This window comes from Ceratotherium simum, chromosome 35, assembly GCF_057802395.1.
Source record: "Ceratotherium simum simum isolate JZ-2026a chromosome 35, ASM5780239v1, whole genome shotgun sequence".
In the NCBI taxonomy this organism is placed as follows: domain Eukaryota; kingdom Metazoa; phylum Chordata; class Mammalia; order Perissodactyla; family Rhinocerotidae; genus Ceratotherium; species Ceratotherium simum.
In genome coordinates, this window is record NC_141934.1 from 32,336,539 (window position 1) to 32,407,426 (window position 70,888).

General features: G+C 44.5%; 2 protein-coding genes across 6 annotated transcripts; both read left to right on the forward strand.

The window, feature by feature from the left end:
• Window positions 1-1,077: 1,077 nt before the first annotated feature.
• Window positions 1,078-41,236, forward strand: ZNF268 (zinc finger protein 268). 4 transcript variants are annotated; one of them, XR_015549840.1, is made up of 7 exons: window positions 1,078-1,366; window positions 1,594-1,675; window positions 16,958-17,158; window positions 29,911-30,037; window positions 30,331-30,426; window positions 35,245-37,916; window positions 40,811-41,236. XR_015549840.1 is itself a non-coding variant. In XM_087423536.1 (6 exons), exons 1-6 carry the CDS (start codon window positions 1,248-1,250, stop codon window positions 37,719-37,721), a joined length of 3,102 nt encoding a protein of 1,033 aa, XP_087279662.1. In that variant the 5' UTR covers window positions 1,078-1,247; the 3' UTR covers window positions 37,722-41,236. The 4 variants fall into 4 exon arrangements, 3 of the variants coding, with proteins under 3 accessions (XP_087279662.1, XP_087279664.1, XP_087279663.1); XM_087423536.1 differs by having other exon boundaries at window positions 35,245-41,236; XM_087423538.1 differs by lacking the exons at window positions 1,078-1,366; window positions 1,594-1,675 and adding an exon at window positions 8,614-8,718 and having other exon boundaries at window positions 35,245-41,236.
• Window positions 41,237-54,194: 12,958 nt separating this feature from the next.
• On the forward strand, window positions 54,195-70,324 carry ANHX (anomalous homeobox). Of its 2 annotated transcripts, XM_087423569.1 has the most exons (9): window positions 54,195-54,954; window positions 57,079-57,206; window positions 59,523-59,646; window positions 60,630-60,843; window positions 61,211-61,331; window positions 62,732-63,024; window positions 66,241-66,388; window positions 68,443-68,527; window positions 68,799-70,324. In XM_087423569.1, the coding sequence occupies exons 1-9, from the start codon at window positions 54,664-54,666 to the stop codon at window positions 68,883-68,885; spliced, it is 1,491 nt and encodes a 496-aa protein (XP_087279695.1). In that variant the 5' UTR covers window positions 54,195-54,663; the 3' UTR covers window positions 68,886-70,324. The 2 variants fall into 2 exon arrangements, with proteins under 2 accessions (XP_087279695.1, XP_087279694.1); XM_087423568.1 differs by having other exon boundaries at window positions 68,443-68,867.
• Window positions 70,325-70,888: the final 564 nt, after the last annotated feature.

The following is a 70,888-nucleotide window of genomic DNA, read 5'->3' on the forward strand; positions in this document are numbered from 1 at the left end:
AGCCAGACAAGAAGATGGGAGCTAGAACTCAGATCCACCTCCTCCAAGGGAAAACAGTAGGGGTTTTTATCTAGGGTTTTAGGTAGGGGAGGGGGAGCAAGTGCTGGGTTTTAGGTAGGGGAGGGGGAGCATGTGGCCTTGTTGGTTGGCACCTTCCCATCAGCCTGTGTTGGCCTTGAAGACTGAATTTCTTTTCCCTTGACTGTCTGGACTTTTATGGTTAGTTTTCATCTTCAGCCTGCATTTGGTCTTGTGAGGCTGAATCTTGATGTCTGGACCTTGACTTCCTGGGATAGACAGCTCACTCATATACTAAGGAGGGACAGACAGACCTGGTTAGTTTTGAACCAGTTGATTATGCTGAGTATGCACAGCTGAAGTTGGCAAAGCTTATCTCAAAGTTTTTTTTCTCTCCTTCTAACCCAGGGGAGATTTTTTAACCTGAAGAGGTTTCAGTTTCAAAACTTTTAAGTTTCAAAATGTTATTCCTCAGTGTCAAAAATGTTATTTATGGGCCGGCTCCGTGGCTTAGCGGTTAAGTGCCCGTGCTCTGCTGCCTGCGGCCTGGGTTCGGATCCTGGGCGCGCAACGATGCACCGCTTCTCCTGTTATGCTGAGGCCGCATCCCACATACAGCAACTAGAAGGATGTGTAGCTGTGACATACAACTATCTGCTGGGGCTTTGGGGGAAAAATAAATAAAAATCTTAAAAAAAAAAAATGTTATTTATGTTAACATGTTATTATGAATCTTTGAGTTATTAAGGTGTAAATTAGGACTTTTACCATTTTGGAAAAGCAGAGACCTTAGAACACTTTTATCTCAATTTATATCACTCCTGCCTTTGTGCTATTGCTGTCAATTATTTTAATTCCCTATATTATTTAAAGCCTGCAGTGTCCCCGCCCACGTGCTGGAGAGCCTGAGCTTCTCTGCGGCAGCATGCCCCATCCCGCCGCCGGCAACCCCCCCGCCCCCGGCGGCGGGCCACCGCGCGCGGGAGGAACTCCCGCAGCGCCTTCTGGGAGTTGTAGTTCATTCTGCCTTCGGGTCGCACTGACGCATTTCCTGTGCGTCCCTAACGGCAGCCATTGGCTCCGCTCAGGCTGGTAGAGCCCTGTTGGGCGGTTGGCGTCCGTCGCCCGCCGCGGTGACCCCAGCGGGAGCGGGCTGACTTCGTCTGCACCGAGAGCTGTCGCCGAAGCACCCAGGGCGGGCGCCGCCAAGTCAAGAGCGAGGAGAGCCGATGTGGCTGCAGATCCGGGAGATGGAGGCAGCCGGTCTCCCGCGAGTCCCCGCGCTGCCCGTTCAGGGGCTGCGGGAGCCGGACGCGCCGAGTCCGTCCACTTTGAGGGCGGCGGGACGGTACAGACTGGTGTAGCCTCACTCCCTCCTGCCCGACCGGAGCAGTGTCCTAGCCGGGCCGCGTGTGTGTTGGGGGGCGGGGGCCGCGGGGCTGCGTGAGGGCGGGAGTCTCAGCTGCGCGGAGGCGGGCGCGGGTCCTCGGACCCTCCGGCTGTGGGCCGGAGAGTCCCTGCGTCGGGGCGGGCGCGGCGGGGACCGTGTCCCTCACGTTCTCTCTCCTCCGGCAGCCCCTGGCTCCTGCCGCCCTCCGCGGGGCGCACGGGACCGACCGTGGGGACGGCCGCCAGGGTCCGCACCGCCGCCGTCTGGGTGAGTGGGGTTTCCCTTGCTTCTGAAAAGCTGTCCCCGAACGCTAGCTTTCCATGTCTTCCGGAGTCGGAGCTTGCCGTGGGCTCCCTCTCCCCACCCCTCTGCCAAGCCGCTGGGCCGCCTTTAGAGAATGTTAGACCGTCCAGAAATGCTTCCTGTCATCAGACTTTTAATTTACTCCTTCCTTCAGTCACTTTTCTGTCAATCTTGTACGCCGAACTCTTGAGTTCAACGAGGGGTCTTTCAACTTTTTCAGCGTGTATTTACTCATTGTGTTTTATGTCTGAGATCTTGGGGCCTCATTTGGGAAATTATTCACTTATTCAGCAGTTTTGTTTATTGTCTTTTGTTTGCTGAACGCTGGGGCAGATGCTGAGTGCAAAGACAGGGTGTTCATGGTCCCTGCCTTGGAAGAGCCGTGGTCTGGTGGGGGTGGTGGACAAGAAGACGTATAGGGACAATGACGAGTTGAGAGGTTCTCTGAGAGCAGGCTGTGGACGTGCATGGGGGACACACGGCAGAGGGTCGGTTGGAAGTAGGGACACCCCAAGAAATGCTTCAGAGATTAATAAGAGATTCTTAAACTGAGGTTTGAAAGGTGAATGAGGTGAACAAGGGACTGAAAGTCAGCCTAGGAAAAGGAAGCAGTGTGCAAACTTGAGAGGCTTGAAATGACCTAGTATGTTGGTCATAGGACCATAGGTCATAGGTCATAGGCCTAGGATTGCTGAAATGTAGAGTTTGGAGTTTTGTAGATGTGGTGATGTGGAGTCTATGTTAAGAAAGGAGGCCAGAGGCATAGGTAGAGACCAGATAGGTCATAGAGAGCTTTGAGGATCACATTAAAAACTTGGATTTTTATGCTCTAGGGGAGAGAGACTTACTAAGTGTTTTCCCAAAGGATTTTTGGTTGGAACAGTCAGTAGCAGGCAAGAGAAGACAAACGTTTAAGTAAACTAGTGGTTTTGAGGAAAGAGATGTTAAAGAGGCAGAAGCAGCTGAATTTGGTAACTAGTTGGGTGCAGGTGGTGAGGGAGCCGGAAGAGCCAGGGGTGACTGCTGGGGTTCTGCTCTGTGGGCCTGGGTTGGGAGTGGTACCATTCCCTGAGTCAGGAAAGACCATCAGAGTTGTTCTGGGGTGTGGGTGGAGATTTCAGTTTTATATGGATTGGACCCTCCAGGTGCTGGTGGGCGGGTGGGTAGGCATGTGTCTCAAGAGAGAGGTCTGGACGGGTTACACTGATTAGGTGGTGTTGGTTCGCAAACTGGTCCTGTTACATGGAGGGCAAGGAGAGACTGGAGAAAGAGACCACTCCAGATTGGTAGGTGGCAGGTTTGTTAACCAAGGGAACTTAAGAGGCTTGTCTTGGGCAGCCAAAAGACAAGTAGATCTCCGCACACACCTGCCAAATCTTAAAAGTTTACATAGAGGTCCTAACTGGGTTCAGTCACGTCTGCCATCCACATGGTCTCAACAACACCTTACTCTTTCAAAGCTATGTCCTTGGAACAGCTCCCACTGTGGGAATGGTAGGCAGAGTGCACATTCCGAGGACAGGGGAGGGTAAGGAGCCTCTGACTGCCCGGGTTGCCTGGCAGTCACGTCCTCTCGATGACCTCCTCCGACAGGTATGGCCAAATTAGCTCAAGGAGAGTGTGTACTGTGAGAAGAGGACTGAGGGCAATGCTCAGGGAATGACAAAGGAAGGCAGTAGAGGAGGAGCTGGAGACTGAGATGGAGCCCAATAGAGGTGAGAGAAGAGGAGAAACTTGTGTTTCAGAGTTAAAAGAAAAGAAACCTGAAAAGTGCTTGCCATGTGAGACACCCCAGGGAAGTCAAGTAATATTAGGTCATAAAAGTTTACGTTGGATTCAGTGGTGATGGTAGTGGTGGGTGTTGCTGGTGGTATTTCCAGAGCAGAGTGTGAGTGTGTATGTGTGTTGGGCAGGGGAGGAAGGTGGAGGAGGGGGTAGTGGGAACAGCACGTGGCTGCAGAAGTGCAAATGAGGCAGTAAGACAGTGATACAGACTTAATCAAGATGCTCTGTTGTGATGGGAAGATAGTGGTCGCTTGAGGAGAATTCAGTAAGGTACCTTGGTACAAAGTCAGTCTAAAAAGCAATAAGTTTCCTATTGTAAATATTATCTATTTAGAAAATATAATGAAAAATTATCCTATTTACAATGGCAATAAAAAAGGTAAAATAACTACAAACCTAAGAAATGCAGAGAACTTACACAAGTTTTACAACTTCGATAATACTGGTGGTTAACATTTATATAGTGTTGACTATGTCCCAGCTATGGGTCTAAGTGCTTTACAGATACAAACTTGAATCCTCACGGCAGCCTCTTGAGGAAGGTGCTAATGTTAGCTCCGTTTTAAAGATGAGGGAAGTATGAAAAAAATTTGTCATAGATCACACAGCATGTAAGTGTACATCTAAGAACTGCTTTGTATGTTATATCCTTTCAGCCCATCCGTGAGTGGGGTCATCTACATTTAGGAAAAAGCCCAATTTCTATCATTCCCTGGTGACTGGGCCACATCCATCCACTCTGCCCACCGTGCGGCAAGGTGCCCAACAGGTGATCTGTGAAGATCACACAGCATGTGAGTAGGAGAAGACAGAATTCAAACCCAGGCAGTCAGGCTCCTGGCTCTGAGTTCTTAACACGACAATATACACTCTCCAAGATAAAGAACATCCTGATACGTGCAAACCGTATACTTGGATTTTTGAAACATTTGTTCATTTTTTCATTCTCCAGATATTTACTGAGCACACTATGTGCCAGGCCCCCTTCAAGGTCCCGGGCATGTGGTAGTGAGCAAGACTGACAGAATCCGTACCCTTGGGGAGTTTGCATTTTAGTGGAGGGAGACAGATGACAAATAAACGATGAAAAAACTGACTCACGAGTAAAAAGAAAATGTCAGAGTTGTGTTATACATGGCATGAAAATTGGTTAACGTGAAAGATTGGGTGCTTGTGCTGGGCCCCGAAAGTAGTTACTGTTTACCCACAAAGGATAGCTTGTCAGCTCCTTGAACCCAGGTGAAAGTGACGAAAGCAGGACCAGTTAGGTACCTTGCCGTGCCCTGGGCATAGTGGGGTGTGTGGCCTGGTCTCCGGGGAACGATAGAAACTGGTTTTTTCCCTAAATGTAGATGACCCCACTCAGGGATGGGCTGAAAGGATCTAATATACAAAGCAGTTTTTAAATGTACAACAGAGGGGCCCCTTTCCCATGAAATATACTCGACTCATATTCTGGGTGTCCCCCGCTAGGGATTAAGGGTGATACCAGCAACTAGAAGGCTATATGGTGAGCGTGTAAAGGGAGGCAAGCGTTGGAAGTGATGTTTCACGGAGGCCTGTGAGCCCCTCAGTCTCCCTTTCTTTTCTCTGAGGATGCTGAGCACTTATTGAGATGTTTTGTTTTTTCACTTGCTTTTGTTGTTTTACTACTTTCTACCGTTGACATTTCCCCTCTTAAATGTGTTGTTACAAATTCAGCTACAGTGAATCTCCATTCCTAGGGGCTTGGAAAGATTTTCCCTCTCCTCTCATGTAGGGGTTGACTTATTTATATCAGCAAACCTTATTTCCCCTTGTCTCCAGTCCAGGGGCAGGGCCTCTGCCCCCATGGACCACTGTCAAACACTATCACCATCACCACATGCTAATAGCGTAGTCTGTAGTAGAGTGATCTGGCGTTCAAGTCTGACGTGAGGTGGGGCGTTAGGGAGGGAACGGAATCATGCTAGAAAGGGGCTTTTCTGAGAAAGGTTGTCCAGTGCTCCTGTGCATATGACACTGTATATCTTCAGTGTTCCCCAGACTGACCCTCTTGAGGAATTACAGGTTAAAATGCTAATTCCCTGGTAAAATTTGGCAGTGTTCATTCATTGGTTACTTGTTCAAAACTCACAGCCCTTATTAAACACTTGTTTATATATTCCACGTACTGGGTAGGCACTGAGGATACACAGGCCTCAGAGAGCTGGCATCTTCCAGGAAGTTCAGAGAAGAGGCAGAGGAGGGGCGTGCAGATGGCCGTGGGATTAGAGCTGGGCCGTAGGGAAGCCCAGGACACTGGCAGGCACACTCTCAGAGCATCTGTAGATTAGCCGTGTGAAGGGGAGGGAGAGGACGCAGGCAGAGGGAGCACCTTGTGGATGCAGGTGCTGCTGGCCATGGGGAGGAGGGGCGTGGCAGGGACGGTCCTGGAGCAGCAGATAAGGCCTGACTGCTCTGGTCCTGTGGAGTCTGGGCGCTGCCCTCAGCTGTAGGAGCTTGGAGAGGAGAGGTGATGTAACGGGGTGGCCAGTTTGAATCTCAGCCCACCCCTCTTTGGCTGACTTTGAGCAGGCTACTCATCCTCTCCAAACAAGCTTAAAATTATATTTTTCTGATGAGTTGAGCCTTTAATGATTGTGGAATCACCTTTGTTTCCAGAAATTCTTTTTAGCCTTTAAAGCCTGTTTTATGTTGATATAGCTATGTGAACTTCCTTTTGGTTAATTACTTGTTATATGTTTTTCTTTAGGTTTTGACCCTTTTGTATCTTTATAGTTTAGATGTGTCTTTTTTAAACTGCGTACTTGTTTTTTTAATTGTCTGTCATTCTTGGTGTTTTAAGTGGAACACTTTGTGATTAATGTAATTATTGATGCATTTGGGTTTAAATCTACCATCTTACTGTATACTTTCTATTTGCGGTACCTGATCTGTTGTTGTTGTTGTTGTTGTTGTTGTTGTTGTTTTGGTGAGGAAGATTAGCCCTGAGCTAACATCTGTTGCCAATCCTCCTGTTTTTGCTGAGGAAGATTGGCCCTGGGCTAACATCTGTGCCCGTCTTCCTCTACTTTTTTTATTATGTGGGACGCCGGTTACAGCAGGGCTTGATTAGTGGTGCATGGGTCCGTGCCCGGGATTTGAACCTGCAAACCCTGGGCCACTGAAGTGGAGCACGTGAACTTAACCACTACGCCACCGGGCTGGCCCTTGATCTGTTTTTTTTTTTCTTCTCCTCTCTTAACTTCTTTTTGACTGATAATTTTTTATTCTTTTTCTCTCTCTACAGGAGTTTTGGAGTTATACACATTATTTATTGCTTTGAATTTTTTTTTAATTAAACTTTTTATTTTGACATAATTTTAGATCTTAGAAAAGTTACAAGAATAACATAAAAAATTCTTGTATACTCTTCACCCAGATTCCCCAAATGTTAATAGCTTACTACATTTGCTTTATCATTTTCTGTCTCGCTCTCCATTCCCTGCTTCTTCCTGTTTTTCTCTCTCTGCACACACACACACCTGCACGCATGTGCAAATACACACTTTTTTTCTTGACTGTTTGAAACAAATTTGCAGACGTGATGTTACTTTACCCCTAAATACTGCAGCTAATCTTAAAAACCAGAACAGTCTTTTACATAACCAGTGAATCAGGAAATTAACGTTGATACAATACTGTTATTTAATCTACAGGTCTTATTTAGATTTTGCCAATTGCTCCTTTATAGGAATTTAGGAAATATCCTTTACAGGAAAAGAATAACTTGAATCATGCATTGCATTGGGTTGTCCTGGCTGTTACAGTTCCTGAGTCTTATTTAGTCTTTTATGACATGATGTTTTTGGAGAGTACAAGCCATTTTGTGGAATGTTCCTCGGTTGGGGTTGTGTGATGTTCGTTTTGATGAGTTTCAGAAGTGACTATGTCATTTGTCTCATTGCTGCTGATGTAAACTTGATTCACTTGGTGAAGGTGGTGTCTGCACTCTCCACTGTAAAGTTACTCCCTCTTCCCTTTGTAAATAAGTATCTGTGGGGAGATACCTTGAGACTAAATAAACAAACACTTTCTTACTCTTCTTATTCCTCAAACTTTCAGCCACATTTAGCATCTATGGATGATTCTCGTCTGAATTAGTTTTTATTATGCTGGTTGACAAGTGAGTTTTGTCTAATTCCCTTATTCCTTCTGCATGCATTAGACAGCTGTCTGCTATAAGAAAGAGCTGTGCCTTCTCCCTCATTTTTCACTTGCTTTCTTGTTTCTTCTCAGACTCCACTGAAGTTTATGATAGACCTTCTCAGTTTGTCTTTATGTCATCTACTCTCTTCTGTGTTTTCCATTTTTTTCTCTTCCTGCTACTTTCGAGATAATTTTTTCTATTTTGTCTTTAGGTTTACAAATTCTTTCTAACCTGTTATTAAACATATTTTGGTTAATGTGTCTTTTTTTTCATTTCTATAAATTTTTTTTAGTTCTTTTTCATATATGCTTGCTAAGTCATTTGTGCAATTCCTTGCCAAATCATTAAAGCTTGCGTTTTTCTCCTTGAATGTAATAAGATGTTTGCCTTACAGTCAGTGTCCATTAATTCCAGCGTCTGTTGTCTGGGGTTTTCTTTCTGTTTGTTCTTTCGTTAGTTCTCGTTCATGTTGTCTTGTTTTCTGAGAGCTTCCTTATCTTGTGTGCTGGTTACTGTACTTGGAAAATTCTTCAAAAGAGGGGTCGGCCCCATGGCTTAGCGGTTGTTTGCGTGCTCTGCTACTGGCGGCCCAGGTTCGGATCCCGGGTGCGCACCGATGCACCGCTTCTCCAGCCATGTTGAGGCCGCGTCCCACATACAGCAGCTAGAAGGATGTGCAGCTATGACATACAACTATCTACTGGGGCTTTGGGGGGAAAAAAAGAAGGAGGGTTGGCAATAGATGTTAGCTCAGAGACGATCTTCCTCAGCAAAAAGAGGAGGATTAGCATGGATATTAGCTCAGGGCTGATCTTCCTCACAAAAAAAAAATAAATAAATACATAAAAAAAAAGAAACACAAAATTCACCTGAGTAAATTAAAAAAGAAAAAGAAAAGATGTGCATATAGTTTTGAATTTTTTCCATCTGTTTTTGAGAACTGTCAGTCCAGGACAAATTTATTCTCATTTTAGGGGTTGGATACAAGCCCCAGGCTGCAGCACTGCATGAGGCTGGCCGACATTTGCTTCACTCGGATTCTGAATTTGAGGTGTGCTGTGGTCCTAGCTTTTTAGAGTAAGAGCTTTATGTTAGATGTAGCATTTTGGGCTGGCATTGGGTTTTGATTTTGTTTTTTGTTTTTTCCATGCTACAAGGTAATTAGAATAAAAGTTCGTATTTTCTAAAATGAGCATTAACTGCAGGGCAAAAGTAGCTTACATGCTTTCCTACTTCTCTGAGGTTCCAGTCTTTCTTAGGTTTTGACTTGATTATTTTGTTACTACATTGTCAACTCTTTGTTACTTTTTAGAACATTTTTCAAATTCTATAACCAGCATCTTTAGTTGTTTTACCAGAAGGCTTGGTTTGAACACCCGAGCCAGCTATTCCTGGACATGCAGTCTGCTTCAGTGTTCAAAGGCATGTTCAGACCTCAGCTCTGTCAGTTATAGAGCAAGTTTCTTAATTTGTCCAAATCTTGACTTCCCACTTCCTAGGGAAGTTGTGAGGATTAAAGGAAACCATTCTTATCAAGCACTTGGTTCATTGCCTTGCACCAGAATATACTCAATGAGTGTTGTGTTCAGTAATTTTAAATTTCTGATCTAGACAGTATTCGTTCATTATCTCATGAAGTCCTCCCAACTACCTTATCATATATGTGCTACATTCCTAAATTTTTTTATAAAAAAAAAAATTTCAAATACAAAAGTGAAGGGATATAAAATGTAGTTTCATCTATCCATTACCCACTTTCAAAAATTATCAAAATTTTGCCACATGTTTGATCTATTCCCCTCTCCCTGTTTTAACTGAAGTATTTTAAAGCAAATTCAGTCCTCATGTCATTTCAGCCCTACATACCTCCTTATGTGTTAAAGCACATTTTCGTATATAACTACAATGCCAGTATCTCACCTAACAAAATAGTTCCTTGTTATCATGTAGTACCTATTGCATATTCAAATTTGCATTTCCCTTGTTAACATTGGCAAGTTCAAATCGAAATCAAACAAGGTACACACTTCTTATTGTTACATACTTTAAGTCTCTTTTAATCCAGAGTACCCCATCTTTCTGGGTTTTTTTCCCCATTGATTTTTTTAAAGATGCTGAGCCATTTGTCCTATAGAATATCCCACATTTTAGATTTATCTCTGTTTCCTTGTGGTAGCATTTAACTTGTTGCCTGTCACCAGTATTTCCAGTAGACTGAAATTTAGCTTTAAAGGCTTTTGCATTCATTTATTTACGTTTCTGGCAAGAATACTTCATAGTGCTTTGTTTTGTCACCTCAGGAGCACGTCTGTCTGGTTGACTCACTCTATGTGATGTCAAGATTGGTTGGGGAGTTCAGTGGTGATGGTGTGGTGTTAGTGGTGTCAAGTTTCCCATCACCTGTCTCTAACGGTTTTGTCTGTTAGTGATCTTCCCCTCAGCCATTTACAAAGCATCTTCCCCAGCATTTACAAAGTGGTGCTTTTCTAGTTCTATCATTCTTTCCGTATTTATAGTTGGAATTTTTCTGTAAAGAATTTACAGAATTCTTCTCTAAAAAAGAACATTTCTTCTCTAAGTAAAACTGTTTGGTTACCCAAAAATACAATTTGTATGGGAATGGCAGGATACATGCTTAGTTCTTTCCCTTTAGTTGCCACTTTTCACTGAGGAGTTGATGCCCTAGTTATATCCATTGGTGACAGCAAAGGTTTTTGTGTTTGTGGTTTTTTTTGTTTTTTTTTTTTTGCTGAGGAAGATTAGCCCTGAGCTAACATCTGTTGCCAATCTTCCTTGTGTTTTTTGCTTGAGGAAGATTTTCCTTGAGCTAACATCTGTGCCAATCTTCCTCTACATGTGGGTCACTGCCACGTGTGGCTGATGAGTGGTATAGGTCCGTGCCTGGGATCTGAACCCAGGAACCTGGGCCACCGAAGCAGAACACACCAAGCCAGCCACCATGCCATGGGGCTAGCCCCGGATTTTTTTTTTTCTTTTTGTTAATTTGAGTATGATTAAGAAACTCATAAATCTTAATATAGTCAGCCAGTTTGAATCAATTACAGTTCTTATTCTTTTAGAGGGTTACATTGTCCCAACTTTGGCTACAGGGACCCTCTTCAGCTTGGCTCTGAGCCCTTTTGAAATGACGTTAGTCTTAGCTGGCCTCCTGGCTTTTGGGCCCCACAAGACATTCTAGGCTCATTTGAATATTTCCCGTCCCTGATATGTAATCAACCTTTCCTCCCGGGAACCTGATACCTTTGAGTAGGGAATGTGCTTGGAGACCACAGTTGATACTGGAATGTCATTGCTTGTAGGCTGTTTCAGTAGGTAGACCTAGGAATCTTTGCAAAGGAAAAAAATTATGGTTCATATTGATATTTCCAATTCAAATTACAGAGTTTTCACTTTAAAAAAAAATTACTCTTTTTTTGATGGAAGTAATCCAAGTGTACACCAAAACATGAATGGATAAATAAAATGTGTGTGTGTGTGTGTGTGTGTGTGTGTGTGTTATGTACACAGTGGAATATGATTCAGCCTTAAAAAGCAAGGAAATTCTGACTCATGCTACGACATGGATGAACCTTGAGGACATTATAAATATGTTAAGTGAAATAAGCCCGTCACAAAAGGACAAACACTGTATGATTCTACTTATAAGATTCCTAGAGGAGTCAGAATCATAGACAGAAGGTAGATAGGTGGTTGTCAGGGACTGGGAGTAGGAGGAGAACGGGAAATTATTGTTCTGAAGATACAGAGTTTCAGTTTTGCAAGATGAGAAGAGTCCCGGAGGTGAATGGTGGCAGTGGTTACGCAACATGTGAATGTACTTAATTCTACTGAACTGTATACTTAAAAATGGTTAAGATGATAAGTTTTATGTTATGTATATTTTACCACAATTAAGAGTTTTATTTTTTTTTTTTTAAAGATTTTATTTATTTTATTTTTCCCCCCAAAGCCCCAGTGGATAGTTGTATGTCGTAGCTGCACATCCTTCTAGTTGCTGTATGCGGGACTCGGCCTCAGGATGAACGGAGAAGTGGTGCCTCGATGCGCACCCGGGATCCGAACCTGGGCCACCAGCATCGCAGCGCGCGCACTTAACCACCAAGCCACAGGGCCGGCCCAAGAGTTTTAAAAAAAGACGAACTTTGACTCTTACCTCACACAATATAAAAAAATTAACTCATTATGAAACACAAACTTAAATGTAAGAGCTAAAGCTATAAAATTTCTAGAAGAAAACACATGGGAGAATATTCTTCACCTTGGGTCAGGCAAAAGTTTTAAATATAACTCCCTTTGTAGATTGTGCTGTTGGAGTTATAAATTGGACTACACCAAAATACAAACTTATGCACTTCAAAGTTACCATTTAGAAAATTAAAAGACAAGTCACAGACTGGCAGATAATATTTGCAAATCATATATCTGTTACAGGAATATATCCAGAATATATAAAGAACACTTACTCAGTAAGAAGACAAACAACCCAGTTAAAAAAATGGGCAAAGGATTTGAACGGATACTTCACCAAAGAAGATATATAGATGGCAGATAAGCACAAGAAAAGATACTTGACATCATTAGTTATTAGGGAAATACAAGTTTATATCATAATGAGGTACCACTTTATACCCGCTAGAATGGCTGTAACCCAAAAGGCAGACAGTAAGTGTGGACAAAGATGTAGAGAAATTGGTACCTTTATAGACTGCTGGTGGGAATATAAAATGGTACAGCCACTTTGAAAAGATTTTGGCAATTTCTTTAAAGTTAAATATAAACTTAACATACAATGCAGCAGTTTTACTTCTAGAAATTTATCCAAGATAAAGGAAAACACGTTCACACAAACACTTGTATGTGAATGTTCATATGAGGATTATTCATAGTAGCCCAAAACTGTAAATAATGTAAATGTCAGTTAACTGGTGAACGTATAAACAAAATAGAATACTATTCAGCAATAAAAGGAACAGACTGTTGGTACACGCTGTAATGAAACTAAACTTCAAAAGCATTACGCTAAGTGAAAGAAGCCAGACACAGTATCTAGTATGATTCTGTTTATATGAAATGTCCAGAAAAGGCAGGTCTATAGAGACAAAAGCAGAGAATGGTTGAGGGTGAGAGTGGCCCTTGGCTTCAGAGGAGCACAAGGAATCTTTTTGAGTCAATGGAAATGTTGTAAACCTGGATGAGATGATTGTTGGAAAACTATCAATTTACTAAAAATCATTGAAGTTAAAAAAATTAACTCTCTTTTTGAAGAAGCTTTATTGAAGTATAATTTATATACCATAGAATTCACCCTTTTAAAGCATGCCATTTAGTTATTTTAGTATTCAGAGTTGTACAATATCACCACTGTCTAATTCCAGAACATTATCATCACTCCAAAAAGAAACCCTGTCCCCATTTGCAGTCACTCTCCCTTCTCTCCTTTCCCTATCCCCTGGAAGCCATTAACCTACTTTGTGTTTTAATATATTTACCTATTGTGGACATTTCATATAAATAGAGTCATACCATAGGTGGCCTTTTCTATCTGGCTTCTTTCATTTAGCATAATGTTTTCAAGGTTGCTTTGTGTTGCTCTCAGGTTATCAGTAATGATGCTATCGACCAGGAATGTTGGGGGCACTCACCTTGGCCCTACTACTATTGAGCCCCCACAGACATTTCCCTGACTGGAGCCAGTGTTGTGGCTGGCCCGGCCCTTGTGGTTCTTACTGTGATTGCAAGACGCACCTCTGCAGCAGCCATCAGAGAACTTTAAAAAAATGAGGTTTATTACTCACAGGTCCTGGAGAATACATGGCATACCCAGGGCCACACAGGAAGGTCATGGGTAGAGAGAGAGAGAGAGCACACACGTGCATGCACGGACCTGGGGTTCTGTCTTTAGTGGGGTCGAGGGTGGGATGCCTTGGGTTTCTCAGGTTCACTTTTTTTTTTTTTGTGAGGAAGATCAGCCCTGTGCTAACATCTGCCAATCCTCTTTTTTTGCTGAGGAACACTGGCCCTGGGCTAACATCCGTGCCAATCTTCTTCCACTTTACATGGGACGCCACCACAGCATGGCTTGCCAAGCGGTGCATCGGTGCGCGCCTGGGATCCAAACTGGTGAACCCCGGGCCGCCACGATGGAACACGCGCACCCAACCCCTTGTGCCACTGGGCCAGCCCCCCTCAGGTTCACTTTTATTGGTGAATTTAAAATATATGGGCACTATGGAAAACAGTATAGTGATCCCTCCAAAAATTAAGGATAGAACTACCATACGATCCAGCTGTTCCACTGCTGGGTATTTATCCAAAGAACATGAAAACACCATTGCGTGAAGATACACGCACCCCTGTGTTCGTTGCAGCGTTATTCACAATAGCTGAGACTTGGAAGCAACGTAAGTGCCCATCAAGGGACGAATGGATAAAGAAGATGTATATATACACAATGGAATACTACTCGGCCATAAGAAATGATGAAATCCAGCCATTTGTGACAACATGGATGGACATTGAGGGTATTGTGCAAAGTGAAATAAGTCAGAGGGAGAAGGTCAAATACCATATGAGCTCACTCATTAAGTAGTAGATAAAAGCAACAACAAACAAACCATAGAGACAAGAGATTGGATTGGTGGTTACTGGGGGGGGTGCAAGGAGGGCAAAAGGGATAATTAGGCACGTGTGTGGTGATGGGTTGTAATTAGTATTTGGGTGGTGAACATGAGAACATGATGTAATCCATGCAGAAATAGAAGTATAATGATGTACACCTGAAATTTATACAATGTTATAAACCAATGTTACCGCAGTAAACAAAAAAAAATTTTTTTAAATAAAATAAAATACATGGGCGGTAATTAAGGCAGAGGAAGGGAAAAGCAGGTCACTCAAGGGAGCAGTTATCTGTGTCATCCAGGGCTTTCTACAAGGGGAGCTTCATGGGTGGGCAGCCTGGCTCTTTATCTAGTTGTGTAGCTGGCATGTCTGTCCAGGATGGATGTCTTTGAAATGGATGCCTTGTCAGTCAAAAGCTTAATGTCAGGCACTTTTACTACAAAGTTCATCTGTGTAGTAGCATTTATCAGTACTTGATTCCTTTTTATGGCTGAATAACATGGCTTTGTATAGATATACCACATTTTGTTTATCCGTTCATCCATTGATAGACATTTAGGTTGTTTCCATTTTTTGGCTGTTGTGAATAATGCTGTTACGAACATTTGTGTACAGGTGTTTGTATGTACATATGCTTTTAATTCTCTTTGGCAAATTCCTAGGAGTGGAATTGCTGGGTAATAACAGTAGTTCTGTGTTTAACATATTGAGGAACTGCCAGACGGGTTCCAAAGTGCTTGCTCCATTTTACATTCCCAACAGCAATGTACGAGGGTTAAAAAACCTCACTCTTGCATCTTCTTGTCATGTGCTAGGTATCTTGGTTCTTAACATTAATGTAACTGTCATATCCTACAGTGTACATAAAATAACAATTTATTACTACTAACAGGGATACTAAATGAAATTCAGTATGTCTTTGTAGCTCATTTTATCCAAGGAGTACACAAATACCAGATGTTAAGGTCACTTAGAAAAATTATTGTCTCTTGTAGTTTTGTTTCCAATTTGATAAACGAATGTATTTGTTAACATTTATTTTCAGCTTTAGGGATTGCCCTCCCTCCTTTTTTTGATCATGTAAAATATTTACATGATTCAAAAATAGAAACTGGATAGCAGGGGCCGGCCCTGTGGCTTGGTGGTTAAGTGCGCGCGCTGCAATGCTGGTGGCCCGGGTTCAGATCCCGGGTGCGCATCGAGGCACCACTTCTCCGTCCATCCTGAGGCCGAGTCCCACATACAGCAACTAGAAGGATGTGCAGCTATGACATACAACTATCTACTGGGGCTTTGGGGGGAAAAAATAAAAATAAATAAAATCTTTAAAAAAAAAAAGAAACTGGATAGCAGTGCATTCAGACAAGCCTTGCTTCCATCTCTTCTGCCCTATTCTTTCCCTCCCCCAGAGGTAACCGTTTTTACAGTTTCTAGTTCATCTTCTCAGTGATTCTTTTGGAAATATAAGCACACACGCTCATACCTGACCTGACTCAGCGCTAAGCCTTGTCAGGAAGTCCGGTGTTTCCTAGAGTTCAACATGCCTCGTCTTCTCATGTGTTTCTCTCAAATTTACATCTTGTGCTTTGTTGTTAAAATAATTTCTGAAAGAAGCTTCCTCTGGACCTTCCATCTTACTGTCTAATAGCCTCTCTCTCCTCCCTGCTCTCTCCTTTCCCTCTCGTTCTCTGAATCTCCTCTCTCTCTCATCCCTCTCACTGCTTGAATCTTTTTTCTCTCTTTCTGTGCTGATCAGTTGGGTCTCTGTTTCTAGCAGCTTTCCCTCATAGTGAAGATCTCTGCTTCTGGAAGTGGCTGTTGGCCAGGAATTTCTCAGATGCTCATGTTCTGAGGTGGCCACAGCACGTTAGGTCACTTAGTGACTTTGGGAATATATTTTTTATATTCCTGCACCTCTGAGCCTTAGAGGCATTGCTCAGATTCCAGTCGGGGGAGGTGCTCTCCTGTCGAGGGTGCACATTTATTGGTGACTTTGGAGATGTGCAGCGTGTGGCCCCTCAGAATCTTCCCTCACTTGGCGCACTTCCTCTGAGGGGAACTGCCCTCTGTAGTTGGGTCACATCTGTCTGTATCCTGGGGTTCATGAGTAGACCCTGCCACCTAGATTTTGTTTGTTTGTTTTGGATGTCTATGGGCTTGTTCTTTTACTCTTCTGGTAGGTCTCTTTTGGTTTCATTGGGAGTTTTGGGGAGATGAAAAAACTACACTGCTACCCTGATCTCATCTTACTCCCAGTGTTTTAACAACAACAAAACATCAGACCCAGTGAGAGAGATTAAGTGAATTGTTCATGGACGTCTAAATAGTGAGAGAAGAAACTCTAACTGAAATGGAGACTTTTTTATTCAAAATCTGTAACTCGTGTACACCCTCCCAAACAGAGTTGTTTATTTCTTAGTATCGGGCATTGTCTTCTTGTTTAAGTGGATGCTGGGGACGGGGGACTGTCGTCAGTGTGCTGGGTTCCCCATTTGTGTTTCGTCTTGCTTCTGCCCTGCAGCGGCATTGACCACAGTCTGCAGAACACATGGCCTGGCCTCATGTGAATGTGTTTACTAGCAAAAGAGACCAAGGTTGGGGCCCAGAGGAAATATGCCACTAAAGCGAGTTTTTTCTTGAGTCTACAGGTCCCACCTCTCCAGGAGCAAGACAATTCGTGCAGTAGGATCAGAAAACTCCAAGGTCAGGAATCCATCCTGGGTCAGGGGACCGCTGACCAGAGGCCTCCCCCAGGAGGACCCTGGCAGAGGCACAAGAGTCACAGGACAGAGCAGGTTCTAGAGTGGCTGTTTATTTCCCAGGAGCAGCCGAAAACCACCAAGTCCCGGGTGAGTTGCTTGTTTATTTATTCCCACTTATTTTCTTTGTTACTTTTTTTTTTTGATGGGGAGAGCGATGGGGGATCCTTAGGCCTCACCTCAATCCTGTTATATCAGGCTCTTCATTTTAACAGGAGTCAGTGATTCATGCACATTAAAGTTTAAAACAAACTTGGTGCCAAATCCATATTCAGATTTTGCCTGGAGTGTTTCTTTTACCTCCAATATTTTGTTATGAAAAATTTCAAACACAGGGCAACATTGAAAGTATTTTACAGTGAACATCTGTATACCCATCGCCTAGAACTTGCCATTAACGTTTTACTACACTTTCTTTATCCATCTTTCCATCCCTGTGTGCATTCATTAACCCATCTTATTTTTGATGCGTTTCTTGATAATAATCAGACATCAGCATGCCTCCCTCCAAATACTTCAGTATGCATAGCATTAGCTATTGTTCAGTATTTGTTTACTTTTTTTTTTGGCTTTTCATTTGGTTAATGCTGTCTTTTGATGAACAGATATTTCTAATTTTGACTTATTCTGGTTTGTAAATTTTTATCTTTTATTAAGTGCTTTTTGTGTCCAATTTAAGAACTTTTTTCTTACCCAAAGCTCGTGAAGATGTTTTTCTTTGTTATTATTTTACCTTTCACGTTTAGATTTATAATACATCTAGAATTAATTTTTATGTTTGGTGTGAGTAGGAGTCAAGATTTTTCTGTTTTTTAGAGGAAGATTCACCCTGAGCTAACATCTGTGCCAATCTTCCCCTATTTTGTGTGTGGGTTGCTGCCACAGCATGGTTGCCAATGGGTGGTGTAGGTCCGCTCCTGGGAACTGAACGCAGTGGTGCTGAAGTGGAGCACAGTGACCTTAACCACTAGGCCATGGGTCAAGACCCAGGAGTCAAGATTTATTTTTTTCATAGAGTTATCTGATTTCCCCAGTCCTACTGAAGTGATTGACCTCTACCTATGGCTCTGCAGTGCCACCTTTGTCATATATTGGGGGTCCATATATATGGTTTGGTTCATAATTCTTTATTCTGTTCCGTTGGTCTACTTTTCTATCCTTATTCCAATACCACACTGTATGTATAATAAGTCTTGGGGGCCGGCCCAGTGGCGCAGGCGGTTAAGTGCGCACGCTCCGCTGAGGTGGCCCAGGGTGCGCACAGTTTGGATCCCGGGTGCGCACTGCCAAGCCATGCTGTGGCAGCATCCCATATAAAGTGGAAGAAGATGGGCACAGATGTTAGCCCAGGGCCAGTCTTCCTCAGCAAAAAAAAAAAAAAAAAAAAAAAAGAGGAGGATTGGCAGATGTTAGCACAGGGCTGATCTTCCTCACCAAGAAAAAAAAAAGTCTTGATATCCAGATGCTTCTGGTTTTTGGTGATTATGAATGCTATCAACATTCATGTGTGGGCTTTTGTGTGGAAATGCATTTTCAGATCAGGTGGGTAAATAGCTAGGAGCATTATTGCTGGCTTTTATGGTAAGACTATGTTTAGCTTTGTAAAAAACTGTCTTCCAGGGCTGGCCCCGTGGCTTAGTGGTTAAGTGCACACGCTCCGCTACTGGTGGCCCGGGTTCGGATCCCGGGCATGCACTGACACACCGCTTCTCCAGCCATGTTGAGGCCGCGTCCCACATACAGCAACTAGAAGGATGTGCAACTGTGACATACAACTATCTACTGGGGCTTTGGGGGAAAAAATGGAGGAGGATTGGCAATAGATGTTAGCTCAGAGCCAGTCTTCCTCAGCAGAAAGAGGGGGATTAGCATGAATGTTAGCTCAGGGCTGATCTTCCTCACAAAAAAAAAAAAAAAAACTGTCTTCCAAAGTGGCTGTGCAGTTTTGCATTCCCACCAGCAGTGGATGGCAGTCCCTGTTGCTCCTCATCCTGGCCAGATCTTGGTGGTGTTAGGTTTTTAAAAATTTTGCCATCCTCATAGATGTGAGGTGGTATTTCATTGTGGTTTTAAGTTGCATTTCCCTATTGGCTGTTATTATTGAGTATCTTTTCATATGTGATTTATTCTCTGTGTATCTGTGGTGAAGCAGCTGTTCAGATATTTTCCCCGTTTTTTAATTGGGTTGTTCTCTTGTCATTGATTTTTAAGGGTCCTTTACATATTCTAGATTCTAATCCTTCAACAGAAAAATGATTTGTAAATATTTTCTCCCAGTCTCTGGCTTGTCTTTTCATTTTCATAACACCAACTTTCACAGAGCAAAATATTTTAATTTTGATAAAGTTCATTTTATCACTTTTAATTTCCTAAAATGGATTGTGGTTTTGGTATCATATCTGAAATCTCATTGCCCAGACCAAAGTACACAATTTTCTCTTATTTTTCTCTAGAACTTTTATAGTTTTAGCTTTCACATTTAAGTCTATAATCCATTTTTAGTTAATTTTTGTATAGGGTATAGGGTATGTGTTTAAGTTCATTTATTTATTTTTTATTTTTATTTTTTTTTGTGAGGAAGATCAGCCCTGAGCTAACATCTGATGCCAGTCCTCCTCTTTTTTGCTGAGGAAGGCTGGCCCTGAGCTAACATCCGTACCCATCTTCCTCCATTTTATATGGGATGCCAGCACAGCACGGCCTGACAAGCGGTGCATTGGTGTGCGCCCGGGATCCGAACCTGCGAACTCTGGGCCGCCAAAGTGGAGCGTGCGCACTTAACCTCTTGCGCCACTGGGCGGCCCCTAAGTTCATTTTTTGTGCGTATGGATATGCAAGTGTTCCAGCACCATTTGTTGAAAAGATTATCCTTTCTCCATTGAATTACCTTTGTGTCTTTGTTAAAAAAAAAAAAAAAATCAGTAGACAATGTTTGTATGGGTCTATATTTCTAGGCTCTCTTTTCTGTTCCATTGATCTTTTTTTTTTTTTTTTTAAGCCTTTTTTTTTTTTTAAAGATTTTATTTATTTATTTATTTTTCCCGCCAAAGCCCCAGCAGATTGTTGTATGTCATAGCTGCACATCCTTCTAGTTGCTGTATGTGGGACACGGCCTCAGCATGGCCGGAGAAGCGGTGCGTCCGTGTGCGCCTGGGATCCGAACCCAGGCCGCCAGCAGCGGAGCACGCGCACTTAACCGCTGAGCCACGGGGCCGGCCCTGTTCCATTGATCTTTATGTCTAATCTTTTACCAGTGTCACACTATCTTGGTTTTATAGTAAGTATTAAAATGGGCTAGTGGGAGTGCTCCACCTTTGTTCTTCAGAATTGTTTTGGCTATTCTAGTTTCTTTGCCCTTCCATATTAATTATAGAGAGTTTGTGGATAGCTACAGAAAAGCTTGCTATGATTTTGATTGGAATTACAGTGAATCTATGAATCAAATTGGGGAGAATTTACATCTTAAAAACACTGAGTTTTCCAATTCATGAACACAGTCTGTCTTTCCATTTCTTTAGGTCTTTGATTTTTTAAACCACTGTTTGAGGTTTAAAGCATGCAGATCCTGCACGTATTTTCTTTTATCATCTTAACCATTTTTAAGTGAACAATTCAATGACATTAAATAAATTCATAATGTTGTGCAACCATCACCACCATCCATCTCCACAACTCTTTTCATCTTGTAAAACTGAAACTCTATATCCATTAAAAAAGAACTCCCCATTCTCCCCTCCCCATAGCCCCTGGCAACCACTGTTCTACTTTTTGTGTCTCTGGTTTTGACTAGATACTTCTTATAAGTGGAATCATACAGTAGTTGTCTTTTTGTAACTGGCTTATTTCCCTTGACATAATGTCCACAAGGTTCATCCATGTTGTACACACACTGCAGGATTTTCTTCCTTATTAAGGAACATAATGTTGTATGTATGTATACAATATTCCTTTGTGTGTATATGCCACATTTTGCTTATCCATTCATCCATTGATGGACACTGGATTGCTTTCACATTTTAGCTATTGTGAATAGCAATGCTATGAACGTGGATGTACAAATATCTTTTTAAGACCTTGCTTTCAATTCCTTTGGGTATATACCAAGAAGTGGAATTGCTGGACTATATAGTAATTCTATTTTTAACTTTTTGGGGAACCACCATACTCTTTCCCATAGCGGCTACACCATTTTATATTCCCACTAAGAATGCACATGTTCCAATTTCTCTGCATCCTTGTCAACCCCTGTTATTTTCTGTTTTTTTGATAGCCATCCTAATGCATGTGAGGTGATATCTCGTACTTTTGATTTGTGTTTCCTTAATGATTAGTGATGTTGAGCATCTTTTCATGTGCTTATTGGCCATTTGTATATCTTCTTTGGAGAAATCTCTATTCAAATTCTTTGTGCATTTTTGAAATAGGTTTTTTTTGTGGTTTTTGAGTTTTGTCTATATATTCTGTATATTAATTCCTTATAAGATATACGACTTGCAGATATTTCTCCCATTGTGAGTTGCCTTTTTACTCTGTTGATATTGTGTTTTGTTGCAAAAAATTTTTTAATTTTCATGAAGTCCAATTGGTCGATTTTTTTTCTTTTGTTGTCTGTGCCTTTTGTGTCATATCACAAAAGAAATCATTGCCAAATCCAACATCATGAAGCTTTTGCCCTATGTTTTCTTCTAAGAGTTTTATTTAGCTTTAGGTCTTACATTTAGGTCTTGGATCTATTTTGAGTTAATTTTTATATATGGTGTTTGATAAGGGTCCAACTTTATTCTTTTTCATGTGGATATTCAGTTTTCCCAGCAGCATTTGTTGAAAAGGCTTTTCTTTCTCCATTGAATGGTCTTGGCACCATTGTCAAAAATCATTTGACCACATCTATGAGGGTTTATTTCTGAACTCTCTATTCTATTCCATTGGTCTGTATGTTGGTCTTAATGCCAGTGCTACATTGTTTTGATTACTATAGCTTTGTAGTAAGTTTTGAAATCAGGAAGTGTGAGTCCTCCAGCTTCATTCTTTTTAAAGATTGTTTTGGCTATTTGGGGTCCCTTGAGATTCCATATGAACTTTAGGATGTTTTTTTCTATTTCTGCCAAAAATGTCATTGGGATTTTTATGAGGGTTGCATTGAATATGTAAATCACTTTGGTTAGTATTGACACTTTAATATTAAGTATTCCAGTCCATGAACATAGGGTGTGTTTCCATTGATTTATGTCTTTAATTTCTTTCAGGAAGCTTTTCTACAGCTACCTCATCCTACAAGTCATTTACCTCCTTGGTTAAGCTATTAAATCTTAAGCGTTTTATTATTTTTGATGCTATTATAAATGGAATTTTCATAATTTGCTTTCCAGATTGATCATTGTCAGTGTATACAAATACAACTTATTTTTGTGTGTGGACTTGTGTTTTGCTATTTTGCTGAATTTATTTGTTAGTTCTAACCAGCTTTTTGTGTGTGGAATCCTTAAGGTTTTCTGCATATAGAATCATATCATCTGTGAGCAGAGATAATTTTACTTCTTCCTTTCCCCTTTGTTTTTTTTTTTTTTTTTTTTTTTTTAAAGATTTTATTTTTTCCCCCCAAAGCCCCAGTGGATAGTTGTATGTCGTAGCTGCACATCCTTCTAGTTGCTGCATGTGGGACTCGGCCTCAGGATGAACGGAGAAGTGGTGCCTCGATGCGCACCCGGGATCTGAACCCGGGCCACCAGCATCGCAGCGCGCGCACTTAACCACCAAGCCACAGGGCCGGCCCATCTTCCTTTCCCCTTTGGATGCATTTTCTTTTCTTGCCTAATTGCTCTGGCTAGAACTTCCAGTACTATGTTGAATAAAAGTGGTGAAAGCAGGCATCCTTGCCTTGTTCCTGATCTTACAAGAAAAGCTTTCAGTCTTTCACCATGAGAATGATGTTCTCTGTGGCTTTTTAATATGTGGCTTTTATTATTTCGAGGTACTTTCCTTCTATTCCTAGTTTGTTGAGTGTTTTTATCATGAAAGAGTGTTGAATTTTGTCAAGTGCTTTTTCTGCGTCAGTTGAGAGAATCATTCTTTTTTACTTCATTTTATTAATGTGATGTACTACATTACATGATTTCTCAATGTTGAACCATCCTTGCATTCCAGGAATAAATCCCATTTGGTCATAGTATATAATCTTTTTAGTATAGTTTACTTTAGCTGAGTTTGATTTGCTAGTATTTTTTTGATGAATTTTGCTTCTATTCATAAGGGATATTAGTGTGTAGTCTTCCTTAGTGTCTTTATCTGTCTTGGTATCACGTTAATGCTGGCATCATAGAACGAGTTTGGAAGTATTCTCTCCTCTTCAATTTTTTGGAAAAGTTTGAGAATGATTAATGTTAGTACTTCTTTAAGTATTTGGTAAAATTCACCAGTGAAGCCATTAGGTCCTGGGCTTTTCCTTTTTGGGAGATGTTTTGATTACTGATTCAGTCTCCTTACTAGTTACAGGTCTACTCAGATTTTCTATTTCTTTGTGATTTAGTGTTGATAGGTTTTGTGTTTCTAGGAATTGATCCATTTCAACTAGGTTATCCAATTTGTTGGCGTACAATTGTTCATAGTACTCTCCAGTAATCCTTTTCATTTCTGTAGGATCAGTAGTACAATCGTCCCCCCTTCTCTGCAGTTTTGCTTTCCATGGTTTCAGTTACCCACAGTCAACTGAAGTCTGAAAATATTAAATGGAAAATTCCAGAAATAAACAATTCATAAGTTTTAAATTGCACGCCATTCTGAGTAGTGTCATGAAATCCTGCACCATCTTGCTTTGTGCCGTCTGGAACATGAATCATCCCTTTGTCCAGCATATCCATGCTGAATATGCTACCCACCCGTTAGTCACGTACTAGCCATCTCAGTTATCAGGTCAACTGTTGTGGTATCACAGTGCTTATGTTCAAATAACCCTTATTTTACTTATAATGGCCTCAAAGTACAAGAGTAGTGATGCTGGCAATTCAGATATGCCAAAGAGAAGCCATAAAGTGCTAATTGTTCTATTTTATTATTAGTTGTTGTTAATCTCTTACTGTGTCTAATTTGTAAATTAAGTTTTATCGTAGGTAGGTATGTATGTATAGGAAAAAAACATAGTATATATAGGGTTAAGTACTGTCCACAATTTCAGGCATCAATTGGGGGTCTTGGAATGTATCCCCCACAGATAAGGGAGGACTACTGTAATGTCTCCTCTTTCATTTCTTTTTTTTTAATTTTTTGTTTATTGCAGTAACAATGGTTTATAACATTGTATAAATTTCAGGTGTACATCATTATACTTCTATTTCTGCATAGATTACATCATGTTCACCACCCAAATACTAATTACAACCCATCACCACACACATGTGCCGAATTATCCCTTTCACCCTCCTCCCTCCCCCCTTCCCCTCTGGTAACCACCAATCCAATCTCTGTCTCTATGTGTTTGTTTGTTTTTGTTATTATCTACTACTTAATGAAGGAGATCATATGGTATTTGACCTTCTCCCTCTGACTTATTTCACTTTGCATAATACTCTCAATGTCCATCCATGTTGTCGCAAATGGCTGGATTTCATCGTTTCTTATGGCTGAGTAGTATTCCATTGTGTTATATACCACATTTTCTTTATCCATTCGTCCCTTGATGGGCACTTAGGTTGCTTCCAAGTCTTGGCTATTTTGAATAACGCTGCAATGAACACAGGGGTGGATGTATCTTTATACATTGGTGTTTTCAAGTTCTTTGGATAAATACCCAGCAGTGGAATAGCTGGATCATATGGTAGTTCTATCCTTGATTTTTTGAGGAATCTAAACTCTCTGTTGGGTAGGTTGCTCATTTCTGTTTCACTTAGTTCCTTTTCTGGAGTTTTGTCCTGTTCCCTTACTTGAAATGTATTCCTTTGCCTCCTCATTTTGCCTCTTTCCCTGTGCTTGTGTCTACGTATTAGGTAGGTCAGCTACGTCTCCTGCTCTTGGATAGGTGACCTTATACAAGTGATGCCTTAGGAGGCCTGCAGTGTGCTTCCCTCAGTTCTCAGTGTTCCAGGGGTGACCCCTATGTGGGCTACATGTGTCCTTCTGTTGTGGCCTGTTTGCTCTCCCTGTAGGTACCAGGGAGGCCAAGTTATGCTCCTGGTCAGCTGTTGTAATGCTCAGCTGTTTGTAGTTATTGTGGGCCCTTCAGTCTCTTTATCAGGTGTGGGGAGCCCTAGCACAGTTGGTTGCAAGTTCTAATACCACATTTGTTTTGCAGTATTTCTTTTAAGTGAGTAGGCCCTCAGCGTGGCAGGTTCTTAGGCTCAGGGCCTTACAATTGCTATAAGCCTCCAGCCTTTAGGTCTCTTGTCAGCTCTCTGAGGATTGCAGCTGGGTGGGGCTGGCCTCAGGCACAGGAGCACCCAATTGTTTCAGGCTTTGGAAGGTGGGGCAAACCCCCTATGTGGGTCTTTGAGAAGCACAAGTCTTCTGCAGCTGACAGGCCCCGCCGCCCACAGGTCCACACACACAGTCAACACAGTCCTGCCCCGAGTGCGTGCCCCGACCTCCTGAAGTGGAGCCAGTCTCTCCAGGGCTGGAGCCCCACACTCTCCACCACCGCCCCACACTTTCCACCCGCTCCTTGTGCATGCCCTGCCCCACTGAAGTTGGCTCAGTTGTCAGGCTGCAGAGAATCCAGTGACCAATCTATGCAGGCCCACAAGTTGTCTGAGGGCTTGTTGTTGGGTCGGGCCAGTCTCTAGGGTGGGCTGTCTGCCCTGGCTGAGCTGGATTAAATCGGTTCTCTAGCGGGTGGGGCAGACCCTGGGCTACAGGCCCCAGGGAGAACTCCAATGGCATCTGTGTCAGCACACCCACACCAGGCCACAACAATGGCCGCCGCTAATGTCCCAGTCCCTGGAGAGGTCTCACCTCTCACCGAGATGCACTCAGGGCCTATCAGGTGAGTCTCTTTTCACCAAGGCACTATGCATCTTTCTTTCTGGTGATTTTACGATGCTTTCTGAAACGGGTGAGTTTGTGTATGGGCCCTTTAAGAGCCAGTTTTAATTTCTTTGTGAACCAGGTTTTCTGGGGGCACTCTGCAATGCTTTAGTAGCAGGCAAAGTCAGATATTATGCCACTGGTCTCGATTGTGCTGGGTCCACAAAATGCCCACAGCGGGGGCGCTCCCTGGCTCAGGGCCCCGCGCCTCCAGGGAGGGCTGCGTACCTTTGGGCTGCTCCCGGTGACTGTGAAGCTGGCGGCTTGTGAAGGCAGCGTTTTTCGTCTCCAGAAGGGAGTTTCTGCCTCTTCCACCTCAATTAGGATTGCCCTTTGTTGCAGGAGTTCCTCTTATCCAGTTTTCAGCTCTGTCTCAGGAGTAATTTTTCCACGAGTAGTTGTAAATTGGCTGTGTCTGTGGGAGGAGGTGAGTTCAGAGTCTGCCTACGCCGCCATCTTGACTTCTCGCTCCTCTTTCGTTTCTGATTTTAGTAATTTGAGTCTTCTCTCTTTTTTTCTTAGGCCATCCTTGAAAGTTTGTCGATTTTGTTGATATTTTCAAAGAACCAACCTTTGGTTTTACTGATTTTTCTCTGTTGTTTTTCTAGTTTATATTTTGTTTATCTCTATTTTAATCTTTATTATTTCCTTCTTTCTGCTAGCTATGAGTGTATTTTGTTCTGTTCTTAATTTCTTAAGTTGTAAATTTAGATTGTTAATTTGAGATGTTTCTTGTTTTGTTTTCTTTTTTTTTGTGAGGAAGATCAGCCCTGAGCTAACATCCATACCAGTCCTCCTCTTTTTGCTGAGAAAGACTGTCCCTGGGCTAACATCTGTACCCATCTTACTCCACTTTATATGGGATGCCTCCACAGCACGGCCTGACAAGCGGTGTGTCGGTACACGCCCAGGATCCGAACCCGGATCTCCAGCAGTGGAGCACGTGCACTTAACCGCTACACCACAGGGCCGGCCCCTGTTTCTTGTTTTTTAATGTAGGTGTTTATAGCTATAAAATTTTCCCTGAATACTGCTTTTGCTGCCTCCCATAAATTTTGGTATATTGTGTTTTTTTCCATTCATGTCTAAATATTACTAATTTCCCTTTAGATTTCTTCTTTGATCCATTGTTTGTTTAAGAGAATGTTGTTTAGTTTTCACAAATTTGTGAATTTTCCATTTTTTTTCCTTCTGTCATTGATTTCCAAAATTCATCCTGTGTGGTTGGAGAAGATATTTTGTATGATATTTCTCTTTTGAAATCTCTTGAGACTTAATTTGTGGCCTAACATATGGTCTATCCTGGAAAATGTCCAGTGTGCACTTGAGAAGAATGTGTACGCTGTTGTCATTGGGTAGAATGTTCTGTATATGTCTTTTAGATCTAATTGGTTTGTTTAAGTCCTCTGTTTCCTTAGTTATCTTCTGTTTGGTTGTTTGTCTATTATGGTGGGTGGGATATTGAAGTTTCCAACTGATATTTTAAAACTGTCTATTTCTCCCTTTAATTTTGTCAGTTTTTGCTTCATATATTTTGATGATCTGTTATTAGGTATATAACTTATAATTGTTACATCTTTTTGCTGTATTAAATCTTTAATAATATATAGTGTCCTTCTTGGTCTCTTATAACCTTTTTTTATTTGAAGTCTATTGTGTCTGATATTAGTATAGCCACCCCTGCTCTCTTTTGGTTACTATTTGCCTGAAATATCTTTATCCGTCTTTTCTCTTTCAGTCTGTTTGTGTCACTGGGTCTTGTAAGCAGCGTATAGTTAGGTCATGTTTTTTAATCCATTCTGCCAATCTCTGTCTTTTGATTGGCCAGTTAAATCCATTTATGCTTAAAGTAATTATTGATAAGGAGGGACTTAGTTCTCTCATTTTGCTATTTGTTTTCTATATACCTTACAGCTTTTTTTGTCTGTCATTTCCTGCATTAAGTCTTCTTTTGTGTTGATTTTTTGTAATGAAATATCTAAATTCTTTTCTCATTTTCTTTTGTGTAGATTTGTTAGCTATTTTCTTTGTGGTTACCATGGGGATTACATTTAACTTTTTAAAATTGTAGGATTCTAATTTGAATTTATATCAGCTTAACTTCAATCACATACAAAGACTCTACTCCTTTACAGCTCTCTCCCCACCGCTTTTGGTTGTTGATGTCACAAAATTACATCTTTATACATTTTGTGCCCAAAAACATAAACTAATAATTTCTTTTTTTTTGATGAGGAAGATTAGCCGTGAGCTAACAGCTGTGCCAATCTTCCTCTCTTTTGTATGTGGGATGCTGCCTCAGCATGGCTGACAAGTGATGTAGGTCTGCGCCTGGGATGTGAACCCGCAAACCCGGGCCACTGAAGCAGGCTTGCTGAACTTAACTACTGCGCCACAAGGCCAGCCCTACTAATAATTATTTTAAATGCATTAGTCTCTTATAATTATGTAGAAAACACAATGTAGAGTTACAAGCCAAAGTTAAAATTATACTATCTTTTATAATTGCCCATGTATTTACCTTTCTTGAGATCTTTATTTCTTCATTTGGCTTTGAGTTATTGTCTAGTGTTTTTTGTTTTACATGCAGAATTCCCTTGTGCATTTCTTGCAAGGCAGGTCTAGTGGTAACAAACTCCTTGTTGTTTCTGTGGGAATGTCTTAATTTCTCCCTCACTTTTGAAGGAAAATTTTGCCAGATATAGGATTCTTGGTTGACAATTTTTTTCTTTTAGTTATTTGAATAGATGGGTCCCTTGCCTTCTGGCCTCCAAAGCTTCTGATTACAAATCTGCTTATGATCTTATTGAGGATCACTTATATGTGATACATCGTTTCTGTCTTGATGCTTTCAAGATTCTCTTTGTCTTTAGAAAATTTGATTATATCTTGGTATGGGTCTTGCTGAGTTCATCTTGTTTGGAGTTCGTTGAGCTTGGATGTTTAGATTCATGTCTTTTGTCAAATTTGGTGTGGTCAGTTTTTTTATTATTTTAGCTATTCCAATAGGTATGTAATAGTCTCTCATTGTTTTAATTTGCAATTCCCTAATGATATATGATGTTGAGAATCTTTGCACAGGCTTATTGCCATCTGTATATCTTCATGTTCAGATCTTTTGACCCATTAAATGGCCATGACTTACAGCTATTGCCTTTTTTATTCCACCAAGTTTGTTTTTTTGTGTGTGTGTGCATGAGGAAGACTGGCCATGAGCTAACATCCATGCCCATCTTCCTCTATTTTCTATATGGGACGCCTGCCACAGCATGGCTTGATAAGCAGTGTGTAGGTCTGCACCCAGCATCCAAAACTGCGAACCCCAGGGTGCCGAAGCAGAGCATGCGAACTTAACCACTACACCACCAGGCTGGCCCCTCCACCAAGTTTTAACGTGTCTTCTGTTGCAGTGGTCACTTCTGTGGTCTCCTTTCCTGGACTCAGCCTGAAACTTTCAAGCAGCATTGCTCACTTTCTCCTCCGTGCCCATGTTGTGCTCTCTGTGTTCTTTCATCTTAGCCTCTTTGGCTCCCTATTGCTTTTGCATGTATTTAACTTTGTTTTCCTCTGCAATGCTGAACGCTTCTTGCAGGCAGGAGAGTATTTCATCCATTTTTGTATCACCTGCACCTAGCTGAATACCTGGTACCTGGTATTTTCATGTGTTGAGTGAAAGACTGATTGATTTAATACACATTGATGGGATATTTTCAGTAAATTTTTGCTTTTCTCACAAAGTCGAATGTGAATAATGGACAGCCTAGGCAGCCTGTTGTTTCCCACAAACTTAGTAAAATAATTTGAGATTGAATGGGAATATGCTATTTCAGGGACCATTGTCATTCACGGATGTGTTTGTGGACTTTACCTGGGAAGAGTGGCAGCTGCTGGACTCAGCTCAGAAGCACCTGTACAGGAGTGTGATGTTGGAGAACTATAGCAACCTGGTGTCCCTGGGTAAGTGCTGCCTTCCTGAAAGGAGTGTGCTTAATCTCCAGGCTTCCTCTTCTTGGTTGCTGAAATCTGGGGGGGCTTTTGTAAAATACTTAGTGATTTTTGACTTATATTTAGAGGTCAAGGTTTCTTAGTCTCCCTTTGGTATCAGAAAATGCTAGTTGAACGGTCTTTACTTTGCCAAAGTGTGAAAGGGCAGCTTTGTCGTGCCACCTCTAAACTGAATCTTTCCCATTCTTTAGAATCCCTGAATCCAGGCAGTTTTGGTCCAGGTTGTCTGTGATTTCCATTCACAGGGTATCAGCACACCAAACCTGCTGTCGTCCTCAGGTTGGAACAAGGTGAAGAGCTGTGGATGATGCAGGCCCAAATCCCAGGTCAGGGCCACCCAGGTGAGGGGCAGGACATTGAGATCTTGTCCTCCTTATGCAGAATTGGTGTGCGTTCTGATGTCATATGCACCTCATATTTGTACTTTTTGTCTCGTCGTAACCATTCTCTCTCAGTTAATCTTCTTCTCTCTGGCATTCTCAGTTCCCTCCTTACTTTCCCATGGTAATAGACTCGTCTCATTATGCGTTTCAGCACACATTTCCTCTTTACCTCACATGGTGTAACTTTCACACCCCTTCTACTTCGTATTTTTAAAAATATTTTTAAGTTCCTTACACTTATATTCAACAACCACGGTCCCAGCTTCCTTCCTTCTCCTTGAAACCCATTAGTAGCTTCTACCCTTCCGTGTTTCTCCATGCTAAGCACTTTAATGTCATCACTGTCCTTTCTAGGTGCATTCCTGCATCACCTGATAATACCAGTTGTCCTGCCCGAAGCCTTCCCCTTGCCCTTACTCAAGTGACACCCCATTGACCCCACTCACTCTGCGTGACAAAGTGATTATTCTCCTCATGCTTTATCGGCGTCTCTGTCTCTTCTCTCTGAGTCCAAAGGGGTCTTTTTTTATATTCTCCATTTTCCTTGTATATTATAACTTTTAAAAGACTTCCATTCTGAAGATTTGAGCTCATTTTTTCTCTATTGGTAATTGACAGCCTCATCCCTCTTTTGTTTGCCCTTTGGGTACTGAGTTTAATTGGTCCACACGGCATCTTCACTGCATGTGCCACTCCCTTGTCTCGTTTTCAGAATTGGAATTGTCTCTCCCACTGCTCCATGGCCACATCACACCTTCTTCTCACCCTTCTGATTGTTCGTTCTGCTGTGTTTCTAGTTCTTTTTCCTGGCACTGGGGAGTCAGCCTAAGTCTCCTTTATATGCAGTTCTCTTCACTAATGTTGCTATAGTCTGTTAGTATTTTGGTCCTTTAAAAAGAAGTCTTTTAAGGCCCCCATCTTCTCAGTTCCCACCCAAAACAAAGCCAATATTATCTCATGTCTCGATTGTTCTACTTGTCAGCCAAATTTATTCATTTTATTCTTTTTGTATTAGTTCATCTTGATATTACTGTCAGATATGTTTCCCTAAGCACCTTTTATTTTGGCACGAGCATGGCAGGATAAATCAACAGTTAGTCTTTGTATCATTAAGATTCTTTCATCTGTAATTTTTGATTAGTCCTAAATCTACCTATTTAAGCAGGAGTGATTTATTACACACATCAGAAAAAGTCCTGAAGTAGGGCAGCTGTAGGGTTCACTAAGTGATTGACTTAGTACATCACCAAAGGCCCATCTCTATCTACCCTACCCTTCTAAGTGTGTCAGCATTTTCCTCAGGTTGCCTTCCCTCATGGTCATCAGATGGCGATACAGTTCCAGCCCACACCTGCAGATATATCATTGGCTGGTGGAATAAGAAAGACTTTCTTCCCACATGACTCTTTTTATCAGGCAGTAAAACCTATTTCAGGAAGCCCCAGCAGACTTGCGGTGTTCAGCCGGCTAGATTTTATCACATACCCGTATCTGAAGAACATTATGGCAAGGGAAATGAGACCATAACTGTTGGCTCAAATAACTCGTGCTTCATCTTCTGGGGGTTGGGGTTGGGGCAGGGGTGAAGATGGGTCTCCATTTCCCTGTCTGAAGCTCATGGCCTTAAGGATGGGAGTGGGAAAAAAATCAGGATTTTTCCAGCTGGGAAAAGGGCAGAAGAACTGTTGGGTAGGTAGCACTATCCACCTTCACCTGCCTCTTTGGCTAGGCAGCATCCAGTCACAGCCTTCTTCAAAAAGATCCCACCACTCTGTTTTCATTCTTGTACTGCATTAATGCCAGTCTAAGATCTTTGTTCCCACTCAGACCTGGTGGTAGTTCTTTATGGCCTGGTAACCTATAATTAAAGGTAAGTTATCCACTTACAACCAACCAGACAAATACAGAGTAGTAGAGGGAAGTGCAGGGTAGGTACAACAGGAATCCCCATTTGGGGAAAGCACCACGTAGAAGTCACTGGTTTGCAGCACCCTGAGACCCTGGTTGGGCAGGCTGTACCAGGACCTCCTGCTGTGGCAGTGGCCTAGTGAGCCCTTGTTCTGCTCTCAGTATAATTTCATTTTCCATTGTCTTCTGTGGCTAAACCCTAGATAGTCATTGGGGAGAATGCTTTTCTGTAGCTTCAGAATCTCAATTCTGTTGGTGCAAATTGAGTTCCCAGGGATTGCCTTCAGACCATAGCCAGTAATCATGTTTCATGTAGTCTTTAATCATCTTTAAGTAAGTTTTAAACTTTAACAGTTTCTGTCTTCTACTCACTGGCTTTGGTATTTTTTACTGATTGCTTGAATTCTTTGAACTTTCCTTTGAGATAACAACTATGATCTTATTTCCTGCCGTTATTGTTGCAAAAAGAATACTCAACAGAAAATGCACTAGATTTCCTGGGAAATCAAATGAAGGAAGTCTGAGAGGTAGGAACCAACTGAAAATGAGGATGGTATGGTAGCAGCAACAGAAGGATTGGAAGGGTGAAGTACAGGAATTTATGGTTAGGACAGATTCAGTGTCCACGAACTCTGAAAGTCTACTGGGACAATACTGACAGCCAAACACATGAGCAAATCTGATTCTAGGGCAAAGATTAATTACTCACTGGCCTGTTTTCTTCTTGATGAACACATTTCTGATTTTAGGACTATGTAATAGCCAGTAACACTCCCTCCCATGCCATTGTGATAGTCAGAAGTGCCCATATCCATTTCTCAGTGCATCCAGGGGGAGGTACTGCCCCAGTTGGGAATTGACATTTGCGAAAATAAAATTTGGAAATTGTGTACAAAATGAATAAGAGGGATCAGATTTAAATGAAGTAGGGAAACCTGGAATGAGGTATTAAGATCCTCTGATCTGCTGTCTCCAAACTTGACTTGCTGCTGTGTTCTCTTAGTACCCGTTTCTGTTCACTGCCTTGGTCAGCATATTACTTTGGGACATCCACATCAGCTCTACACATTCCCTCTTGAATTCAACCTCTAGATATTTGTCATTGTGCCTGAGGACTTAGTCCTGGGTCTTGTTCTCTTTCTACTTCATATCTTTGGCTTTAGGGGTTTTATTATGTTTAAACAGTATTCTGTCCACCCTGCCCCCTCTTTGTTTTCCATTCCCCTCAGAGAAAACCACTTTCATCTCTTTTAGCTCTTTGTTATGGCATTTACCTCCCTGTTTCTAAATAAGCAGCTTCTTCTACTGCACCTTGATTCCCCACCCCCCAATGATAATTACCCAGTATAGAAGGGTGAGAATTTAGTTCTCTTTTACCCTCCTCCCCCCATACTCCCCAAGATATACATACTGTCTCTTCCCATACGCCCATCATCTTAATAAATTTCTTTCATACTTTTGGTTAGATCAGTCTTCAGTGTTTACATCTTTATGACTGTAATTTCCATTCCCAGGTAAATTATGCAAGTATACAATGGTTAATTTTTGTTCATAAATCATTTTTTTCTCTTGTTATTTGCCCTCCCAGTTTTCTCTGTTCATGTCATTAATATATTTATCGTTAATTTAACCCCAGACTCTTCTTCACATGTCTAAATATTCTTTTGGTACATTCAGCCAAATGAGTAATTTTTTCAATTTCATCTTCCTTGCCTTTGACTTGCTCCAGTGTAACCTAGTTTTTCTCAAGACCTGGCTATACAATTTTTATCCTGGAATCTCCTTTCAGATTTTATTTATTTTATTTTTGAAAATTAAGAGAATTTTTTCACTTCTTTTCTTTTCTTTTCTTTCTTTTTTTTTTTTTTGAGGAAGATTGGCCCTAAGCTAACATCTGTTACCAATCTTCCTCTTTTTTTCCTTTTTTCTCCCCAAAGCCCCAGTACATAGCTGTATATCCTAGTTGTAGGTCCTTCTAGTTCTTCTATGTGGGATTTCTAGCATGGCTTGGTGAGTGGTGAGTAGGTCCGTGCCTACGATCCGAACTGGTGAACCCTGGGCTGCCGAAGTGGAACGTGTGAACTTAGCTGCTATGCCACCGGGCCAGCCCCCAGATTTTATTTTTTATACTTATTCTGTGTCATCTTTTTCCTTTGTTCTTTTGGAGCACCTCTTCCATTAGCTTCCTGTGAAAGGGTGCATGTGATACACATTTTGAAACCTTGCCTCTGTTTATACTTTACTGTTTATACTTTACTCCTGAATGCTGTTTTCTGTGCCATTCTAAATTTTGATCCATTATATGAAACTTTGTTTTTTTCATGTCTCTGGAAGCTTTTACTAGGTGCTTCTTGTCCTTAGTGTTCTAAAGCATCATGATGATGTTTCTTGTAAGTTTATTTTTATCTGTTTGTCTGGGTATTCAGTGGAATTTTATCCCCAAGAGGACTGTAAACTAATTTGCAACGTTTTCTGCTGTTTCTCCTGAGCTTGGCACAGTGTTTGGCACATAGTAGGTATTCAACAATTATTTGTTGAATGAGTTCAATGCTGAGATCCCTTCCAACCTCTTTATATGTTGCTCATTTTTCCTTGTACCTATTTTGCTTTCTTTACCCATTAAACAAAAATTCTAAACTCAAAACCATCTATATTCATTTTCAGTGTCCTATGCCTATCTTCATTTTTTTAGTTTTGCTTTGTTTTCCCTAGTGCCCAGGAGTGTGGGTACATTTACTCTTGAGATTTATTTTATTTAGATCTTATATCTAAAAATAAACAGCCTCATAACATGGCATTTTTAAGGCAATTTTATGCCATACCAGGATCATTTTATTATTTATAACATACGATTATTTTCATTTCTAGACAAAGTCTGGGAAATTGATCATCATATGGAAGGGCATCAAGAAAATGAAGGCAAGCTGGGAAGGATGTCAGAAGGCTATGAATGTACTGCATTTGGAAAACTATGTCTTGTTAGTTCAAATTATGTTTCTTCAAGACAAAAGCTTCTTAAGTGTGGTACACGTGGAAAGAGTGTGAAATATAATATAGATTTCGATACTAATTATGCTGAAAAGAATCCTAATGAGTTCCATCCACATAGGGAATCATTCCTTCATGCTAAACATGAGCAAACTATTATTGGAATAAAATACTGTGCAAGTAATGAATCTGGGAAAATTGTCAATAAGAAGTCACAACTCATATGCCAACAAATGTATATGGCAGGAAAACCCTTTGAATGCAGTTACTGTGGGAAGGCCTTCAGCAGCAAGTCATACCTTGTGATGCATCTGCGAACTCATGCAGAAGAGAAACCCTACAAATGTCATGGATGTGGGAAAGATTTCAGCAGCAAATCCTACCTCATTGTACATCAGAGAATTCATACAGGAGAGAAACTACATGAATGCAGTGAATGTGGGAAAACTTTCAGTTTCAAGTCACAACTTGTTATACATCAGAGAATTCACACAGGGGAGAATCCCTATGAATGTTCTGAATGTGGAAAAGTCTTCAGTAGGAAAGACCAGCTTGTTTCACACCAGAGAACTCATTCAGGACAGAAACCGTATGGGTGTAATGAATGTGGGAAAGCTTTTGGTTTGAAATCACAGCTCATTATACATCAAAGAATTCATACAGGAGAGAAACCCTATGAATGCAGTGAATGTCAGAAAGCCTTTAATACAAAGTCAAATCTTATGGTACATCAGAGAACCCATACAGGGGAGAAACCTTATGGCTGTAGTGAATGTGGTAAATCCTTTACTTTCAAGTCACAGCTCATTGTACATCAGGGGCTTCACACAGGAATAAAGCCTTATGGGTGCATTCAATGTGGGAAAGCCTTCAGTCTGAAGTCACAGCTTATTGTACATCAGAGAAGTCACACAGGAATGAAACCTTATGTATGCAATGAATGTGGCAAAGCCTTCAGGAGCAAGTCATACCTCATGATCCATATGAGGACTCATACAGGAGAGAAACTCCATGAATGCAACGAATGTGGGAAAGCCTTCAGTTTTAATTCACAACTCATTATACATCAGAGGATTCACACAGGAGAGAGCCCATATGAATGCCATGAATGTGGGAAAGCCTTCAGTCGGAAATATCAGCTCATTTCACACCAGAGAACTCATGCAGGGGAGAAACCCTATGGATGCCTTGACTGTGGAAAAACTTTTGGTTTGAAGTCACAGCTTATTATACATCATAGAACTCATACAGGAGAGAAACCCTTTGAATGCAGTGAATGTAGCAAAGCTTTCAATACAAAGTCAAACCTTATGGTACATCAGAGAACTCATACAGGGGAGAAACCTTATGGGTGTAGTGAATGTGGGAAAGCCTTTACCTTCAAGTCACAGCTCATTGTACATCAAGGAGCACACACTGGTGTAAAACCCTATGGATGTAATCAGTGTGGAAAAGCTTTTAGTTTGAAGTCACAGCTCATTGTACATCAGAGAAGCCACACAGGGGTGAAACCCTATGCATGCAGTGAATGTGAGAAAGCTTTCAGGAGTAAGTCGTACCTCATTATACATATGAGAACTCATACAGGAGAGAAGCCACATGAATGCAATGAATGTGGGAAATCCTTCAGTTTCAATTCACAACTCATTGTACATCAGAGAATTCACACAGGAGAAAATCCCTATGACTGCAGTGAATGTGGGAAAGCCTTTAATAGGAAAGATCAGCTCATTTCACATGAGAGAACTCATGCAGGGGAAAAACCTTATGGCTGCAGTGAATGTGGGAAAGCCTTTAGTAGCAAGTCATACCTCATTATACACATGAGAACTCATTCAGGAGAGAAACCATATGAATGCAACAAATGTGGGAAAACCTTCATTTGGAAGTCACTACTCATTGTACATGAGCGAACTCATGCAGGGGAAAACCCTTATAAATGTAGTCAATGTGAGAAGTCCTTCAGTGGAAAATTAAGGCTCATTGTACATCAGAGAATGCACACAAGAGAGAAACCCTATGAATGCAGTGAATGTGAAAAAGCCTTCATTAGGAAATCTCAGCTCATTGTACATCAGAGAACTCATTCAGGGGAGAAACCCTATGGGTGTAATGAATGTGGAAAAAGCTTCTCTCAGAAATCAATTCTCAGTGCACATCAGAGGACTCACACAGGAGAGAAACCCTGTAAATGCACTGAATGTGGGAAAGCCTTTTGTTGGAAGTCTCAGCTCATTATGCACCAGAGAACTCATGCAGATGAGAGACATATTGATGAATTAAATGTAAGAAACTTTCTCTCCAAAGTCCATTCACAGGAAATACCAGCTAATTCACATAGAAGAGAAGCTCTATAAACGCAATCATCTCTTACGCCAGAAACCTCATACTTAAAGGAGCCAGCCTTGCGTGTGTGCAGCGTGTGGAAGAGCACCTACAGGAAGCCGTGCTTTACATGTTGAAATAGTGTTAGCGCACACAGGAGCCCTGTGAATTCATGAGCCCTATGGGAGTTGTCAGCAGCATGTCATACCTTTACTAAGTCTACACAGGTGAGGAACCATACGAATGAAGTGAATGTTAGAGAGTCATCTTCTTAAATATGATAAAAGTCACAAAGGAAATTGCATAAAGCTGATGAATATAGAACATGTTCCTTTGAATTTCATAGTTGATTAAACAGGATTCTAATGACAGAAAATATAAAACCAGTGAACGGCAGAATCACCAGAATTACAAACACTTGACGTATCAGAAGCTCATACCTTGGAGAAAGTATGCTATAAGGGAAATTCTTCATCTAGAAGTGACAAAGTTCGAGAAAAAAAATTAATATATGAATGAAGATCTTCAAATGTGTCAAATGGGGTAAAGCCTCAGTAGGAAGGTTCCCTTTGTTATAATTTTGATCAGTTTGGAAAAATAATGTCCTTTACAAATTGTTTTAAGGGAAATTATGTTCCAGATTTCCCAAACGTTTAGGAAAAGATTGGAGAAAATATTCAACTATAAATGATAGGTGTGTTCCTAATAGAATATAAAGGGTTTTTTAGTGTGTAAGTGTAATAGTCACGCGTCGCTTAATGACAGGGATATGTTCTGAGAAATGCGTTAGGCGACGACGTCGTGTGAACATGAGACAGAGTAATCACACACACCTAGGTGGTACAGCCTACTGTACACCTAGGCTTTATGGTACTAATCTTCTGGGCCCACTGTCATATGTGGTTTATCATTGACCGAAACATTATGTGGTGCATGATGGTAATCAGGATAACAATAAATACATCATGAGACCTTCAGGGATGTTTAGATGACACCTTCCTCTCTGTACTGATGAGTTTTGTATAGTTTGGCATTTTACTTGTGAATGCCACACGTGATAGATAAATTAGATAGATACAATACCATTTCCCAGGGATTTCTACTCTGCATAGCAACATTCCTCTTAACAAATACAACTTATTACTAGAATAATATGACGTTAAAAATAAATTTCACTACTACAAACCTTTTCTATTATTTTGTACCCTTTGTAAGTAGGCCTGGCAGGTACATCTTTAGTTATATACATCAATACAGTGCACATTTCATCTGACCTCACTGGTAAGAACATCCTGAGTTCCTTTAAGAGAAATAATCTTTCACCATGTATGCAGTCAAGTAGACTGAGATACTACAGACTTTAATTTCTTTTTTTTTTTGTGAGGAAGATTAGCTCTGAGCTAACATCTGTTGCCAATCCTCCCCTTTTTGCTGAGGAAGACTGGCCCTAGCCTAACATCCGTTCCCATCTTCCTCCCCTTTTTTCATGATACGGGATGCTGCCACAGCATGGCTTGACAAGCGGTGCATCAGTCCATGCCTGGGATCTGAACCAGCGAACCCTGGACTGCTGAAGCAGAGTGCAAACTTAACTGCTATGCCACCAGACTGGCCTCCAGACTTTAAGTTTTCAGTGGACTCTTTAAGTACTGAAAAGCAAAGTGAGCCTTTGTTCTCTGGTAGCATCTTGCTGCAATTATTAATTAGTTCCTTCTATTTCGATTATCCAGAATAGCCTTAGTTATTGTCATTTTTCAATTCTAGTTCACCTGTCTTTTAATTTGAGTTGTATGTTATCCATTTAATACATTTAGGTGACACTGCTGAACTGTGTATGTGCAGCTGTAGTCAGGGTGGTGAAAAATTATTCTGCCAATTGCTTACTTACAATGTCAATTTTCTTCACAACCTCACCAATTTCCTTGCCTGAATGAGCATTAATCTGGAAGGACTTGAGACTCTGGCAATTAGATTGGGCTATCTTGGAGGTATATGAGGATTTGAAACTGCAAATATTTCTGAAACACCCTCCACTTTGTACTCTTTACTTCAGGAGGGAATCCCGTTTCTTACCCAAAGAAACTTTTTTCCTTGAAGGAGATATTTAATGATTTCTGAATGCCTAATGCTTATTATGTTCAGCTCATTATACATGATCCACTCTCAAGATATCTGGGGTGAAGAATGATGATTCACAGAAGGGAAGAGAAGGCTTGCATAAAGAAAGAATTTCAGATATTTGCTAAAATGTATCCCTTAAATCTGGAAAATATGAATATTTCGCTATTGATGTTCCAAGGAAGATACACACGTAATAAAGAATAAACACATGAGAGAAAGTCTATATTCAGTTTACTACTGCCCAGGGTCAATTAGGTTTTAAAGGTTGCTGTACTGTGTGATGCAAATCCACATGCAGCCTTGCCCAGTAGAAATGCTGACGTCATGTTGATGTAATGTTGAGGATAGAAATCAAATACTGTGGGAAAGGACAATGGTGGGTTAGGTCTTAATCTTAAATGAAATGGAAAATTTATCTGATAAATGAAACTTAACAAATGAATAGATCTACAGTCAGTAAACTAAATAGAAAATTTAAAAACAATCTCTGGGTTGAACATCTACCTAGTCCCTCTAGCCCTGCCCCAGCCCTCTAAAAGAAAGAGGTCCAGAGACTTTTCAGTAATAGTTGATAATTTTCAGGAACGTTCAAGAAAAGATAATTCCTACATTTTACAAGACTTCCCAGAAAATGTACATTTTGGGGGGAAATGACTTGCAAATCATATTTAGGAACATAGATTAAAAAGTCCTAAGTGGAATTACAGCAAAAGTAGAGTCCTTTTTTTAAAGTCATGACATTATTAAGTGTAGTAGTGGTGAACCCAGTATCCCTTCATTACCAACAGAATCACTGTATTTTAATGGCTATGTGCCCAGCTAAAAAGCTACATTTCTCCATTTTCTTTGTAGCTAAGTGTGATCATGCTACTAAGTTCTGAGTAATGAAATGGAAATAGAAGTTGCTGAGACAGTCTAATGGGAAGGTTCTTCGAAAAGAAAACAAAGAACTAGGAAAGCCCCCTCGTGTCCTTTAATCTTACCTCTTTTTAATATGCAGCACATGTGATGGTTGGAGATTCAGCAGCCATCTTAGAACTTGAGTTCATCCTGAGAGGAAGCCATCTGCTGGGGTGCAGTGGAGACATAAGAGTGACTCGATGGAGCTACTGTATCAGCCATGGACCACCGGCACCTGGGTGTCTTTACATAAGAGAAGTGAACTGTCTTGTTAAAGACACCGTTTCTTTTTTGGGTGGAAGGAGAGTTGGTTCTGTAATATGCAGCTGAATCTGATCCTAATTGAAACACATTAGGATGTTTGGAAGATTTAATATTAGAAAATCTTCTAAAGAAATTAATCAGACTACTAGAGAAAAGAAAAACCATGTGATTATATCAATATATGTAGATAAGTCATTTGATGGAATTTAATACCATAGATGAATTAAAAATATTAAATCAAGAATAGAAATTAACTCCTTTACGTTTGCAAGAAGTATGTTTCAGAAACTGACGTGTCATACTTAATGGTACAACAGTAGATATATATATGTTTAAATTGAGAAAACTACAAGAATGCTCATTACTTTTATTGAACAACGTAATGGCAGTTCTAGCCAGTGTATGAAAAAAAATTTTTAAGGAATTGAGGGTGAGTGCAGAAAAAAAAATTCCATTGTATGGAGATGTGATTGTCTATTTAGGAAAATCTAAATAAACTACAGGCAAATATTTAGAATTATGAATAGAGTAGGAAGTGTACTAGATATATCCAGTTTTTAACAATCAGTTGTGTTATTCTGCTTCTGGTTTAACAAACTGCTGGATAAGCTACAAAATCATAGAAAACAGAAGATAAACTCAAATGAACGAAACACTGGAAAGTAAGGAATACTTTATATATAAGAAAAGAAAGTTGCTGCTCTCGTCCTTGGTGAAACTGCAGACAGAGAAGAGGTCCCACAGAGAGGAAGGGGAACCAAGGTGAGCTAAACAGCAATTGTCTGTGGATAGAGCCCCCCAGCACAGGAGTTTCCAGCCTGCTCTCCCATAGGTCATCATGGGACCCTTAGAGATAGTATGACAAGTGTGATGCTGGCAGAGAAAGCTTAAAAAACAAAGATCCTGCTGGTTTGTCCAGGTCCTCTCCTATGTGGGAGGCAGGTACTATCTGAAGGCAGGAAGGTGGACAGGGCAACAGCTGCGATTCTGAGGGCGGAATCGATCCTGCCCTCAGAATATCTGAAGGCAGTTGTAAACTAACTAAACCAAAAGCTGCAACAAAAGGCAGAGCAGCTGGAATACAGGTCAGATTGATTCAGACAGACCCTATCTCCCAATCTAACATCTGAGGTTAGAAAATATGTACCCTTTTTTGAAGTAAATGTATATTGAGAGTAAAGAAAATTATCAGAAATAGAGGAATATTATACAGTGATAAAAGCATCATTTCACCAAAAAGACAATCATAAGTGTGCATGCACTTAACAACGAAGCTTCAAAATCATACAAAGACTGAGAGCTGGAAGGAGAAATATACTGCACTGTTTTAGTTGACACTTCTTATTTCTTGGTAACACAACTTGGAGAGCAAAATTCAGCAAGGTATGCCATCATCAACAAACTGGATCTAGTAGATATTTCTAGAACATCCAACAGTGGAATACACATTCTTTTCAATTGCACATGAAGCATTCACCAATATAGGTCATGTCCTGGGTCATAAATTTTTAAAAAATAATTGAAAGCATACAAAATGTCTTCAGACTATAATGCACTTTAACAGGAAACCAACAGCAAAAGAACAGGAAATCTCCGAACACTTGAAAATTAAGCAACACAATTCCAAGTAATCCATGGTTCAGAAAAATTTCAAGAAAAAAAAATGGAAAATATTTTTAGCTGAACAAAAAATACAATATATCAAAATTTTTGAAATGCAGAAAAAGCAAATTAGAGGGAAATTTGTAGCATTAAATGCTCACTGTAGAAAAGAATAAAGGTCTCACATCAATAATCTAAACTTCTACCTTAAGAAACTAGAAAAAATAAGGCCAAAGTAAATAGGAATGAAATAATAAGGATAAGATCACAAACTAATGAAAGAAAAAACAGTAGAAGGGAATATTACAAACAATTTGGATTATAATGCACTTCTATTCACGGTACCCCCCCAAAAGATGAAATACTTAAATATAAATCAAATAAAATATATGCCAAGAACAATAAAACAATCAAGAAGGAAATAATAATGACGTAAGTAACTGGAGGATATGCCATGTTAATTGACTGGAAGGTTCAATATTGTTAAAGTGTTGATGTTCTCCAAATTGATTTATAGATTCAATGTTTTCTGATCAAAATCCCAGAAAGATTTTCTGTAACAATTGACAAGCTAATTCTGAAATTTTGGAATTTCATGGAATAGCAAAGTAAATAGAATACTCACAATTTTGAAAGGGAAAAACAAAGTTGCAAGACATATTCTATTTGATTTTAAGACCCATCATTAAGCTACAGCAGCTAAGACAGTGTTGGATTGGTGAAAAGGTAGACATATAGATAGGTGAAACAGAATAGAGTCCTGAATAAAACTACACATTAGTCAACTGATTTTTGTCAAAGTTGCAAAAACAATTAACTGGAGAGAAGCTAGTCTTTTCAAAAATATGGTGCTGGAACACTTGTAGACCTGTATGAAAAAAAAATGAGCCTTGATCTGTACTTACACCACACACAAAATTTAACTTTCTGAGGAATATACTAGAGGTGGAGCTTCATCCAGCTAAAGGGCGGATGGTGAGCATGTAATATTTAATTTCAGATCTAAGACTAAAATGAGAGTTGAGCAAGAGTGGAAGGATACTATATAAATATATTTTCTGATAAAGTAGGAAGAGTGTGAGTAAGCATGAGAGAGGAGAGAGGGTTGGAGGAAGTAAGATAATGTCATTGATTTTAGGAGGAAATCAGATACCACTTAAACTGATAGGCTAATAATAAAAGATTGAGAAAAATGGAATTCAGGGCACTATAAAAAGATATAAATAACTACTAGAACAAAAATAAGAAACTTCCTAAATTACAAAAGAACTTATTTGAAAGAACAAAGAACCACATAGAACAAAAAAGTTAATATAAGTGTAATACATTGCACTGAAATAGCAGAGGGAGGAGGAGGAAAACCTCTTTATGACAGTAAAATTCCAACTGATAGATGTAGAAGAAATGATGAAATAAGAAAATCACCATTGGGCAACCACTACACTAAGGATTCTTTCAGGTAGGAATTATCAATGGATGCTAAAACTTGTCAGCAAAAATGTTAATGAGGACCAAACATTACAGTCTCAAAGTATCTTCCTCCCAGATATTTCTTAGTTACAAAAATATTAACTTCCGAGTGAGAAACTAGAAAATGTTTTTACACTAGTGATAGTAAAATACAATACTAAAAGGGTTTTGAAGGAAAATGTATAGCTTGAAGTTAATAGAGAAAAAAGTTGAAAATCAGTTATCTAGCCTTCTATTTCAGGAAGCTATAAAAGAAAAGCAAATTAAACCCAGAGAAAGTAGGAAGGCAATAATGAAGAGAAGAAATTGATTAAATAGAAAACAAATGTATAAGAGAGAAAATAATACCACTAAAAGTTGGTCCTTTGGTAAGATTAATAAAATTCATTTCTGATTAAGAAAAAGCAAGAAAGGCGCCGGCCCGGTGGTGCAAGCGGTTAAGTGCGCACATTCTGCTGCAGCAGCCCGGGGTTCGCCGGTTTGAATCCCGGGCGTGCACAGACGCACCACTTGGGGAGCCATGCTGTGGCGGTGTCCCATATAAAGTGGAGGAAGATGGGCATGGATGTTAGTCCACGGCTAGTCTTCCTCAACAAAAAGAGGAGGATTGGCAGATGTTAGCTCAGGGCCGATCTTCCTCACAAAAAAAAAAAGAAAAAGCAAGAAAGAGAAAAAACACATTGCCAGTATCCAGAATGAAAATGTGGATATCACAACAGATTTTACATGAAAACAAACTGAATGAATACATAAATTAATATAAAAGATAAATGAAACTAAAAGAAGGTTATGTAATAGGCAAAAACATTTGATAGTTTAGATGATATGGACAAACTCCTTGAAAAATAGTTTAAAACTGACACAAGAAGAAACTGAAAAATGAATTAGTCCTAAATCTATTGAAGAAATTGAATCCAAAATTAAAAACATTTCCGAAAAGAAGGCTTGAAGCCTAGATGACTTCACTAGTGAATTCTGCCTGAAATTTAAAGAAGAAATAATTCCGATCCTATAAAAATTTCCAGAGAGGGCCGGCCCCGTGGCTTAGTGGTTAAGTGCATGCGCTCAGCTACTGGTGGCCCGGGTTCGGATCCTGGGCACGCACCAACACACCACTTCTCCGGCCATGCTGAGGCCACGTCCCACATACAGCAACTAGAAGGATGTGCAGCTATGACATACAACTATCTACTGGGGCTTTGGGGGAAAAATAAATTAATAAAAAAATTATTAAAAAATAAATTAAAAATTTCCAGAGAATCGAAAAAGAGAAAACTTCTCAATGCTTTTTATGAGATTAGTGTAACTTTGGTGCCAAAATCTGGCAAACACATTGGAAGAAATGAAAATATAGACCTTTTTTTTTTCATGAACAGAGATGCAAAAATCCTAAACAAAAACATTAGAGGGAATCTAATGATATGTAAAAATTACATCATGATCAAATATGGCTTATTCTATCCATGCAAGAATGGTTTAATGTAAAGAAAATCAACCACTGTAATCCACCACATTTACAGAATAAAGGAGAAAAACCAACTTGAGATGTGGAAAAAAACAGTTGATGAAATTAAACAAGTATTCATAGCAAAATCTCTTAAAACTAGCAATTGAGAGGAACTTCCTTGATCTAATTAAGGGTATCTACAAAAGAAATCTGCAAACACTTCATGATGCAAACACAGCATGATTTCACTTCATGGTGAAATATTTAATGCTTTCTCCTTGTGAACAAAAATAGAAAAAATTACAACGATTACCTCATGTTTCACAATAAATATTGGTAGTCCTAGCCAGTGCAGTTTTTTGAAAGTGTACAGATTGGAAAGAAAGAAATATAACTTGTCATTTCTACACAATGTGTTTGTGTACTTAGAAAATCCAAGAGTCTACAGATAAACTATTAGAATTAATAAGTGAATTTGTCAGAGTTGCTGGATAGAATGTCAATATGCAAAAATCAACTGTATTTCTATATATGAGAAAAACAATTAGAAAATGAGACTAAAAGTACCATTGACCATGGGATCAAAACCATTAAACGATTAGACATATGTCTAAAGAGAGGTGTGAAAAGCTTCTAAACAGAAAACTACAAAATATTCCTTGAAATTAAATGAATTGAGATATATTTCATATTTATGAATTGGAAGACTCAATATTGTTCTCAAACACTTCCCAAATTGATTTGTAGATTCAGTGCAATCTCAAGTAAAGTCCTAATAGACACAGTTTTGTGAAAATTAACGAGCTGATTCTAAAATTCATGTGGAAATGCAAAGGGTAAAGAATAGCCCAGACAAAGAGGAAGAAAACTGAAGGATACACACTGAATATCAAGACTTAATACTGTGATTAAAATAGTATGGTTTTCTGTAATGCTAGACAAAAAGACCAATGGAACAGATCAGAGAACCCAGAAAGAGACCCCCCCCATTCACCATCATCTGATTTAAGACAAAAAGTGCACTGCAATGTGGTGATGAAGACCCTCTTCAATACATGGGATGGTCAACTGGATATCCATTTGGAAAAAAGGAAACATTGACACCCATACCTCATACCACAGGTTAAAAATAGTTCCAGATGAATTGTACACCTAAATGTAAAGGGGAAAATATAGAGCTTCTAGGTTACATGGAGACAAAACATATGGCATTTGAGAAGGCAGAATTATTAAATAGAATATAGAAGCATCACCCATAAAAGATAAATCTGATTTCATTAAACCAAGATTTTTTCTTAAAGACATATTTAAGAAAATGAAAAGATGAGCTACTGTCTGGGAAAGGTATTTTCATTACACAAATATGAAACGAACTTAGATCCAAAATTTGTAAAGAACTACAAATCAGTAAGAAAAAGCAAGACAAGCCAATATAAAATGGGCAAAGAACTTGAGCAAGCTTTTTCACAGAAAAGGGTAACAAAACAGACAATATGCACATAAAAATATGCTCATCATCATTAGTCACTAGGGAATACAAATAGAAACTGTGAGAATGTATCACTACACACCCTCCAGAATAGATAAAATGGAGACTGACAATATCAAGTATTGGCAAGGAAGCGGAGGAACTGCAACTCTCATACGTTGCTAGTAGGAGTGTAAATTTATATAGTTTCTTTGGAACACTGGCAGTTTCTCTTAAAACTAAACGTGCGCCTACACTCTAGCTCAGCATTTTCACCTGTAGGTGTGTACCCAAGATAAATGAGTGCATGTGTCTGCTCAGAATATCATGAGAATGTTCATGGCATCTTGTTGATAATATACGAACTGCAAACCATTCAAATCTCCAACAGTTGAATGGATAAGCAAGTTGTGGTATATTCAAACCACAGAATTCTACACCACAATAAAAGGAAATGAACTATTGATATATGCAACGACAAGGATGAATCTCAAAACGCTGTTAAGCAAAAGAAGCCAGACTCAACAGAGTACATACTGTATAATTTTATTTATATGAAAAATTTAAGAAAAGGCAAAACTAATCTATGGTAACAGAAGCCAAAACAATGATTTTCTTTGGGACATACTGACTGCAAGGGGCACGATAATCCTGTTAGGGTGCTAAGAATATGCCCTCTCTTGATCTGAGTGTTGGTCTTCCATTTATATCGAGTGCAAAAATGGGCAAAGCTAATCTACGGTGACTGAAGTCTGAAGAGTGGTTACCCTTGGGGTACTGACTAGAAAGGATGATGAGAGAGCCTTCAAGTGTGCTGGAAATGGTGATGACACAAGTACATACACATATAAAAAATCACAGGTAGACCCTTAAGATTTGTATAACTGAAGATATGTAAGTTATACCTCAATAGAAAAAATACAGAATCAATATCATTCAAAACTTCTACAATGCACTTTCATTTTCTTGGACTTACATTTTCATTCAACTTTTCACTTGTAATATTAAGCTAATTTAAAATGCTTTTGGTTAAATATCTTTTTTTAACAATAAAATTACACAAATAGATTGATTCCTTCCTGCCCTCAACAACTCTTTTTTGAGAGGATGGATTCCTCAAATGCAGGGACACTTACTCATCTCTAATGTCAGTGCCCAGCATGGGCCCAGAGCATAAGAAGTAGCAGGAAAGTTTGCTGAGTAAAGATAGAATGTAGGTTACTCTGAGACTTCCCTCCTTCCCTCCCACCGTCCTGCTCAGTGTGCTGCTGGGTAACATGGAAATGTAGCAGACACCAAAGCCCTCTGCCTCCAGGGGGCATACTCATGGCAGAAAGCCCATGTCCCACAGGCAAGTGGGTCATGTCGGAAAAAAAATACACACTTTGGAGCCAGATGGGTGTGGGTTAACCTTGAGCCCACCCTCTACCAGTTCTGACTCTAGACCAGTGACTTCACCTCCCTGATGGGCGTCTTGTCATCTGGAAATGATGGCAAAATACCCAGCACAGAGTCACCGTGTGTGCCGTCTGGCACAGATGCTCAGTCAACAGTCCCTGGGCTCCGAGTCGGGCCCCCCTTGCACCCGGCCCATGACCACAGGGAAGAATGTTTGTTGCAGGTGAAGGGGCCTTGTTGCATGGCACCACTGCCCAGCCACCTCTGAGCCTGAGGGAAAAAGAAAAATCAGTTATACTCGTCTTTTTAAAATAATTTTGAATTTTTTTCATCATGGATTCTCTGGTATAAATTTTGATTTTTAAAAATATTACATTAAAATATTACTTATCTTGATTACTGAGTTTTTTGATGCCTCACCCTAGTCCCAGCCTTATTTGGAAGATGAAGTACTGAGAGACATGGCGTGGGCTTTGTAGATCCAGACTCCAGGGAGTGCTGGGCCCACCCACCTGCTGGGTCACTGCCCCATGTGATGAAGCTGGAACCCAGGGAGACGATGGAGGCACACCATGGGGGCCCTGGACCAGGACCCTGAGTGTGGCAGTGCAGGGCTCCGACCACCAAAAGGTCTTCAGGTGGATGTGCAACTTGTCAGACTCATCGTAGTTTGTAAAAGAACAGGGTCTAACCCTCTAGCAAGGCTGTTGGTCTGAATAGCTTCTGTCACAGCAAAAAAAAAGGAGCCATTCCTAATGCCGTCCGGATCAGTATGCTGGGGGAGAGCCTTAAATCAAGGGTCCTGTTTTCCTGTTCCCTGCCCCCGAACCACATCTACTTCCAAGAAAGGAAGGACGGCCGGATCACTCTCTCAAGCTGTTGTTTATCTTCCCTCCGTCCTTCACAGAATCCCACCCAGGACGTCAGAGACCCTCCCTCTTTTTTTGTCAGGCATCTGTTTCCCATGGTGTTCCCCAGAAGACTGGCTCCCTGCAGTTCTGTGAACCCAGCCAAGGGGCCCAGAGGACCTGTCTCCAACAGCTACGAGCCCCTCAATATGCAGACAGGCATTCTACAAATCTGACAAATCTCCCTGGAGGTACTTACCCTGGGGCCCTTGAGAAGGCTTCAGGGGTAGTGCAGCTGAGACAGGAACTCCCTCAGGGGAACCCCTGGTGAGGAAGGTAATTCCCTGGAAGAAGAAAGGGGTTCCGGGTAAAGCAGAGGTTCTTAGGAGGCCCATCTTGATGGGCTTCCAGCCTTCTATGGATCCGGGACTTAAAAAAATGTGTTGCAGCTAATTATAATGGGGGAAAGTACAAGAATTGGCAGCAAATTTCTGAAAAGGAAAAGTAATAAGTGGGAACTTATCTTGCCAGCTTTTTAATGTGTTAAAAATAAACAGTGTAGGGGCCGGCCCCGGGGCTTAGCGGTTAAGTGCGCGTGCTCCACTACTGGCGGCCCGGGTTCGGATCCCAGGCGCGTACTGTCGCACTGCTTCTCCGGCCATGCTGAGGCCACGTCCTGCATACAGCAACTAGAAGGATGTGCAGCTATGACATACAACTATCTACTGGGGCTTTGGGGGAAAAATAAACAACAACAAAAAAATAAATAAACAGTGTACATAAGAAACAAAATGATGAAGAAGAAGATAGCACTTTTTGAGTATTAACTCATTTAATTATCTCAGTCCCACAAAGAAAGACGTCCTATTATTATCCCCATTTTACCAAAGAGGAGAGAAGGTACAGAGAGGATCAGTGACTTGCTCAAGGTCATACAGCTATTGAATATTTCAACTGGGAGTCCACCCCAGGTAGCCTGGGTCCAGGAGAGAACAGAAAACAGAAATAGCAGGTAAGTATGCTTTAGAATGTGTCATGTGCTAATGATTGCATTTCACATTAGAGAGCCTGGAAGAAGAGAGGCAGCCTGTGTTTACGATGGGCATTGGGTAATTACATTTTGGCACTACCCTTTGTTGGAAGATTCGGCCTCTAATAAAAGTGAAGCTTATGAAGAGTTATTCCTGATTTAGAATACTTATAAATAGGCTTGTGCTGAAGTTAAGACTGTAGGCTTTTGAGTCTGACAGTTAAAGGAGGCCACTTATTGGTGGAGGGCCTCTGCAAAGTGCTTTAAAATTCACTGGATCTATTCCTTATTAGTAACATCGGAACAACCCTGGCTTAGAGGGGGATTGGGAGGCTTGATAAGACTATGTTTGTAAATAATAACATCTTACCTGGGACATATCGAATGTTTATCAAATAGAAACCAAAAAAAGTAACTTTATAACAATGAATTAGGATCATAAAATTTGTTGAATTACATTTAAATTTAATTTAATAATGTAGATACTTCGACATTTTAGGTTCCATTGACTTTTAAAATTGATTGGTGCTTAATAGGTGGATAGAAATCAGGAATATTTTCACTGAGCATCGAGTGTGTCCTAGAGAAAGGGCCTCTGACGGCCTTCCCGGGAAGGTCACTGTGAATGGGAGGTTAGGTGTTCACCCGCCTCAGGGTTGCTTTGGCCTCAGGATACCTGGTCATCAGGATTGCTTTCCCAACCCTGCTGTCCATAGTTTCTCTTTCCACTCCTTGAAAAGAACCTTAAAAATAGAAAAAGACAAAATTATATATATATATATTTTTTTGGTGAGGAAGATCAGCCCTGAGCTAACATCCAATGCCAATCCTCCTCTTTTTGCTGAGGAAGATTGGCCCTGGGCTAACATCCGTGCCCATCTTCCTCTACTTTATATGGGACGCCCCCAGAACATGGCTTGACAAGCAGTGTGTTGGTGGGCACCCAGGATCCAAACCTGTGAACCCCAGGCCGCCCGCTGAGGAGGGGGGCGCTCACATTTAACTGCTGTGCCACCAGGCCGGCCCCCAAATTATCTTTTTTTAAAATTAGAAAACATAAATAAGCAAAAGGAAGAAAATTAAAATGCCTAATAATAATAAAACAAAGTAATAATTCCATCACCCGGAGGCAACCAGGGTTTACCAGTGCGGCCTCTGTCATTTTATGTCTGCACTTTCCAGGGGGGGCTCCTATCACTCAAACTGTCTTGTAACAGCCGTTTTATTGTACAATGTATCAAGATCGCCGCTCGGGTCAGGAAACGTTCTTCCTCAGCATAATTACTCACAACCTTCCAAGAGCCCATCCTCTTTCTCAAGTGTGATTTATTTGGCAAATCTTGCACCAGACACTTTGACAGTTTCGAGATTTTCACTTGACAAAGGCTTAAATGTTTACCTTTTTGCTGAAGTCTTTTGCATAAGCTTATGCATAAGCTTTGATTGCAGAGAATTTTTTTCTTTTCATTAAGACCTTGACCACCCTTTTTTTTTTTTAAAGATTTTATTTTATTTATTTATTTTCCCCCCAAAGCCCTAGTAGATAGCTGTATGTCATAGTTGCACATCCTTCTAGTTGCTGTATGTGGGACGCGGCCTCAGCATGGCCGGAGAAGCGGTGCGTCGGTGCGCGCCTGGGATCTGAACCCGGGCCGCCAGCAGCGGAGCGCGCGCACCCAACCGCTAAGCCACGGGGCCGGCCCCAGGACCTTGACCAGCCTTTAAAAACTCAACCTGAAAGCCTCCTGGTCTCTCATTTCTAGAGCACCTTCCAGCTTCCTGCGTAAAACAACTCACAAGACTGAACCGCACGAGGGGAGAGGCTGGACTGTCCAAGCCTGGACGCTGGCGGTTTAGAGATGTCCGATCTGTCTTCTGGCCCCACCCGAGCGCCTCCTGCTCGCGAAGGTGTCTCAGTCGCGCGCCGGACCACGCGCCCGGGATCACGCGGAGGCCGGCCCCAGGGTCGGGGGTCGGGGCTCTCAGGGCCCCCGCTTAGCGGAGCCCCCTCCCGGGCGCTGTGGACCCTGCGGTAACCCCGAGCCTCGCGCGTTCCGCAGGGGCCTCTGCCCCGACTCGGCTTCCTCGGGTCTGGCTTTGAAAGCGCCCTCCTCCCGCGGGGCCGGGGTGGGGTGCGGGTCTGAGAGCACGGGATGGGGCGTCCGCCCCACGGCTGCGACCCCAGCCGGGCTTCGGCTCCGCTGTGCACCAGGGCGAGCGGTGTGGGGTTAGTCAGAGGTCACAGCTTCCTCCTGCTCCCGCCACAGGGGAGTGGGGTCGTGACGCCTTCTCCACCGCCAGCCCGACTGTCTCCGCAGCCCACGACCCCCAGGACCCCGGGGGAGCCAAGCTCCACGGCCCCTCGGACCCCCCAGAGCCCCTCGGCTGCCCCAGAACCCGCCCAAACCACCCAGACCCCGGGCCTCCGGGGCGGGGGGCGCAGGCCCGAGTCGGCGGGCGGGGCCCTCGCCGGGATTGGCCGCGGCCTCGATACTTTGTAGCGCCCACCTTCCGCACCGCCCGCCGCGGCGGCGCCGCCCCCCGGGCTGCGGGCCGAGCACGCGTGCGCGCGCGCGACGCGAGCGGGGACCGGGGGGCGGGCGAGGGCGCGTCGGGGGCCCGGGCGGGGGCCTGGCGGGCTGGCGGCGCCGAGAACGGAGCGTCCCGGCAGCAATCTCGGCCTCCGCGGGGAGCAGCGCCCTGAAAGGTACGCGGGCGCCAGGCCACGGCCAGGCGGGGGTGCCCGGGTCAGGACGCCCTGCAGAGCCACCTGCTCCCCCACCCGTCCCCCCATCCCCGCCCGGGGCCAGGATCCCTCAGTGTCCGGGGTACCCCCAGGAACCCGCTTCCTGAACTCCGGAGTCCGGTCCGCATGAACCCGGCCCCTAGCCTCCTTCCCGCCCTTCCTAGAGCTGGTGTGGGGCCGGCGCTGGAGGAAACCAGGGTCTTGAGGGGAGCCATCCCTTCCCGCCCCGTCGAAGCTCTGGAGCCTTGCGCACTCGAGCGACGCGGACTGCGCGGCCTCATGCCCGGCGCGACGGGGAGAAACGCGGGGCCCCGAGTCAGGACTCGGTGAAACGGCGCTAAAGCCGGGAAGTGGCGGCGTAGACGGGAGCGCGTCCCCTGGACCCAAGAGGCGGTGCGGGGCGGAAAGAACTAGAAGCCGAGGCCAGCTCAGCCTAGGAGCGCGCACACGGGCCGGTCCCCTGCTCCCGGGTTCTCACCTGCTTTGTGGAAAGCAGTTTGGCAGTTTGTACTAAAAGCGGAGATGCCCTATAGCGCTGCCCTTTAACCTCGCTTCCAGGGGTCTGTTCCACAGAAGGAAGAGTAATTGCGACCCAAAGGTGTTATGTTTGAAAAAGCAATCACTAGGGTGCTGCCTGAGCGTCCACCGGTGGGGAAGTGTTTAAACGAGTCACGGCCCCCCCTTTCATGGGATACTTTGCAAGACCATGCATGTGGACTAGGAAATAGGTCTGTGGTATTAGCCAGATTAAGTACTGGCATAAACAATCTCTCTCTGCTGTTAAAAATTTGTTTTATGTATACACAGATTGGTATAAAAAAGAAAAATTCACAAAGCTTTCGAGTGCAAGTTGCCATAGCTTACCTGTGTGTGGCGGGCAGAGTAGATGGGCGGTAGAAGAGTGGGCTTTTGGGGTGTAACGGATCAGTGCTCCCCACTCTGGGACCCCTGCAAGTTTCTGCCTCCTCAGCCTTTGTCTTCATGTAGCGAAGGGGAAACAGTGCCTATTGTGAGGGCGGAGGTGCCACAGCGCAGCAGAACCAGGCACAGGGAGGCCCAACAATCCTCCATTCCTTTGCGTAGTTTTCTTTTTTTCATTTTTGGGATTAGGACAACCTTTAAATCTTTGTGTTTTTCAAATATAAGTTTGGGTGTTTTTTTTTTTAAGATCAAAATAGTTAAAACCAGATGGTGCTAGTCCTGCTCCCTCAGGCCCCATGGCCCTGATTTGCAGGAAGGCAAATGGGGTCTGCCCAGGCCCTGGCCCAGGGAACCTCCTAACTGCTCTGAGAGGCCTTGGCATCCATCTGGCAGATGCTGGGGAAATCTGAGGACCCCAACACACCTGGTCCCTGCCCCCACTGAGCCCAGAGGAGAGAAACAGAACACAGTTACCACGTGTGTAAGAACATGGAGGGTATTGGAGGACCAGGATGGGGCCCGTGGACAGGGCATCAGGGGAATCGATGAAAGGTCCAGAGGAGTAAGACTGTCCACCTGACTCAGTGTTGGTGCACAGCCAGGGACTAAACGGAACTTCTAGTGGGCATCTGATGCCCATGCCTCTTCTAGGGTGAGCTCTTGTTATTGCCATGTTCCAAGTGTCTGTGGCAGGAGGGGCCTCGCAGAGCTGGTCTGAAGGTTGACACAGTCAGCCTGTGGTCAGTGCTGGCCGTCGTCATGACTGCCGTCTTGTTTGCAGAGGGCCCAACTCGACGCGGAATGCAGAGCTTCCTGAAGCTGCTGAGGGGGAGTGAGGGCGCCGGCCCGCCCTTGGCGGAGCTGGTGACCCTCGCAGGCAGGCTGTGCCGCGACCTCCAGGACGACCCCATCCAGGTGCAGCCCTTGGTCACGGCCGTGCTGGACAGCCAGCTCCGCCTGCACCTCCTGGACAATGCGGACGTGGCCCTGGTGTGCGCCCGCGTGCTGACCCAGCAGGAGCAGCACCAGGACGCCTGCCGGCTGCTGGAGGTAGGAGTGGTCTGTGGGGGGTGCAGAGGCACGCAGCGGCCACCACCGTCCCAGCATGGTCTTTATTTATTCACTTAATGTGCCTGTGGTACATTTTGCTACCCAAATACTGGTATGTTTGATAGCAGGATGTTGCCTGCCCCAGATTATACTGGGGTGGTGCATATTATGTAGTATATACCTGTGTTACTTCCTAAAATCTGAGAAATTCTGAATTCCAAAATACATCTGGCTCAAAGGTGTTCAAATAAGGGATTTGGGAGTCAGTTTTTCTCTCTTTTACCACATATTACAGTCCATGCATAATTCCTGCTGAGTTTACCTTCAAGATGCTCAATTCTTTCCAGTTCTATTTCCACTGCCCCTCCCCACCAGCCATGTGATGTCCTCTTGGCTGCTCTCCCTATGTCCTCTCCTGCCTCCTTGATCCGTTCCTCACGTAGCAGCCAGAGGGAGTTTTAAAACTGCAGATGGGGCCATGCTGTGCACCTGCCTGCGATCTGAGCCCGCCTTCTCCACAGTTTCATCTCCAGACACTCCCTGGGCTTCCTCCACAATAACTGTGCTGGCTTCCTTGCTGTTCCTACAACTCCTGAGATATTTCTTTGTCTCAGGACCTTTGCACGTGCCATTCCCTCTGCCAGAGGCTAGAGCCCGACTCTTTCTGTGGCTGGTGCCTTCCTACCTGGTTTCTGCTTTTTTTTTGTGACGAAGACTAGCCCTGAGCTAACATCCGACGCCAATCTTTCTCTTTTTTGCTGAGAAAGATTGGCTCCGGGCTAACATCTGTGCCCATCTTCCTCTATTTTCTATGGGACGCCGCCTCAGCATGGCTTGACAAGCGGTGCATCAGTGCACGCCCAGGATCCGAACCTGTGAAACCCCGGCTGCCGAAGAGGAGTGTGAACACTTAACTGCTGCGCCACTGGGCCGGCCCCTCTGGTTTCTGCTTTAAATGTCACTCTACCTAGGCACTGCCCCCTTATTGTAGTACAGCCCCTCGTTCCCCACTCTGTGGCTCCTTCCTCAGTTCGTGATTAGAAGCCTATTTATTTGTCAGCCTGTGTTGCGTGTGCCTCCCGCACTGCACTGCAGGCCCCGTGAGGGAGGAGCTGCTGCGGTTTTCCTCCTTATAGGATCCTTGACACCCAGCGTGACACCTGCAACATAAGAGGGGCTCGGTTTTTCAAATCCATCAAAATAAACGGATGAAGTAAACAAGCTAGGGGACACACAATTGGACTTGTAATGCGTGCCGTGAAGGCAGTCAGTGATGCAGAACTCCCGGGAGAGGGTACAGACTCAGGCAGGGTGGTCTAGAAACGTCTCTGAGGAGGTGACATGTAGCTGAGACCTGAGTGATGTGATGGGGCCGCCACACCAAGAAAGGGCACTTCCTGCTCAGGGCCTCCCCACAGGCAGGGAGGTTGTGCGTGCGTTCCCTGACAGTGTGCCCCAGGCCGATGGCTGCACCCTGGCTGGAGGCTGCACGCCACAGCCTGGAACATGAGCTTTTTCTGACCCGTGGAGAGGAAGCTAAGTGATTCTCAGCACCTCCCTCCCCAAGAGGGTTCTGGGAACACGAGTTAAAGGCGAGAACCACACACACTGACCGCAGGGGCCCTGTCTGGGGGAGGCCAATGTCGGGCGTCCTTGGCCGTCTCCAAAGTCTGGTTACATGAACAAGTCACACTGGATTGGTGAGCTGTCACTGGCACAGACCTGGACCCCTCCATCCCACGTGGCTCAGAACGCGCTCGCTGAGCACCCAAGGGGTCAGCCCTGCTGGGTGGGTGAAAAAGGTCATTCACGTAAGACATGGGTCAAGCCTCAGACCCTCAAACCTGACCATGTGGTTCTAATCGCAGCTCTGACTCTCGTGTGCCCTGTGGCTGCAGGCCAGTCGTTTGCCTTCTCCTTGCCTCGTGCTCCTCACCTGTGAGGAGTGACAGAGCCGTGCTCACCTCGTGTGCTTCGTGGGAGGCTGAAGGGCTGACGTGAGCCGGTGGCCTTGGAGCCAGCTGCACGTCAACGAGCAGCTCTTCCCAGGGGTCAGGTTGGGTCGGATGGCGGTGCTCCAGGGTGGGCGAGGGCAGCCAGGTCTCAGCAGGCTTTTCTTGGCAGGGCTGCCGGGTGCCGGGTGGCAGCCAGGAGCTGGTGCAGCTCTGGAACGACATCCACTACCGTCTGGTCATGAAGCGCCTGGGTGTGGCCACGCTGACCCCGGTGCAGAGGTTCCGCTGCAGGAAGAGGTACGCCCCGGCCTTCATTTGTGCTTATTCCCTGAGGCTCCCAAGGGGTGTGCGGTCCAGAACCACAGAAGGGCTGAGGTGAGACAGAGGAAGGGAGGCAAGGGCAGGAAGAGGCAGACGAAGCAGTAACAGTCCAAAGGTAACAGGCTCAACGTCACCCGCTGTAGAGCCGCGCTCTCCACCTGCTGGGCCGGCCACGGGGGCGCATTCGTACCTGTCATGTGGGGCGAGGAGAGCGAGCCGTTCCAGGACCAAGACAGAGAGCTCTAGCTGCAGCAAGAGCCACTGCCCACCAGGGAGGGCCCCGCAGGGAGGGAGCCAGCAGGTGGGCACCTGACCCCACTCTCCTCTTGTCTCCTCCTGTGGGAGACAGCCAGCACATGTGCCTCAGGGCATCTCGTCCCCACAGTCAGGACCTTTTAAAGAGAGAAAGGGGAGAGTGCTGCAGCCATTAGACAAGGTACATGCATGGCACGTAATGGATGCTGAACAGATGTTAATACCAGTTACCACCATGACGATTATCAGCACTAAGCGTTATGACTACTAACTATTATTACTATCATCACCTGTCATGGATGAGGAGACTGAGGCATAGAAAGGTTAGTAACTTGCCTAAGGTTACGCACAAGCAAGATGAAAAACCAGTATTCCAGCCCAGACACTGAGATGGTAGAGCATTTGTTCTTTTTTTTTTTTTTGTGAGGAAGATCAGCCCTGAGCTAACATCCGTGCTAATCCCCCTCTTTTTTGCTGAGGAAGACCGGCTCTGAGCTAACATCTATTGCCAATCCTCCTCCTTTTTGTCCCCCAAAGCCCCAGTAGATAGTTGTATGTCGTAGTTGCACATCCTTCTAGTTGCTGTATGTGGGACGCGGCCTCAGCATGGCCGGAGAAGCGGTGCGTCGGTATGCGCCCAGGATCCGAACCCCAGGCCGCCAGCAGCGGAGCGCGCGCACTTAACCGCTAAGCCACGGGGCCGGCCCGGAGCCTTTGTTCTTGATCTTGGGTGTTCCCCCCTGGCCAGGAGGGGCTTCAGATCTTGCTTTGAGCCCCTGGCAGCCCAAGTAATGGGGATTCCTGAGCCATGGGGCCTGGTTGATGGCCTGGTTACTAGAAGAAGAGATGGATTTCTTTTGGACCAGAGAGAATTTTCTTCATGGTGCCCGCCACAGAGAGTGAGATATATCCTTGAAGCCTGGCAGTTAATCAGCCTTGGGGTCTGCAGGGATGCAATCACGTCCCTCCATATAGGTGCTGACAGCCTGCCAGAGTGCAGTTCAGCAAAGTAGACGATTTGGGGACCAGCATGCAGTGTCTGTGAAGAGGCCCCTGATTTCTGGGTGCTATTGGAGGTGCTGGTGATACAGACTGGGCCCTGCTCTCCTGGAGCTGATGATGGGTGTGGATGATGGACGGTAGACAAGGAAGCAAAGTAGGTCCCATGATTCAGAGCGAGGAGTGCTCGACAGAATGTGTTCAGAGGAGGACCATGACTCATTGGTTCTTTGCTGTAGGGAGGGGGCTGCAGCACAGGCCCAGCCTTGGAGGAGAGGCCTGAGCACAGACCTGTCCCTGCGGTCCCTGGGGGCATCAAGAGGGAGTGATGTTGGAGTGATAGCAGATAGCGGTGCAGGAGCAGAGGCAGGAGGTTCTGGAATCTCTGGGAGTGGCCAGAAAAAGGGTTCTGTCAGGATAGATTTTGGAGGATTTGCTGATGGGTTGGATGTACTGGAGGCAGTAAAGATGGAATAAAGCCAGACTCCAGGGCTCTGGGCCTGATTGGCTGGAACACGGTGGCTTCTCACCAAGATGCACAGGACATGGGCTGGGGAAGATTTGGAGAGGGGGGGATCGAGCTCCATTTGGTTTGTGGGATGTGTGGGATGCATTTTTGACGTCCATGGGCATTTGTTCAACTGCTGTTTGGATCTCAAGTCTTGTATAGATAGGTGCTGTTTGTTTACATGTCACTTTTTTCTTTTGGAAAAATTCAAATATACAACAGTAAAGAGAATAGCATAACCAACCTCAATATCCTCATCATCCAGCTTTAACAGTCATCGGCCACTGGTCAGCGTTGGCATCTCAGTGAGTGATACTGGAAACCCTGGTGAGACCCCATGAGAGTGTGGAGCAGAGTATGGGCCCCTCCCTTGTTCAGGGGCTGGACCCCTGGGGCTTTGCAGCACACAGCGAGGCGAGGAGGAGTGGCCAGTGAGATGTGAGGAAGTCCAGGGCTGTGTGGTGTCTGGGAGCACATGAACCGCATCCAGGAGAAGGGGCTGTAACCACCTCCTCACTGTCCTCATCCAGGAACCCACCACCCCCAGCCCTCTGTCCTGGCGGCCTGAAGAGCCGGAACTTTTCCACAGAGGTTCGCCAGAAGCTGCATGATTTCGCTTCCGGCGTGAGCACCAACCCCAGCAAGGCTGAGCGGGTAAGAGCTGACAAGAGGGAGGCCAGGCAACCCTCCCCTTAGCTGCCACTGCATCCTTAGGGGACCCTACACCCTCAGTTGTCCCTCCGCCCTTAGGTGACACCCCCTTAGGCGACCCCCAGCCTGAACCTCCCCAGGCCTCCGGAGTGGTCTGTCTGCCAGGCCGCTGGTGGTCTCCGCCTCTCCTTGAACTCCCCTGGGGACAGGAGCTCGCTGGCTGGCAGCCCCTGGCCGTGCAGCCTGCACACGTGGAGGGTTTCGTTTTCTCACGTGGGGTCATAATATCCCCAGTCGGTGTGGCTTCAACAGCGGTTCACTGAGCACCCACTGCGGCCAGGCCCGGGGTACCAGGGTGAGGAGAGTCGAGCATCTGCCTCCGTGGAGCTTCCAGCGAGGGGGAGGCAGGTGCCCGCGGAGGCCAGTACCTGCCGAGGCTGGTGGGCGCCATCCGCGGTCCCCGGAAGGAGGAGGGATGCAGGGGGGTGAGCTCGCGAGAAAAGGCGAGACGGGCAGGACGGAGTTTCCTGCCGCTCAGAAATCTGGGCGGCCTCTTTCCTCCACGTTTCTGCTCTGTCCAATCAGCGGGGCTCTCCTGTGTGGCTCCACCCGCTTCTCTCCCCATCCAATCAGCAGAGCTTTCCCAAGTGTTCGCTCCGCTCACCTCTGGTGCTTGTCAAATCAAGAGGGCTCGCTTTGTGCCTGCTCCGCCCACGTCGTTCCCTGTCCAATCAGCAGGGCTGTCCCAGTGGTCGGCCCGCCCACTTCTCGTCCCCGACCAATCGGCGGGGCTCCAGAGCTCTGCGCGCGCTCCGTGCGGGCGGTGGGCGGTGTCGGCCGGGCGAGGCTCCGGGCCCTCCGGCTCCGCCTGGCCGTGGGCGGGGTCTGCGCGGCTTCTCGGTCCCCGGCCGCTCGGTGTGCCGGTCTGCCGCGTGCAGCCCGCGGCCGGGGCCGGCGCGGCGCTAGCGGCCGTGTCGTTCGGGCAGGAGAGCCTGGCCTCGGAGACGAGCCTGAGCGCCGAGCAGGTCTACAACTGGTTCGCCAACTACCGGCGGCGCCAGCGCGCCCTTCTGCAGCGCGCGGAGCCGGCCCCGGACGCGGCTGCGGACCCCGGTGCGAGGGCGAGGGTCCCGCACGCCCCGGGGCCCCCGGGCCGCCCCCGCGTGGGCTCCGGGCGTGGGCACCGGCCTCTGTGGTCAGGTGAGTGGCCCCTCTCCGCACCCGGTGTCCGGGCCGTGCCTTGGTAGGGCCCCTCTGGTCGCAGGGGAGTCCCCACACCCTTCTGCGCGTTCGGGGCGAGATCGCTGAAGCGGATAGTCAGGTGGGGCTGCGGCCGCCGTTTTGCGTTTGGAGGTTACTTTGGGGCCAGGGCCAGAAGTCAGTGAGTGGATTTAGGAAGTGAGCCAAGCACCAGGCTTTAGGGTGCCCCGGGTTCAGATCAAGGGGCCGAGAATCTTGGGATGACTTAGTGGCGACACCGTTTCCCGGCCAGTGGGGCTGCTCTTAACCTGCTGGGAAGGAGGCTGGGACTCGAGCATCACCGTCTTCCCCTCTGATCGGCTTTCAGCAGGACCTGAGGAAAATGGGCCTGTACAGTCTCCGGAGACGACCCAAGGGCCATGGGAGCCTCTGGCCCTGTCCCTGGACTTCTCTGGAGATGAGACTATGCCACAGCCAGTGGCTCCCAGGTACTGCCATCCCCACAGGCCGTGTGACCATCTCCCTGTTCAGCTCCCCATCCTCGGTTGGAGACCAGGCTTGGCGTGGAATTGCCAGGGCCGCATGCTAGGACCAGGTCACTGGCAGCTGACAGCAGAGACAACTGTGACCCCAGGGGTGGTGGAGCCATTGGCAAGGAGCCCACATCAGGGACCCCACACTTGCTCCTTGGAGCCTGTCTCACTGTCTCACAGCCTGACTTCACGTGTATTGGAGAATGGAGAAGCCAGACTTAGAAAGAAAAACAGGCAGACTTACCTCCTTAAGGCAACCTCAGCTGTCCTTGTGGTTTATTTCTAGTATCTTGTATGGTTTGTATTTCACTGAGTTAGTAACAGCCAACATTTCCTGAGTTCCTGCTACCTACCAGGCACTGTCCAAACACTTTCCCTCACCCTACACTCCTGGGATGAGGCACAAACCTGATGGGAGGACAAGGCGAGTGCCGGCTGGCAGAAGGACTAGGCCTGAGCCCGGGGCCAGGCCCGGGTCTTGTGTAACCATCAAGCTGTGCCCCGTTTTTCCATTTGCTCTTGTGACAGCTTCTCTCATGACACTACCCGAGCCTGGCACCTCACATCCAGGCTGGCCTCACCCAAGTGTGTGACCTTAGGCAGGTTCCTGTGACCTCTCAGTGCCTCACTTTTCTCTCCTGTGAAGTGGGGCTAGTGATAGGACCTGCCATGTGGGTTGTTGCAGAGATTATAGAGGTGGTGGGGAGGAGTTAACAAAAGACCAAGAGCATCATCTGAAACACAGTGAGCATTTGTGGAATATTAATCCTTTAAATTATTATCAACTGCTGCCTAATATTCCTTTAAGATCAGCTGTCATTTATTCACTCAGCTATTAGGCTTTTTTAGTTGTTTTCAGTTTTCAATATTGTGGAACAATGCTACATTGAAGGTCCTTGTAAATAAACTGCTGATGTATTATAGGTTTCCAGTAATAATATATTTTTTTTGTGAGGAAGATTATCCCGAGCTAACATCTGTGCCAGTCTTTTTCTATTTTGTATATAGGATGCGCTACGGCATGGCTTGACGAGCGGTGTGTAGGTCTGCGCCCAGGATCTGAACCTGCGAACCCCTGGGCCGCCATAGTGGAGCATGCGAACTTAACCGCTATGCCACTGCCTGGGTCCCATTCAGTAATAGTATTTTTTAAGCATCTCTAGAACTCTTGCAGCCACAGAGAGAACAGTGAAGGCAGTGTGACTAGGGATGTGGTGGGTGATTAGGAGTGTCAGTTGCAAAGTTGAGTCAGGAACCCAGATTTCCAAACTGGCCTGGAGTCTCCTCCCAAGCCCCACTGCCCTGGCCTGAGGAACCTCGGCCTGCTAAGGGATGGTGTCTGCTGTGTTCCCCAGGTCTCTGCAGGGTGCTGAGATGTACCAGGAGGGGCCTGGCCATGGTCCTGCCACTCTCCCTGCCGTCTGCCCTGGCTCTGGCCTCTGCCCTCTGGCTGTTGGCAGTGATGTGCTGGACCCCTCCCTGGCTGCCCCTGAGTCGTGGCTGATGTCCCTTGCACTGGCATCCTCCAAGGAAGTTTCCTTCCAGACTGGGCAGCTGCTCCACGGTCACGGGCTGGACTTCATGACGCGCCCTGCAGACGCTGCTGTCACTGTGTCCATCACTGCCCTCGGCGAGCCCAGCCCCACAGGTGGGTCTGCTCCAGACAGAGCATGAGTTTTTGAGCCAGATGCTGGAACTACGTGGGTCTCATTTGAGGGGGCGGAAGTGTGGAAGAGCCAGAACTTTCTGCTGGAAACCCTGTGTGTTTGATTAGACCCAGAACCAGTGCAGCTGGAACAGATTCTCTTCCCACAAACATCCCAGATACTTCTTGTTATTTTATTTTGTAAAATAAAATATACACGTCTGAAAAATAAGACAGTGAGGAAAGAGTTAATGAAATGAACCAGCTGCCACCCCAGTGCTTTCCTCTCCAGTCCACCTAACTGACCTGTCCACATGCCTGCCGCAGAGGAGAGCGGAGTCTCTTAGAGCCCCACCTCTCCTCCGCTCTCATCTCATGATAGAAATACCATTATTTTAGTTTCTTTCTTAGTTATCATTGTAGATATAAATACCTGTAAAGAATACGTATTTAGATACATTTTTCATCCACCAAATACAGTAGCGTCTTGTGACATCCTTGTGAGGCTATTGGCACTATGAATTCAGCCTGTCACCAAAATTTCTTAGTCCTCTATGGTTATAGACGTGTTTTCTTGGACGTGTTTCCAATTGCTTTTTTTTCCCTTACATTGCCTGCATTTGTCACATCCTTCAGTCCGCTCTGAAGACTTGCTGCTGGGAGCCCTCCTTCCCCATCCCAGTGATGTCTCCCTGGGCCTGGGATGGAGCCGTCGTCCCAGAGCTCCTTGAGTCGCTTCCCTGGGTTTGCTCCAGTGTTTCCTGAATTGCAGATCTAGTTCTTTCCTGTTCTTGTTCTTTCCTGATTACTCAGCAAAGAACAAAACAACTTGTGCAAAGTTGTCTTCAGTTAACTTTGCAAGAAAGGGTGCCTGTAAGATAAATCTTCTGAGTCCTTGCATGTTCTGAAATTGTCTTTAATCTGCTTTCACATTTGATTAATAATTTGGCAGAGACAGAATTCTGAGTTTGAAATACTTTCTCCCTTAGAACTTTGAAGGCATCGTGTCGTCGTAGCCTCCAGTGTTGATAAGTCGGACCTCATTCTGATAGTCACTCCTTTGCAGATCACCTGTTTTTCTTTTCCTGGAGTTTTTTTAAGTCTTGGTGTTCTGAAATTTCACAGTGATGGTCCTAGGTGTGAGTTTTTTAAAATTTACCATGTTGTTAAGCCTTTCAATTTAAAGAACAAGAGAACAAGTTCTCCTTTAAGCTATGGGCATTTGTTATATTCTTTGATAATTTCTTTGATAATTTTCTCCCTCCATGTTCTCAGTTCTCTCTTTAGAGCACGAATGTTATTTAGATGTTGGAAATCCTGGACCAATCTCCCAAAATGCTTCCCTATTTTCTTATGTTTTTTTTCTCTTTTTGTCGTATGTCCTTTTAGGGCTATTTTTAAACTCTGTCTTCCAATATTTTGTTTTAACACTTATATTTTGACAGTTATATATCCTAAGAGAATTCTAAGTTCTCTTTTCTTATCTCTGAATTTTCTTTTCTTCATAGATCATCTTACTTTTTTTTTTTTTTTTTTAATTGAGGGAGGTGAGCCCTGAGCTAACACCTCTGCCAGTCTTCCTCTATTTTGTATGTGGGATGGTGCCACAGCATGGCTTGATAAGCGGTGTGTAGGTCCACGCCCGGGATCTGAATCTGTGAACCCCAGGCCACTGAAGCAGAGGGCGTGAACTTAACCACTATGCCAGTGGGCCAGCCCCATCATGTTAGTTTTTATAGATGCAATAACTTATATTTCTCTGAGTATCTTAATTAGAAGTTTCAAAAAAGTATGCTTTGTTGTCTGAAGGCAGGAATATTGGGACTGTGGATTTTGGCCCTTCCTTAAATAGAGAAGGATGAGGGGCCACAGAGAGGAAGGGACCTGGAGACTCGTTCCTCTGGAGGCAGCTTTTCAGTTTGATCACGTTGGTCTTTCATTTCTTGCTGACCATTTTTTTTCACTGTCAGAGGCTCAATGTCTGTTTGTCTGCATGGACTAACAAGGCTGGAGTGGGGCACTCGCTGGCCACCTTCCCTCTGGGCCAAGGGAGGCTGGTCTTCACCCCAGGTGCAGCACGCCGAGGGGTGACGTTCTCTGGGGATCGGCGAGCTTCCCTGCCGACTGCCTGAGCACCAGGACCTTAGCCGCTCGCCCTCGCTGCTCCCTCCCTTCCTCCAAGCTCCTCAGCTCCTGCCCTACACCCCAGCTTCCTTTCAGGTTCCCCACCATCTTGGGACTGTACTTGTGCCTGAGCCTGCAGAACTGTGGACACGCCCACCTGCTAATTATCCCCCACGACACTCCCTTTGTTCTGAGCTTGTGGCTTTGTACTGCTGTTTCTTTTGGTGAAGAAGATATAACTCATTGGTCTATTGTGTTTGAACCAGAAGTGTTCAAATTAGCACTAAGCTGTGTTTATCCCTCAGGTTATCTTTCGATAACCTAGTTCTGCAGGAAAGAGGAAACAGCAGAAAGTGGAGGTGGAGTCATATACCGAATGGTCGGGAAGGTTCCCTGATCTGAGAAGGTCTGGGCAGCTGACTGGCAGGAGGGCAGGCAGTGTGGGCCCAGCCCGGCTGGCCTGGGATTCCGGCTCTGAGCTCAGGGACTCTTAAGCTAGTTTCACCACCTGGTAAACTCAGGGCAGAAACGAACCTTCCTTCTCTGCTCACTTTGCTCCTAAATGTCTGTCAACCCAGACCTGATCAAATCCACAGTGGCTTGTCTTAAGAGTGAAAGATATTCTGAGATGTTGTCTGAAACGTCTTAAGTAGAGAGGAAGAGTGAGATGAGATAGTGACACCTGGCACCTCAATGAAATCTAAGGGAAAAGCTAAAAATGATAGCAGCCGAGAGCTGGCAGCCCAGCTTTTGATGAGCCGGTACGAGAGACACTGAGAGAAGTGGACTGCCCACGTCCCCTCCTCCCGGGGTGGCGGGTATGGGCAGATGCAGTTCCGAGTCTGGCGCTGGGGGCCGGCATGAGGTCTGGAAGGATGAAGGAAAATTTGAAGTCAGCAAAATTTGACTTTGCTTTGTTCTCTGGAAGCCCAAGGAGGCCATTGACATCAACAGTTGTGGCCATTCCTTCCTCAGTGCGGGAGGCTGAGGCCAGGGCTGGCCAGGCTGGACGCTGACCCTCTGTGGGGTCTTGGTTGTGCTGCACGGGAGCTGTGCTTCCTCCCAGCATTGGGTTATGGGATTTCTTCCATTCAGGATTCGCTGACGCACCTAGAGGCAATTCCCGGAGCACGTACCTGGAGGAGGGTCCAGGCACGAGTGGTGGCCACGCAGAACAACAGGCAGGCAGCTTCCTGGTGACACAGCCCCCACCGCAGGCTCCCGAATTCATCCTCACCCCGAGGTAAGCCCTGCAGAGCCCCGGGCTCAGGTGAAGCTTCCTACGAAGCTTTCTTTATCTGTGGGTAGGGTGGTGCTTGGTTTATAGACTCGCCATCTCAGACGGTGCAGGGCGAGTCCTTTTCTTACAGATTTCTGGACACCACGGCAGTCCCCCTGGCCTGCATCTGCCAAAAGAAGAGGGTAGTTTTTCCCTCAGATAGAAGAACGCCTGGAAACACCAGTGCAGACATGGGCATCTGTCCTGTGGACGCTGCTCAGGCCTCGCTTCTTCCCCAAGATCGCCCTGGGCCCCAGCAGCCTCTTTCTAGCATTTTCTTTTTCTCAATGACTGTCATAGTTTCTGAGCAGCATGAAGATCCTGATTGTATATTCCAAATTGTAGTTTTGAAAGGGCTTGGGAGGGCCGTGAACAGCCTAGGTGCTGTAGACTGGTCTGTGGGGACCAGGACAACAGGCCAGGAGACTGCAGAGGCGGAGAGGAGGGATGGAGGAGCGTGGCAGGTGCTCTGGTGGAGAGGGAGTCTACCTAGGGACCACCAGGACCAAGTCCCCAGGGTTCAGGGTCTCTCTAATCTGAGAGCTGAAGGCCAGGTTCCCAGTGAAGGGAGAGTTACAAGGGACATGCGAGGGGGGGGGAGCAGCCCCCCAAGTCACAGGCTCTGGTTGCTGAAACAGCCAGATGGTGAGAAAATCCAGACCATGCAGAGGGCTCACTGTTCAGTTATGAGCGGGAGCCATGATGGAGCAGATTGCACCCAGGGTCCCCTCGAGGCTTGCCTGGCCTCTCCACTGGCTGTCTCACCCTTGGACTCCAGTGCCCCCGCCCATCCTTGCTCTGATCTGATGACCTTGATTTTTTCTTTAAAAACAGCTTCATTGAGACATAATTGCATACAGTAAACCAGCCTGTTTAGATGGTACAAGTGGCAGTTTTCTGAGTGTGACTAACGTCTCCACCATGAAGCCATAACGGTGCTGAAGGTCGTGAGCCACTTAGGTCGTTCCCAGCCGCCTCTACCCCCACCACCCCCAGGACCACGGATCTGCTTTCTTTAGCTGCATTTTCCAGAATTTCATGAGTGAAATCATACAGTATGCACTTTTTTTTGGGTCTGGCTTCTCTCACTTGGCCTGATGACTTTGAGATTCACCTCTGTAGCGGCATGTATCTGCAGTTCCTTCCTCTTTATTGCTGAGTCCTGTTCCTTGTGTGGATGGACCACAGTTTGTTGGCCCTTCAGCTCTTGGCGGGCATTTGGGACTTCGCTTGGGCTGCTGTGAGCCATCCTGGACACATGTTGGTCTGCACGTTCGCCTTTGTGTCTCTGGGGCGCATGTACCCCTAGGAGTGCAAGCCTGGCCTTTCCTTTTTTTTTTTTTTTTAATTTTTAAAAATTTTTTGTGAGGAAGATCAGCCCTGAGCTAACATCCATGCCAATCCTTTTTTTTTTTTTTTTTTTTTTTGCTAAGGAAGACTGGCCCTGGGCTAACATCTGTGCCTGTCTTCCTCCACTTTATATGGGATGCCGCCTCAGCATGGCCTGACAAGCAGTGTGTCAGTGCGTGCCCGGGATCCGAACCCGGGCCGCCAGCAGCGGAGCGCACGCTCTTAACCACTATGCCACGGGGCTGGCCCTGACCTTTCCCTTTTGGGGGAACTGCCCGACTATTGTCCCGAGTGGCTGCACCTGTCACCTGCCCTGCTCTCCCTGCTCCTCCCCCTGATTTGGTCCTAATGGCCTCTTGTCTTCTTCACCCCCCAGGCCTGTCCCTTCTTTGTGACCTTCTCTTCACGTTTCTGCTTGCCGTCCCCTTCTCTGTGAGTCTGCTCTGACATGCCCTCTGACCCACCTGAGCCAGCTGTCGAGGTGTGACATAGGCCCCTCTGGCACCCGCACAGCGGAGGGCCTGCGGGGAGACTGTCCCTGCAGAGCCTCCAGTACCTGCAGGGCTCCTGCTGTGCAGAGAGCTCTCAGGGCCTGTTGCTCACAGGGGTCAGCGTGACCTGGCGCCCCCTTGAGACAGGGCCTGGCTGTGACGCTGTCTCTTTTCCAGCGCCCCAGAGCTGGCACCGGCCCCGTCTGCCTTCCCCGGCCCTGTGTCCACTGTGGAGCTGAGCCAGCCCCTGCCCTCCAGCCAGGTGAGGCCCTCCTACCAGTTACTGCGGGTTTCCCTCCTCACTCCTGGATCCTCAACTGGTGCCTCTGGAGTGAACAAACCGGGCAACGATGAACAGGGGTAGGGATGCCTCGAGGCTGGACGTCAGTGGAACAGGAGCTGGGGGGCAGTGTCTTGCGGCAGTGTTTCTTACTGAGTCCAGATGTGGTGGGTCCAGGGTCAGAGGTGCCCAGGTGGGAAGGCAGAGTCAGGCAGAGGGTGCCTCTGTGTGTAATGCTGTGTTGGCTTTCCAGGCGCAGTGGCCCGACAGCCAGGCCTCCAGTGATGCCTTCTGGGGAGCCAGGATGCTCCTCGAGCTTTCAGGGGGTAACCTGGGCTGAGCTGCCCCTTGGGAACCCAGCCAGTGCCCAGGGGAGCAGGTGTGGACACCCGGCTGTTCAACACAAGTTACAGTTTTATCCAGACTGAAAAAAAGGTTCCCCAGAGTTCTGGGGGTTCCGCCAAGAAGCACTGAGAGCTGTGTAGCCCCCTGCTGTGTTTGAATAGTTTGTTTGCCAGCTTCTCCCTATATCAGAGGAAGCATTTGAGAAATGTCCCTGAGATGAGGAGTGGAAGGGGGGTCTGCTTCACTCAGGCCGCGGCAGATCACATGCTCCTGGGCAGGTTCTGAGCAGTCAAAGATCTTTCTGGAGAGGAGGATGTTCCGCTGCTGGCCACCCTCCCCCGTCCTGTGACAAGGCTGAACTTCTCCACCCAGTTCCCTTGGTGAGTGAGGCGTGGGCAGCGTTCTGACGTCTCTGTGTCTGTGGGGGCTTCTACAAAGAGGCAGCTGTGGTTGGGGACCATCCCTAGGGTGGGCCAGGGTGCGTTTTCCCCTCAGGTTGTAATTCATTGTGTTTGCAAGACAAATGTTGTATTCAATTAAATTAAAGTTTTATGTTCTGAACTCCCCCCTTTTATTCACTTAACTATAACCTGGACACCTGTCCCTGTCAGTCCCTGGCTAGCGTTTCACAGCATGAGTGCACATTAATTGACATATCGTTAGGATTGTTTCTGATGTCTCTGTTTTATAAGGAGACATCTCTGCCATCTGCTCTTTATCGAGTTACTTTGTTGTGGGAACAAGGAATTGCCCCGTGGTGAAATGGTTGTGCCCAAGCCCACTGGGCCCCGGGGGCCGAGTGTGGTGCGTCCTGGCACATCTGACCCCCTTCTCCACGTGTGACTTTGACACTCAGGACTGTCACCTCTAGGAATAGGCCCGTGATCCTCGCCTCCCCCATTGTGTTAGTCGGCAGATGTGTGCTGAGCAGCTTGTGTGAAACAGCCGGGAGCAGAGTCAGGTTTGTGCCCTCGGGCCTCACAGGATCATGGGGAAGACAGGAATAAGCAGGCAGTTATGGGTAGTTGCCGATAGGATGATGTGAAACAAGGGGCTGCTGAGAACCCAAGATGTGTGGAAGCACTTGAAAGATGAGACACTGGGAGCCTCCTGGGAGGGGGTGTCTCAGCTGAGACCTCCCACAGCTCAAGGGTGCTCAGCCTCACTCCCCTTTCACCCCCACTCTGCAGACCTAACACCCATCACGTCCCACCTTCATCGCCAGAACTGCGTATCCGGGCATCAGTAATAACGTGTACTTCCACCAGGGACGTTCCCTCACATTCCATGTTCCCTAAAACCACAAATATTTCAGGACCTCGAGGGCGTTATGCTAAGTGAAGTAAGTCAGACGGAGAAAGACAAATTCTGTGTGACTTCCTCATATGTGGAAGATAAACAAAGATAGATACGGAGAGCAGATCGGTGTTACCAGAGGGGAAGAGGGTGGGGGAGGGCGAAAGGGGTCAGGGGCACGTGTGCACGGTGGCGGATGGAAACTAGACTTGTGGTGCTGAACATGGTGCAGTCCATACAGAAGCTGAAATAGAATAATGTACACTTGAAATTTATATAATGTTATAAACCAATGTGACCGTAATAAAATAAATTAAAAAAATAATAAAATGAAATAAAATCTTTATTTTGAAACAGTTGCAAACTTACAGGAAGTTGCAGATAGAATACAAAGGTCTTTTTTCTTTGAACCATTTGAGGATAAGTGCCTGAGGCCCTGTAGTTCCCCAAATGTATGTTCCCTGCAGGTAAGGACTTCCACACACCCAAGGTCTGACCATCAACTCAGGAAATCAGTGCTGATGCCTACCGCCTTCTCATCGCTAGACCCCGTTAGCGATGTCCCAGTAATGCCATAAATTGCCAAAGTATCCTGTCCCATGTCACGTGCTGCATTAACCTGACGTGTCTTTTGATGCCCGTCAGCTGGAACAGTGCCCTGTTTTTCCTGGACTTTTATGACTGTGACACTTTGGAAGATTA

Bases quoted from the DNA above. Each gene is read 5' to 3' on its own strand.
- ZNF268 (XM_087423536.1), top strand. From the start codon at position 1,248: ATGTGGCTGCAGATCCGGGAGATGGAGGCAGCCGGTCTCCCGCGAGTC. The intron at 1,676-16,957 runs GTGAGTGGGGTT...TTGAGTCTACAG, and splicing joins TCCGCACCGCCGCCGTCTGG to GTCCCACCTCTCCAGGAGCA. The intron at 30,038-30,330 runs GTAAGTGCTGCC...TTCCATTCACAG, and splicing joins TAGCAACCTGGTGTCCCTGG to GGTATCAGCACACCAAACCT.
- ANHX (XM_087423568.1), top strand. From the start codon at position 54,664: ATGACTGCCGTCTTGTTTGCAGAGGGCCCAACTCGACGCGGAATGCAG. The intron at 59,647-60,629 runs GTAAGAGCTGAC...TCGTTCGGGCAG, and splicing joins ACCCCAGCAAGGCTGAGCGG to GAGAGCCTGGCCTCGGAGAC. The intron at 63,025-66,240 runs GTGGGTCTGCTC...TCTTCCATTCAG, and splicing joins CGGCGAGCCCAGCCCCACAG to GATTCGCTGACGCACCTAGA.